The sequence below is a fragment of the Hemitrygon akajei genome, chromosome 7, assembly GCF_048418815.1.
Source record: "Hemitrygon akajei chromosome 7, sHemAka1.3, whole genome shotgun sequence".
NCBI lineage: Eukaryota > Metazoa > Chordata > Chondrichthyes > Myliobatiformes > Dasyatidae > Hemitrygon > Hemitrygon akajei.
The window spans coordinates 159,697,127-159,769,215 of NC_133130.1; the positions used below are offsets into that span (position 1 = coordinate 159,697,127).

General features: G+C 43.5%; 2 long non-coding RNA genes across 2 annotated transcripts in view; one reads left to right on the forward strand and one right to left on the reverse strand.

Annotated features, from left to right (window-relative positions):
- Window positions 1-1,360: 1,360 nt before the first annotated feature.
- On the reverse strand, window positions 1,361-27,890 carry LOC140731081 (uncharacterized). Its single transcript, XR_012099728.1, has 5 exons — window positions 26,994-27,890; window positions 16,924-17,019; window positions 16,025-16,082; window positions 9,999-10,253; window positions 1,361-8,347 (listed from the first exon to the last, which is right to left on the reverse strand). It is a non-coding gene; the product is annotated as an uncharacterized lncRNA (long non-coding RNA).
- A 38,165-nt stretch (window positions 27,891-66,055) lies between these two features.
- LOC140731080 (uncharacterized) overlaps window positions 66,056-72,089 on the forward strand; it is a 15,608-nt gene continuing 9,574 nt past the window's right edge. Inside the window, exon 1 of the long non-coding RNA XR_012099727.1 lies at window positions 66,056-66,220. This is a non-coding gene — a long non-coding RNA (uncharacterized lncRNA). The remainder of the gene's footprint in view (window positions 66,221-72,089) is intronic.

Sequence of the window (72,089 nt, forward strand, 5' to 3'; positions counted from 1 at the left end):
ATATGTAATGAAAAAAACAAATAAAAAAGTAGTGAGATAGTATTCTTGGGTTCACTGTCCATTCAGGAATCGGATGGCAGAGGGGAAGAAGCTGTTCCTGAATCGCTGAGTGTGTGCCTTCAGGCTTCTGTACCTCCTTCCTGACGGTAACAGTGAGAAGAGGGCATGTCCTTAATGATGGGATTCTTCACAATGGACACCCTGCTCCTAAGGCACTGCTCCCTGAAGATGTCTCGGATACTACAGAGGCTGGTAACCATGATGGAGCTGACTAATTTTACAAGTTTCTGCAACTTACTTAGATCCTGTGCAGTAGCCCCCACCCCCACACGATGATGCAGCCAGTCAGAATGCTCACCGTGGTACATTTGTGAAAGTCTTCAAGTGTTTTAGTTGACATGTCAAATTAGCCCTGGACCAGTCACTGCACTGTCCAGAGGTAGGTTCACCATTGGACACCAGAGCCAACTATGGTCTCCCACACCTGTTTTCCCATGTCCAGCTAACTCAGCACTGGGAAAGGACTGAGCAGCTGAACAACAGTTTGCACTTGCTAACATGATAAATCATCACAAGGCCTTCAACAGACAATTTTTGTCATCAAGACTTGGACATGTCCACACCACCATGTTCAGGAAGTTATTACCCTGCAACCAACATGGATAACGTCGCTCGCCTCAACGCTGATCTCACTCCACAACCTACAGATTCATTTTCAAGGACTCTACAACTCGTGTCCTAAGATAATTTATTGACTGTTACTATTTGCCTGATTTGTCTTCTTTTGCACATTGTCAGTCTTTACGTGTAGTTTTTTTTATATATACATCCTATTGTATTCAGGTTCCTGTAAATGCCTGCAAGAAAGTGAATCTCAAGGCAGTATATGATGACATATGCATACTTTAGTAACAAGTTTACTTTGAACTTTGACTTTGAAGTGGCCAGAGCTTGGTCCCAGCTCTTAAAGGAGCAGAGTTGGAGAGCTCCAGAGATCGAGTCTTTGTGTTTCTCGGCAAGGCTGATAGTGGTTGGGGAACGTGAACAAGGATGATGAAAATACTGGAGTGGCTGGAGGATTGTGCAGCTGGAGGAGTTACTGAGATGTGGAAAACCTATCAATGCCACAGGCAAGATCAGCATCTATTGGCCCTCCCTCGTTGCTTTGAGAAGGCGGTGGTGGGTTTTTCCAGAAAGCAAATTGTACAACTGAGTGGATGATTAAAGTCAGAGGGCCCGGAATTGCACATAGTCCCCAACAAGGCAGGGACAACAGCTCTCCTACAATTTTTAAAAAAGCAAAACTGAATTAAAATTTGTAAATTTCCCTTAAATTGAATGAACAAGTCATCCCATTAGTCATTACACAATATTTAAAAAATATTTCATGTCCATGAAATCCTTTTGCTCCTCAGTGGCCACATCTGCCTCCATATGTAAGTAATTTAACATTCCTCAACACATCGATTCACCCCATCACACTGTCAGTCTGGAAGGAATCACTTCTAGTTCAGGTCAGCCTGACCTAAATACTCCTCTCTTTTGTGCAGAGGTGGATTACACTTCCAAAAGTTAAACTGGCAGAATCAAATTTCCATTGGCAATAAAAACAATTCTCCTCAAGAAATCCTCTTGCATTGAGACGTGACATGAACTCTCCTCTCCTGTGCTTATGGCCATCCGCTACTAACTCATTTGGCAGAACGTAGAGACGATATCCAGGAGGATTCAAAGCTCAAAGTAAATTTATTATCAAAGTACATTCAAATCTGGCTGATTGCTGCCACAACAACAACTTACTCAGCATCAGCAAAACTGAAGACCTGAGTATTGACTGCTGGGGGAAGGAGCTAGGGATCCATGAGCCAAGTCCTCTTTAGGGGATCAGAAGTTAACTTTAAATTACTTGATGTTAATACTCTTAAACTTCTGGTTTAAGGTGGTGCTGGTGAGACACAGCAACGATTTACTGGCATCAAGCAAAACTACTGACAACTCAACTAATCACAACTTTTTATGGAAAATGATCACTGGAATCGATAGCATGTAACTCCCCTTTCGGAGCTGAGTTTTTAAACCGCCTGGATGACCTGGCATTTTTGCAGTGTGAACGGAAGTCATGAAGGTGCAGAACAGTTGTGGCCTGGTGTGTATGGGTCAAATCAAGGTGGTGGAGCCCAGGCCCAAAAGTATGGAACGAGCCAATGTTTAGCAATTGCTGGATCAGACTTGGAGTCAATTTGAAGTGGTGGATCCTTTCCAATCCTGAAGAAGGTTCTCAACCCAAAATGTCTACTCTTTACTCTTTTCCACAGATACTGCTTGGCTTGAAAATCTCATTTCATCTGGTTTGTTTGGAGCAGCCAAACTTCTAAGCAAACTTTAAACCCCATGTACTCAGCAGACTTGGCACACACTTCTCATTGGCTATTTCATTTGCTTTAAAATACTGCTCAATTAGCTCAGTATACATGAGCCAGTTATATGTTGTGTAATCAAACAGATCAATTTTTCTGATGTAGCCAGTCATTTCTGCTCCTTTTTTAATGATTGATTTCATCCGGTACTCTGTTTATGAACTTGTGAATTCTTCCGTATTCTGCTTTTTTAAAAACCTGACTAAGTTTGTCCCTTCTGAAGAACACATGCTGTGCTGTTTTTATACACGACTATTTCTTGCTGCGTTTTTCTTTGAACTCAACTGTCTCGCTGAGCTTCAACAGGTAGTATCTTGGGTCCGTTTAAAACTTCTTTGTCGGCACTGTTAAGTTTTGTAACACTAAAATGTAAAACTAATTGGAAGAACAACAGGGAGTCTGAAATGCGAGTCTAACTTAATTTTTACTTTTAAGTGAGATGGGAATATATGATGTGGTAGAGTCATGATGTATCCAATTCACTTAGTTTTACATTGTTGACTAAAAAGAACTAGAGTCTACAAATCAGCGAGTTCGAATGAATCAAGGACAGTGGCAGTAGACAAACCAACTGTCTGTGTTCTTGCCATGAGATCGAAGGAATAGAGGCTGCCATTTCGTGAAGCTACTCTGTATCCTCCATTTTGTGAACTGGTTTTGCTCGACTGAATGAGTGTTTTACAGTAGACACAATGATGCTCCAGGTAATCTGCTGGACTAGAGATAATTTCCAAATAAGAAGTTATTTGTGAGGTGTTCTTTGGTAGGATATAAGATACAGGTTTGTAAATGGTGTGGTCTGTGTCTGCCCTGAGTGACTCAAGCTGGTTACTGGTTTGGTAACTGATTTGGAACAAAAGGTCATAAATTACCAGTTGTCACTTGTGAAAGGGGGCAATATACGTATGCTGGCTTGGACCAGAGCTAATAAGTAGCTTAATCAGATGACCTTGAACCAATGAGATTGAAATACAATATATGAACTGGTAAGGAAAGTGTATGAAAATGTGAGGCTTCAAATGCAAGGCAGCGACAACTCTCTGGAGACCAACCATCGTGGGTGTGGAGGACCCTACGTTGGAGCGTAGACTCCTTTCCTGGGTATAACCTTTTCTATTCTTTGACTGTTCATGGAGGGACAGGGAAACTTGGTGAGTACATAGTTGAGTAAATTCATGTGCTTTTTAGTTAAGACAATAAAGGTAGTATTTGGTAAATAGAGATTCTCTCTCTGCCTAATTGATCATTACCACCAAGGGGCCATCCTTGTAACAACATATAACCCGTAATGACTTATTTAAATGAACAAGATTGCTGAATCAAACATTTACAATATTACTTAAACACTATTGAAATATTAAATGCACAACAGTTTTGAAGGGGAGGATAGTGTTGAATGCTGAGCTGTAGTTAATGAAGAACATCCTGCCGTAAGCATCTTCACTGTCCAGTTGTTCCAGAGCGCAGCGAAGAGCCAATGAAATAACATCTGCTGTTGACCTGTTGCGACTGTAGTCAATTTAGAGTAACCATAAGATATAGGAGCAGAACTAGGCTTTTGGCCCATTGAGTCTGCTCTGCCATTCCATCATGGCTCCCGTTCAACCTCGTTCTCATGCCTACTCCCCATAACCTTTGACACCCTGATTAATCAAGAACCTATCAACTTCTGTCTCAAATGTGCCCAAATGAACTGACCTGCACAGCTGTCTGTGGCAACTAATTCCACAGATTCACCACCCTCTAGTTAAAAAAAATTTTCCTCATCTCGGTTCTAAGTAGGCGTCCTTCAGTTCTGAGACTGTGCCCTCTGGCGCTAGACTGCCCAACTATAGAAAACTTGGTCTCCACATCCCTTTCAATATTCAATCAGTTTCAATGAGGTCCCCTCATTTTTCTAAACTCCAGTAAGTATAGGTCCAGAGCCATCAAATGCTCCTCATATGTTAATCCTTTCATTCTTAGGATCATTCCCATGATCCTCTTCTGAAACACCTCCAATGCCAGCTCATCTTTATTTTAGATAAGGGGGTAAAACTGCTTACAGTACTCTGTGCAGTCTGACTAATGCCTTATAAATCTTAGCATTACATCCCTGCATTTGTATTCTAGTCCTCTCAAAATGAAAGCTAACATTTTATTTGCCTTCCTTACTACTGATTCAACCTGCAAGTTAACCTTTAAGGAATCCTGCACGAGGACTCCCAAGTCCCTCTGCACTTCTGATTCTTGAATTTTCTCCCCATTTAGAAAAAAAATCCATACCTTTCTTCCTTCTGCCAAAGTGCATGATTATGCATTTCCCTACACTATATTCCATCTGTCACTTCTTTACCTATTCCCCCAATCGGTCTGACTTCTACAGACACCCTCACTACTACCTGCTCCTCCACCTATCTTCATAATGTCTTCAAGCTTGACCACAAAGCTATCAATTCCTTCATGCAAATCATTGACATACAATGTCAAAAGAAGTGGTCCCAACACTGACTTCTGTGGCTAACCAGTAGTCACTGCAGCCAACCAGAGAAGGCCCCTTTTATTCCCACTCTTTACCTTCTGCCAGTCAGTCAATTTCTATCCACTGGCACATTTCCCGTAACACCACAGGCTCTTACCTTGTTAAGCAGACTCATGTGCAGCACCTTGTCAAAGGCCTTCTGAACATCCAAATACACAACATCCACTATGCACCCTCATTTATCTATTCTGCCTGTTATTTCCACAAAGAATTCCAACAGATTTGTCAGGCAAGATTTCCTCTTGAGAAAACCATGCTGACTTTTGCTTATTTTGTCATTTACTTCCAAGTGCCCCGAAACCTCATCCTTAGTGATGGACTCCAACATCTTTCCAACCACTGAAGTTGGGCTAACTGGCCTATAAATTTCTGCCTCCTGCCCTTCTTAGACAGTGGTGTGATATTTGCAATATTCCAGTCCTCAGGCACCATTCCAGAATCTGGTGATTCTTCAAAGATCATTACTAATGCCTCCACAGTCTCTTCATCTTTTTGTAGACTTCAGCTTCAGACTTCTCAACTTCCCAAGCACCTACTCCTTAGTAATAGCAATGACACTCACTTCCGCTCCCAGACGCTTGCATTTCTGGCATTTTGCTCATGTTTTCCATTGTGAAGATGTTTCCTTGTCATTTCTTGCCTTCCCCCCCCCCCCCCCCAACACTACCTCTCCAGCATAACAGTCTGATATCCACTCTCGTCTCTCTTTTACTTTTTATATACCATATCCAAAAAATCTTTTTGCACCTTCTTTTATATTATTGGCTAGCTTACCTTCATATTTTATCTTTTTTTTTCTCGTTATGGCTTTTCTGTTGGTTTTTAAAATCTTCCCAATCTTCTAACTTCCGAATCATTTTTGCAATATTATTTGCTATGCCCTCTCTTTTGCTTTTATGCTACCTTTGTCCTCCCTTTTCTGCTACTGTTTCCTCATCCTCCCTTTAGAACATTTCTTCATCTTTGTAACGTATCTTTCCCGTGCCTTCCAAATTTCCCCCAGAAACATCTGCCATTGCTATTCTACCGGTATCCCCGTGAGTGTCCCCTTCCAATTAACTTTGTCCAGCTCCTCTCTCATGCCTCTGTAATTCCCTTTACTCCACTGTAAAATGGATTCATCTGACTTCAGCATTTCCTTCTCAAACTGTAGGGTGAATTCTATCATATTATGATCACATGCTCCTAAGGGTTCCTTTACCTTAAGCTCCCTAATCAAATCTGAGTCTTTAAACACCTGTTTCTCTAGTGGGCGCAACCACAAGCTGCTCTTGAAAGTCATCTTGTAGACTTTCAACAAATTCCCTCTCTTGGGATCCAGTACTAATCTGACTTTCCCAATCTACCTGCATACTGAAATCCCCCATAATGATTGCAACGTTGTCTTTTTTACATGCCGTTTCTATCTTCTGTTGTAATTTGTAGCCCACGTACCTGCCAAACTCTGATGCACTACAAGGTCATTCGAATAGAACACCATCAGTCCTGTATTCATCATTCTTTTTGATTTTGGCCCCTGTTACACTATAACTCATCCCACTGACTGCACTTTGGCCCCATCATCTGCCTGTCCTTCCTCACAATCTCACTGCATCTACTTGTATACCAACTGCCCCATCCTCAGCCCTATCACTCTGGTTCTCATCCCCCCAGCCAAATTCAAACCCTCCCCCACAGCTCTAGCAAATCTGCCCACAAGGATATTGGTCCTCCTTGGATTCAGGTGTAACTTGTCCTTTTTGTTTCAGTCGTACCTTCTCCAGTAGAGATCCCAATGATTCAGAAATCTAAAACCCTGCTCCCTACACTAATTCTTCATCCACCAAATCATCCTATTCTTGCCCTCACTGGCACAGGTAGAAATGCTGAATTACTACGCCGGAGGTCCTGTTTTTCAGCTTTCTGCTTAGAAACATAGAAAGCCTACAGCACAATACAGGCCCTTCAGCCCACAAAGCTGTGCCAAACATGTCCTTACCTGAGAAATTACCTAGAGTTACCCATAGCCCCCTATTTTTCTGAGCTCCATATACCTGTCCAGGAGTCTCTTAAAATACCCTATCATATCCACCTCCATCGCTGGCAGCCCATTCCATGCACTCACCACTCTCTGAGTAAAAAAAAACTTACCCCTGATATCTCCTCTGTACTTACTTCCAAGCACCTTAAAACTGTGCCCTCTCATGCTAGTCATTTCAGCCCTGGGGAAAAGCCTCTGATTATCCACACAATCGATGCCTCATCATCTTAACTCCCTAAATTCTCTCATCAGGACCACCTCCCATTTCCTGTCTACGCCGTTGGTACCGACGATTTCAGTCTGTTCACCCTCCCCCTTAAGAATGCCGTGAACCTGACCTGAAACATCTCTGACCCTGGCACCTGGCTCTCTTTCACATCCACAGAGTCTGCTTTCTGCTCTTCGAATTATGGAATTCCCTATCACTACTGCACCCCACTTCTCCCCCATTCCCTTCTGAGCCAGACAGCCAGACTCAATGCCAGAGACCTGGTCGCTGTGGTTTCCCTCTGGTAGGTTGTTCCCCCGCCCCCAACAGTATCCGAAGTGGAATACATATTATTGAGGGGAATAGCCAGTGGAGTACTCTGCACCGTCTGCCTATTCCCTTTCCCTCTCCTGATGGTCACCTCGGTACCAGCCTACTGCAACTTGCAGGGTTGACCACCTCCCTGTAGCTCTTAACTATCACCTCCTCGGTTCTCGTATGTCAAAGTCCACACAGCTGCAGCTCCAGTTCATTAACAGGGTTTCTAAGGAGCTGGAACTCAGTGCACTTTGTGTAGATGTAATTATCAGGGAAACTGGAGGTCTCGCAGAGTTTCCACATCTCTCAGGGCACTACCTCCAAACCCGCTCTCAGCACACCAGCTACAGTATCTATTAACAGTAAAAAAAAATACAGCCTGCTTCTGTGCTTGTCCAAGCCTGTTCTCCTTCAAGCTTGTTGAGCCAAAGTCTGACCTCTCTAACACTGGACCACTCCAGCATGGCCGCTCCCACAAATGCTGCTCTCCCTTCTTTTTATCGACCCCGTGCTGCTTGAGGCCCGTCAAAAAGAGCCGAAAATACTGGATCTCTTTTTGAACGTCACGCCGTGTCACCGACGAATAACCTCCTGTGCTGATTTCAGCCCACCAAAAGCAATGGGGCCTCTTTTCAAACCTCACGTGGCGCCACCAACGAACAACCTTTCACGCTGGTTGCAGCCTGATGAGTGGATCCCAGTCACTCTGCAGGCAGGGGCTGATGTACTTCATGACCAGCCTCTCAAAGCTCTTCATCACAGTGGATGTAAGTGCTGCCAGAAAAGTCACCGAGGAAGGTCATCATATCCTTCTCCGGCACCGGTACGATTGAAGCCTGCTGGAAGCTGATGAGTACCTCAGCCTGCCAGAGTGGGAGGTTAAATATATCAGTAAACACTCCAGCCAGTAGATTAGCACAGGTTTTCAATACTTGGCCAGTGAGGCTATACGAGTAGAACCTAGCTATAAGGGAGAGTCTATCACTTAGCTAGTGCTAGACTATAAATCTCTCAATAGCCAATCAGAAGGACAGATATATAGGCAATTTACAGAAAGGTGTAGAACAGTAGGATTACAGATTCAAACTTTCTCAGCATTAACTGGGTTTACCTTAGTGCAAGGGGTTTAGATGGGGCAGAATTTGTGCATCCATGAAAATTGTTTGAGACATGTAGAGAGTCCCACTAGAAATGGGGCACTTGACCTTATCTTAGGAAATAAAGTTGAGAAAATGTTGGAAGTGCCGTTGGGAACTTTGGGAACAGTGACAATCATTATATAACTTCAAGGTAGTTATGGAAAGTGGGTCCTCAAGCGAAGATCTTGAGTTGGAGGAGGGCAGATCTGAATAGCATAAACACATTCCACCATACATTTAGTTAGTCAAGGAGATCTGCATCTCACTTCAAGGTCATGCTGTTTGAATCACAGCTGATACAACAACACACAGTGTCTATGATGCCATTTTGGAAGATCTACACATCTACACACACAAGATCCAGTCCTTGCCTCTTGGACAACAATTTTTCTTCCCTTTTCAAACAATATCCAATTCTCTTCTGCAAGTCAACCCTTGAAATTGCTTCAACCATGAAAGCATTGCACTGCAGATCATAACAGCCACTGTGGGGGACGAAACCTCCTAAAATCTGCTCAGTCTGGTTACTGATCTCCCTGCCTGTGGAATTCTGTCCATGTTTTCTATTGAAGCCTCTCGTAACTCTGAAAACCTATTAAATCTTTGTGTTCTTGACCTTCTCTGCTGCACAGAAAGCAAATGAAAAATCCCCAGTCCCTTCACTTTATCCGTGGCCCTTATTTTTGTAATTGACTGAGTTTGAAATATTCAGGCAGAGTTTTCCTGATACAGCACAGAAAGGGACTATTCGGCCCATTGTAGGTATGTGTGCTGGCTCTTTGGAAAAAAATATCCAGTGAGTTCCACTGCACCTGCTCCTTCCCCGTGGCCCTGCATAAAAAGAGGCCTGATTTCATTCTCCATTAAAATGAAAGAGGCAAAAAGTTCAATTTAAGCTGCCATTTAGTAAGAGTAACAGTGTGGTTACAGACACCAGGGTCGTTGTAACCCAAACTCTCCGCAACTTCTGTGTTTATCTCCCTCCCGTACTTCTACGTCCAAAAATAATACAGTATTGGCAGATTACGATTTGAAGAATGTTCCATTTTTAAACAGCAGGAGAGAAATACTTCAGTCCTTAATCACTTCCGAAGTTGTTCTGTCGCAGGGTTAAAGTCTTGGAGGCAACTTTCACCATCATAGAACATCTAAGAGACAAAGTTCAAGTTCATTGTCATTCAGCCATACAGCTAAATAAAACATCATTCCTCTGGGGCCAAGGAGCAAAACACAGTACATATAGTCACAAAATAATGTTAGCACATGTCTTTGAGTGGCAAGGCCTGAAGATAGACACGCAAGATCAACAAGATGAGTGTTGGCTATTCATCTATAAAGGCATCACACCAGTTCATTACTTTTTCCAGATTCTTACCTTTATTTTCAATTTGTTCTGAGGCCTCATCCAATCTACTTTACTGATTTCTGTCTCTTCATTCCTGCACAGATCTCCACTCTTCAAACTCCTGGTTACTCCTTTTCACTACTGCTCAACAGCGCCTCCAGGTTGGGTTCATGTTGTCCAACGTTGTTTCCCTTTGTTTCCTCTGCATGGCCCCCCTCAGGCATCAAGAAACCATCTGGAAATGCACAACTCCTGGTATCACTTCAGGAGGAATTTGTGAGGGGGCTGCAAAAGGTGTAGCAGAAAAATATGAGCATTTCTATGGAATATCTCCACAATCCTCCTGTTTTAAGGAAAACAATCCCTCATCTTCCATACAAATCGTTCATCATCCTGACCCTCAAAACCCCATTTTGTTCCTTTTTGCAGTACGCACAAAACACTGGAGGAACTCAGCAAGTCAGGCAGCATCTATGGAGGTGAGTGAACAGTCAACATTTCAAACTGAGACCCTTCATCAGGTCTCGGCCTGAAACTTCACCTGTGTATTCCTCCCCACAGATATTGCCTGATTTGCTGAGTTCCTCCAGCATTCTGTGCGTGTTGCCCAAGATTTCCAGCATCTGCAGAATCTCTTGTGTTTATGAATCATAGTCTTGCCTTTCCTGGTCTGACGTCTACTTCCTGCACGCCAATCTAAATGCAAATTATCTCTTGCGTGTTTTACCTGTCTGTATGTGCTGACACGTGTGGACCATTAAGTGTGTATCTGCCTGCACTTGGCATGCCTGTGGGTTTTTCTGAGCTTATCTATCCAACAGATTGCAAATGCTAGACATCTTGAGCAACACACTCACACACACACAATACTAGAGGAACTCAGCAGATGAAGCAGTATTTATGAAGGGAAACAAACAGTTAATGTTTTGGGCTGAGAGCCTTCAGAATCAGGTAATCAGGTTTATTATCACCCCTTTGATTTCATTCCTTTTGTTTGTGCAGAACCCCCAACCTCATCCCATTCCCTCTCATCGTACAGAATCCCATTGACCCAAACCCCTTCCAATTTAGTGTTTGTGGGTTCACCAAGGTCCAAAAACTCCTCCATCCTTACCGATTATACCAAATCCAATCAATTTAAGGAAAAAGTTAAAAGCTGCTGATGCTGGAAATCTGAAATTCAAACAGAAAATGGTGGAAATACTGCATAGCATCTGTGGAGAGTGAGACAGTCAACATTTTAAGTCCAAAACCTTTCATCAGTCAGTCGCCTTAACCCTACTCCATTACTATGTAGAATTCCAAATGACCAAATTTCTCAGAGCACAGTGTTTCCAGAAGATGTCTCCAGCTAGGAAAGGAGACAGAGACAGAGAAGTTAGAGCCTATTAAAGAGGTTTGAAGAAAAGGATGAGTGTTTCAAATCTGAACCATCTGACCAGGAGCAGGTGATGGGCAGCAGAAGGGAGAACGGGGATGCTGCAAGATTAGGTGGGAGAGGAGATACGAGAGTTGAGTCAGGAAGTAACAGTGCACACGGTTGAAAACTGGCTACATTAAGGGAGCAAATGTGGAATTAAAAGCACAGGTTTGTGTTGTTACAGCGAGTCAAGGGTGTCAGGAATGCTGCACTGAACCAAAATGGATCAGCAGCAGCACAGAAGAACACAGAGGTAGAAACAAAGAGAGGCTGCAGTCAGAGCAACTATCACGCTGATGTTAATTGCAAGCTGGCAGGTTGTTTTGTGTTAAGGCTCAGTTAAATGCAGAGTAACTAACCCCTGGTTAGCTGGTGAGTGGATTCTGTGATATCCCATTGATACTATTACCCACCCTTGTGTCATTCACATTGACTGCACTCCGGGGAGTGTCCTGGCAAACTTCCCAACTCTCCTCTTGGTTCAGCTTGAAGCTGACTACACGATGCTTGACAACTCTGGCTGACCTACAGTGTTTATTTTAGCAGCATTCTCGGTGCTTTAATCTGAACTGGGGTACTCGGTAACAGTCTCTCAACATTCCACTGCTCGTCTGCCGGGCAGCACCAGGTGTTTTTGGGTGTGGAGCTCCTGAGGGCTCTGATACTGGTGTGTCTGCATCAGGCCAGGCAGCAAGCTCCATCCTGGATATGGGCCACGACTTGTATTTATAAAGCAACTTCAACATAAGTACATACATACACACAAATATACTTTTGCACAGCACCGCAGCAATTTTATGCATTGCACTGTACTGCTGTCACAAAAAAAACAACAAATTTCATGATGTGTGAACTTTGATAAACCTCATTCTGATATGGGTCTCTATCGTGGACTGAGAGCGGGAAGGGGGCAGGGAGAGGGGAATCTCGGGTGGGAAACGGGGAAGGGAGAGGGGAGGGAGCAGAAAGCATCAGAGAGACATCCTGTAATGTTCAGTAAACCAGTTGTTTGGAATCAAGTGACCTTGCCTGGTGTCTCAGGGCTGGGTGTATCTGCACCCCTGATATTCCCATACCCCTTCCCCGGCACTCTGCGCTTGGCATTCCTAACACGCTTTGCGTCAGCCGGATTTACAAACTTGCTCTGCTCTTCACATTCACAAATACAGTACTGTCCAAAAGGGAGTGAGAAAGTGTGAGAGAGAGTGAGAGTGAGATTGTGTGTGAGAGAGAGAAGAATGAATTACACCAAATTATTAGGACACATGACCAAAATCTTCAAGGAGATAGAGGGTGCTAACAAGGCAAAGTGATTTCAGAGTGAATTTCGCATCTTAAGGTTGCCGATTGTGGAACGATGGAGACGTAAGGAAACCCAGAAACAAAGAATTAGAAAATTTCACAGATCTTATAGTGCAGGGAGAGGTTCTGGAGATATCTGAAATTCTCAACAGATCAGGCAGCATCTGTAGTGGCAGAACCAGGGTCAATGTTTTAGCTTAATAACCTTTCTTCGGAAATGAAGTATTAACTCTGTTTCTCTCTTCATCATTGTTGCCCGACCTGCTGAATATTTCTAGCATTTTCTGGTTTTACTTCGTATTTAGAAAGTTTTGCTCCTTGATACAGGGAGGAAAACTGGTCCACGAAAGTGGTGAATGAGATTTGATGCAAAGTGCTGGAGGAACACAGCAGGTCAGGCAGCGTCTATGGAAATGAATAAACAGTCAACATTTTGGGCCGAGACCCTTCTTCAGGAATAGAAAGAAAGTGTGGGTGGTGGGGGGGGGGGAGTGGGGGAGAAAGATACCAGAAGAAAAAAGGTGGTGGGAGGGGAAGGAGGACTAGCTAGAAGATAAAAGTGAAGCCAGATGGGTAACAAAGGTAAAGAGGACTGGAGAAGAAGGAATTTGGTAGGAGAGGAGGGTGGACTATAGGAGAAAGTGCAGAAGGATGGGCACCAGGGGGAGGTGACAGGCAGCTGAGCAGAAGAGGTAAGAGGCCAGTGTTGTTCAGGAGTTTCAGCATCCACAGAATCTCACGTTAATAAAATTTGATGTGAGTTCCAGCAACGGTATCGGAGTTATGAAGGAGTTCAAGTTTTCCAAGGATGGATCTCCCTCATCCCTTAACCTTCTCCACATTCCATCACTCCGGGGGGCTGCCATGTTCAAGACTGGTTTTCTCACATTAGGTATTTTCAGATGTGAGTTTTGTTCTCTGTCTGTCCTCTTCCATTCGGAGCTCGAGGGCCCTGTAGCAGGCTCCCTCTTCTTCAACCCGAAAAATGTAAACTCTTTCTCGCTCTCGTTGGTCTGGTGCCGATTCTCAAGTTGGGGAACTTGGAAAAAAGCGATGCAGCGGGCTTCATCATTGCAAATCAACAACTCGTTTTGTTATGTTTCCCCTCTCGCTGTGAAAGGGGGACACCTCTCTGTCCCTTTATTTGGGAGAGTGAGAGCTTGTGGTGAGAAACATTGCGGAATATTGGTACTTCGGCCAACATTCTGTGGAGACAACACCCTCAAGTGCACTCTGACGACGGCTTCTCAATTGGAGCCGAAACGTCTGCAAATGGTGATCAAACGATTTTCCAAACAACTAGCCTGTGGTATGTCGAATTGGCGGAGCGAATGGTTAGTTTTTGTTGGCTGGCAGATCCTGGTCTTTCTCGGGGGCTTTGCTATTGCTTGCTTGGTGCTGATGCTTTTTTTTGCTGAAGTAAGTGGGGAAGGGGGAGGGCTGTTGCTTGGCTGTTGCTTTGCTGTTGCTTGCGTGAGGGGGTGGGGGGTCTTTGGGGTTCTAGCTTTTTTACCGTCTCTCATTCTATGGGGCACTCGTCTGTTTTTGTGGATGTCTGTGAAGAACAAGAATTTCAGGACGTATATTTCTCTGATATTAAATAGAACTATTGAACTCTGCTCTGCATATTCTAACTTGCATCATTGACAGAGCAGAGACACAGAGGCCAATTCTCGGACCCCAAAAGAGACCTAGGTTCATGGAATAATAAGCGAGCTCCACATACAAAAAGAACCTGCTCCTTGGCCGAGGTTTCATCTTAAACTGTAATTGCTGAGTGATGCTCGGAAGTTAGGGCTCTTTTTCTTCTAAACAGGAATGTCTTCCGGAAACACTGCAGGGACCCAAGATGAGCCTTCAGGAATCATAGGATGGGAATGTCTGCAGGAAGCAAACCTCAAGAATTTCTCTGCAGGATCCTGGTCCCCTTCTGAATGATGAAAAACGTATGATGTAGAAGTTCAAGTCCGCCAATCCTCCTGTTGCCATGAACCAGGCCAACAGGAACAATTGTCCCTTTTAAGCAGGCATTCATGTCTTTATGTTTAATTTTAATTCCAGGCACATCATTGCTTCTAATAAAAAAATCATGAGCCTATATTCAGACTGCCATTCCCAGTCCTACACTATTTTGCTGGTATTTAGTAGAAGATTTCCTAACAGTATTTTGAAGAACATAAAAAAGTATAGCACAGAATGGGCCCTTCAGCCCATGATGTTAGCTAACCTTTTAAACTACTCCATGATCAGGCTAACCTTTCCCTTCTTCATATCCAATAACTATTTTGCTTTCACCCATGTCCCTTAAGTACCTGCCTCCAGCTGCACCCCCAGAAGTGATTGCAGGCAATTGCACTTCCTTTGCAAAAAAAAAACTACCACTGGCACCTCCCTTAAACTTTCCTCCACTCATCTTAATAGGATGCCCTCTGATAATAACCATTGCTGCCCTGAATAAAAAGACTTTCCACCTGTGCCTCTCGTTATGTTATACACCTCTATCAAGTCACCTCTCATCCTCCTTCACTCCAAAGAGAAAAGCCCAAGCTCAACCATCCTTTCCTTATAAGACATGCTCTCTCATCCAGGCAGCACCCTAGTAAAGAAAATCAAGAAGAGCTAAACACAAGAGGTTTTGCAGATGCTGGAAACCTTAAGCAACACATGCAAAATGCTGGAGGAACTCAGTAAGTCAGGCAACATCTTTGGAGGGGGATAAACAGTTGGCATTTCAGATGAAGGATCTTGGCCTGATGTGTTGAGTTCCTGTTTTGTAGAACTCCACTACATCTTGGGGCTGAAAACAGAAGCTACCCAGTTTTGGCACATTGCTCTTTGTGGGCCCTGCTGATGGCAACTCGGGAGAATGTCAGGAAGTGGAGCCAATCAAAACTGAGAGTCCTTGTGACCCCCAGCATCTTGAGTGTGAAAAGGGGACTGAGGATTTGGGTAAGCCATGGAATGCATAGAAAATACATGTCCTGCCCTCCTGCTGGTGAGGTCCAGCCCAATGAAGTAGCCCAAGTCCCTCTCCTCAGACGTCTGAAGCAGCCCCTAGTTGCTCAGAAACCAAAGGAAAAGCTGCTGTCACGAGGGAAGTCTCCTTTTTTGGCAGTCTCAGAAGGTGGACCAAAACCAGGAGCTCTTGTGGACAGAAGGCACAGAGCTTATTCACCAGGACAACCTAGAAAAACAGCCAGGAGTACAAAGCACAGATTGGTCAGGAATATTACAAATTACTAAATCCCTGCCCAATCACCATCAGCATATAATCTGTAGCAGCGGAGGTCCTAACACACCAGACCGCGGCTATACTAAGAGAAGGAATGCTTACCGTTCCAAGTCCAGACTGCATTTCGGGAAATCTGATCACTTGGGTGTTCTTCTCTGACCTGCACATAATCAGAGCAAGGATCCAGCGATTAGGACAATAAAGAGGTGGCTGCGGGAGGCAGAGGAGTGGCTACGGGATTGCTTTGAGTTGGTGGACTGGGTCGTTTTCAAGGATTCATCTGTGGATCAGAATGAACGTACCACAGTTGTCGCGTACTTTACTAAAACATTTGTACACGAGTGTGTCCCCATAAAATCATTCATAGCCTTCCCTAACCAGAAACCCTGGATGAACCATGAGATCCACAATCTGATCAGAGTCAAAGTCTGGTGATCGAGAAAGTTACAAGAGGTCCAGCTATGATCTCCGGAAAGCCATCTCTCGGGCAAAGTGGCAATTTCAGACTAAACTTAAATCAATGAAGGACGCCCGACAGCTGTGGCAAGGCTTGAATGTCATCACCTCTTACAAAGTGAAACCAGGTGACATAGGTGACAATAGGGCTTTGCTTCCTGATGAGCTCAGTGCCTTCAATGCTCACGTTGACTGTCAAAACACGGAGGAACCATCACAAGCTCCTACAGCCCCCGATGATCCTAAGATTTCAGTCTCTGAGGCGAACAGGAAAGCATCATTCAGGAGGGTGAACCCATGGAAAGCATCCGGCCCAGATTGGGCACCTGACCAAGTACTAAAGACCTGCACTGATCAATTGACTGGTGTGGTCACCAATATCTTTAAACTCTCGCTTCAGCAGTCTGAGGTACCCACCTGCTTCATTTATACCGGTGCCTAAGAAGAACATGGTAACCTGCCTCAATGACTATCGTCCAGTGGCATTAACGTCGACAGTGATAAAGTGTTTTGAGAGGATGGGGATGAAACATATTTACTCCTACCTGAGGAACAACTTGGATCTGCTCCAATTTGCCTACTGTCACAACAGGTCAACAGCAGATGCCATTTCATTGGCTCTTCACTCAACTCTAGAACATCTAGAAAGCAAAGATACGTACATCAGGATGAACGTTATCGACTACAGCTCTGCACTCAATACCATCATCCCCTCAAAACTGATCAGTAGGCTTCAAGACCTTTGTCTCAATACCTCCTTGTGCAAAAGGATCCTCAATTTCTTCACTTGCAAACCCGTCACTTTGAATTGGCAAAGATATCTCCTCTACAATCTCCATCAGCACAGGTGCACCACAAGGCTGGTCTACCCTGCTCAACGCTTTTCACTTATGACTGTGTGGTTTAAGCACAGCTCCAATGCCATATTTAAGTTTGCTGATGACAGCTCTGTCATAGGCCAAATCAAAGGTGGTGATGAGTCAGCATAAAGGAAGGAGATTGAAGATCTGGCTGAGTGCCGCCACAACAACAACCTCTTACTCAATGTCGGCAAAGCCAAGGAGCTGATTATTGACTTCAGGAGGAGGAAACTGGAAGTCGATGAACCAGTCCTCACCGGGATCAGAGGTAGAGAGGGCAGCAACTTCAATTCCTTGGTGTTATCATTTCAGAGGACCTGTCCTGGGCCCAGCACATAAGTTCCATTATGAAGAAAGCACAGCAGTGCCTCTATTTCCATAGCAGTTTGCAAAGATTCAGCATAACATCTAAAACATTGACATGGTGTATGATGTATGATGTGTGGTGGAAAATATATTGATTGGTTTCATAACAGCCTGGTATAGAAACACCAATGTCCTTGAACAGAAAACCCTACAAAAAGTAATGGATATGGCCCAGACCATCATGAGTAAAGCCCTCCCTACCTTTGAGCACATCTTCACGGAGCACTGTCACAGAAAAGCAGCATCCATCATCAGGGACCCCACCACCCAGCTCATGCTCTCTTCTCGCTGCTGCCATTGGGAAGAAGGTGCAGGAGCCTCAGGGCTCACACCACCAGGTTCAGGAACGGTTATACCCCTCAACTATCAGGCTCCTGAACCAAAGGGGATCACTTCCCCCAACTTCACTTGTCCCATCACTGAACTGTTTCCACAAGCTATGGACTCATTTTGAACGACTCTTCGTCTCATGTTCATGATAATTATTGCTTGTTTATTAATTATTATTATTATTCATGTTATTATTTTTTTGCACAGTTTGTTGTCTTCTGCACGCTGGTTGTCCACCCAGTTAGTGTGGTCTTTCATTGATTCTATTATGGCTTTTGGATTTATTCAGTATGACCTTTGACATATCAAGGTTCACAGTAAATTTATTATCAGATTACATATATGTCACGGTATATTACCCTGAGATTCATTTTCTTGTGGGCATACTCAATAAATCCATAATAGAATGAATAATAGCCAACTTGTGCATTGAACCCAGATGCAAAAAGCAACAAACTGTACACACACAGAAAGAAATAATATAAATATATAAGCAATAAATATATGCACTTTGAAAATAAATTTACTTTGAACTTTGAAGTTTGGTAATTTTCTCACTGGCACGTGGTCTATTTGCATTAGTTCCTAAGGGAACAGGGAGGTAACATTCCTGAACTGCTTCATGTGGTGAAATCACCCTCAAGTGGCATACCAGTGGAGCCACACTAACCAACCGGCTCCAGATACAACCTTCATCAGTATTGACTTAAGTCTGGGCTTTATGTGCCATGGTTTATGGATGGGGAAAACTAACGTGCCCTTCCTGTTGCTGGCCACTGGTTTGCCCTATGAAGCTAAGTGGAACTCACCATATCATAATCAGGACCTCTCAGAGCATTTAAAGTGCAATTAATATCCTGAGGAAGGGTCTCGGCCCGAAATGTTGACTGTTCATTCATGTATTTGCAATGAACATCTATAGTACAGATACTATCAGCCTGGGTGGTGGGGTTCATTATAGAAGCACGGCAGCACAATGCCAGAGCAGTTAGTGGTAATGCTTTACAGCGCCAGATGCAAGATCAGGGTTCAATTCCCATCTCTGTTGGTAAGGAGTTTGAACGCTTTCCCTACAACTGTGTGGGTTCCTTCGGGTGCTCTGGTTTTCCCCACGTTCTAAAGATGCACCGGTTAGGGTAGCGGGTTGTGGGCATGCTATGTTGGCGCTGGACACACGGCGACACTGGCAGCTGCCCCCCCAGCCTGTTCTCAGCACAAATGATGCATTTCATTGTGTGTTTTGATGTACATGTTATGAATAATCTGATCAAAGCTAATCCAGTTTATGGAGAACAAGATATACAGAAAGGAATGAAATAACAGAGCATATGTTTTTTTTGCTGATATTGGGTGAAGAGGTGCAGGCCAGGGTACTGGGGGAACCACCTAAACTCAACTCCTACCTGACACAGCCTATTCTTCTTCTTCAAAAAACATCTACTACAATGGCAGAAACCCCTCAGTTCCATCCCTTTTGTAAAATGTGACCCTCTTGATGGTGCTACATGCTCTCAGCATTGGGAGTCAAACAGAACGACGGGCTGAAGGCACTTGAATGCTTTGCTTGTTTGATTCTGAGGCAAAAAGTCTCGTTGGCTTTGGGCTGGAGATTCATCCTAGCTTGCTGACAGTCATTATCAGCTGTTGTCTGGATACACCTAGATTCCCCGTCCTGACCTCTCTGCCTCTCCGATTCCTCAGGTGCCCTTTAAAACCAACCACATAGAGCTCGTGTTCTAATATTCCCAGATATGGCTTGGTGCCAAATTTTATTGAACAACATTCCTTAGGATGTTTCGTTACAGTAAAAAAAATGCAACATAAATGCAAGTTATTGTTGTTTTGGCATGTGTATCAGAGGCCAGTCGATATCTGTTGAATCAGATTCCAAAGCAAGTTATCACGTCGAGAAGACTGGCAGAATACAGTAAAAACCAAGTCGTGAAACCAGGACTGCAGGGGTTAAAATTCTTTGTAAACCCGGGCAGCAGAGAGGGGTTTTTAAAAATCTGTTCCCACAGCTTGAAGCCTACTCTTTCACCTTTGCTCCTTGGATCCCGGGAACTGGCAGAAATTACCAGAGTCTGAGAACAAGGGAAAGAGGCCCTAAACCTCATTCCAGACAGTGTCTAGACAGGCTGCAATTACTGCCAGCACGAAACAGTCAAGCACAACTATTTGAAGTGAAGGGAAACTCAACAAGAATTAAGGAGCAGTGCCGGCCCACTCAGGAACTTCTAAGCCTGTTCATTTTTCTTTCTGACTCCCCTCCTTCCATCACCGCCATTCTTTCGGCTACATATTAAACCTCTAGCCGCACACTAAATCATTGTAAGCAGCTTATATCAGGATGCCGTACACTTCAGTCTTTATTTTCCCACTTTGTTTCTCCTGTTGAGGTGCCTTGGTTCAATTCCCTCTCCTTCCATGGAATTCCAATGGTCAAACTTCTTCCCATTCACATCCACACCACTGAATCCCAATAGATTTGCACGGAACCCTGACCTCCCATATCTCTCCCCATTCCATTCTTGTTACATGGTCACCTGGAAAGCATTCTAAAACAATGCAATTATAAATCATGCTCCACGAATGGAATAGTTCTCCGTGGTTTAGTTTGGTCGCTCAGCATTAAGCAGCCAAACCGGAGCCACGTCTCAGCTGGAGGCAGCAGCTAACTCTCAGTGTATTAGCTCAACGCTCTCCATATTTTAATGTGGTCAAGTTGCTGTTTCAATGATCCACTGGGCTGGGGGACGCAGGTCTGTAAACTTCTGGTTGGCTTTTTAGGTCCTTCACCCAACTCAAACATATTTGGGTTAAATTAACTTTTTTTTTAACTCAGTGATATTTCAAACACGTTTAAGACTAATCTCAGAAAAGAGGCAGATTCCTCACTTCACCGACCCATTTTTTTCTGCTTAGTTTTCCCTCTCTTGGTTTGGCTGGTGGTACTGTTCTGTGGAATCCAAAACAAAACACTCTTGGAGCACTGCCAAGGATGTAGGAGATTGACAGTGATAATCTACAGCTTACTTGGTCATGAAAATTTCACAACAGGTCCTAACTTCCCCAAACAAGTTCCTTAATTGAAATCAAGAGGGAGATCTGGACCAAGGCCTTATCTAATACTCACTTTTCTAATGCCAGGAATGCTAAGACAGGATGTTGCTTTGGCTAAGATCAGCGGATGTGTTAGCTTATTCTGTGTATAGCCCGAACTGATGTATAGCCACTGGGCCACCAAGACATGTCATTAGTCACTTGAGAACCCATTGGTTGCAGCTTCATAGAAAATTAAACCGAGAAGCAATGTTATGTTGTCCAAACTGCTTTCTGTCCGTGCTCATTTGCAATAAGTTTCTTCTACCCTTGATCTCCCCATTTTTTCCAATTCATTCTTAATTCATGAATTTAGGTTCATTCCAAACCTCTGTTTTTCAGCTGCTGTCGGTTCTCTGTTGCATGCTTCATTTTCCTTATTCCTCTCTGCTGTTGCATTCTTTAACCGTTCTCCCTTTTTCCTTTGGGCTGTCCTTCCATTACCTTTTCAACTCATAGTTCTCAGTCTTCCAATGCTTCTGCCTCCTATTTGGACTCATGAAAAATAACTCTGTCATTCTCCGCTTCTTCAGCAGTGGCTTACAGTTGAGGATGACTTGTTTTTGGTCCAGCTTTGTGGGGTCTAAGGTGGCTGATGAGGTTATAGTGGGATCTATAGACCCTGTCGTAGATGGAGCAGAACGTGTTCTAGAGGACAAGCAATTGGGTAGTTTGGGAGTTGTTGTAATCTTCATCTGAATTGACAAGCTTTTCATTGCTATTCTGAATGTTTCATCTCTGTTCTGAGGGGTCCAATGAGTCAATGGGAAGGCTTTACATTTTTTCAAGGAAGCGTTTGAGAACAGTCCCTGTGAGGTAATGTTGTAGCTCTATAAAAGTCTGCTGAGACCACACTTAGAGTATTGTGCTCAGTTTTTGGTCACCTCATTATAGGAAAGACGTGGAAGCTTTAGAGAGGGTGCAGAGGAGTTTTACCAGGATGCTGCCTGGATCAGAGAGCATGTATTCCGAGGACTAGTTGAGCGAGCCAGGGCGTTTTGCTGGAGCAATGGAAGATGAAAGGTGACCTGACAGAGGTGTATAAGATGATAAGAGACTCAGACAGAGCAGGCAGCCAGAGATTCTTGCCCATGGTGGAAATGCCTAATATGAAGAGGCATAATTTTAAAGTGATCAGAGGAAAATATAGGGGGATGTCAGAGATAGATGTTTGTTATGCACACACGCACACCGCCCTGCCAGGGATTGAGGGCAGGTACATTAGGAGCATTAAGAGACTCTTAGATATAAACATGGATAAGTTTAAATTGAACTTGGAGTAGGTTAAAATATCGGCACAACACTGTGGGCTGAAGGGCCTGAACTGTACTATACTGTTCTATGTTCCATACCTGCACTGCTTTCTCCGTCCATTTGCTGACTTCTTGGTGTAATAGCATTCATTCAGTCTAGAGTATCTGTTTTGGGGATTTGGTATCAAACATGCAAGGAACCCAGTTTATGCTAGGAATGTTGGCCTGGGAGAGAATGCTGATGTTAGCTCCCTTATCCTTGCAGATGCAGTTTTGCTTGTCCCTCCCAGAGGTTTGTAAAGCCCATGTTTGGTATTCCAGCTCAAACAGGTATAGGAGGGCAGGGGATTTACCACTGTACAGAGCTTTTTAAAACAGGGAACGACACTGAATTCTATTGGGTAAGGACTTTGGGGTTATAAAGAACATCTGCTGGAGAGGCCATTGCAGAGCTGGCCAGGAGGATATCAATAATCACTGGCCATGTCACAGAATCAGCTTCATCAGTTAGCAACTCCACACAACGAATTCCAAATGTCTTCCTTGCTCTGACACAACCAATTTTGGAAATGATGGGGTTGATCTTACTGCCTTTCCACTGTTTTGGCTTTACAGAGGACAGGATTGACGTGGGGGAGTGGAAGGTGGAGATCACCTGCTGTTCCTGAGATGATCACGTTCTAGTTTAATTGTCATTCAACCATACACGAATACACGTGAATACGGCCAAACAAACCGGCGATCTTCCAGGACCAAGGTGCAAGGTGCAAAACTCCCTACCAACAGTCATACACAGCACAAGGCACGTATAAGATAGTAGTAGGATACAGTTGCGCAAAAACATACAGTCCAAGTCCCCGAGTCCATGGGTGTTGCAGCAGTCTGCAGCCAAACACAATACAACTTGTTTTGCCCCCTTCCATTGGAATTTACCTCAGAACAGGCACCAAGCGAGTACCCCAAGAGAGACATCACACTGAGAAGCCCAGCCTACTGACATTACCAACATGGTGATGGCACTTTCACTCATAAGTTCAGGGGTCATACAGGTATTCAGGCCTTTCACCCCGCCAAGTCCTCACCAACACTATTGCAAAGATCTGACACTAATCGCATTTTGTATTCTTCCATCCTCCACTTCCCCCTGGCCTTATTACTCTTCTCCCAGGCACCAGGGGTTATTTATAGTGACCTGTTTGTCTTTGCAATGCAGTGGGAAACCGGAGGAAAATGAGGTCTTAAAGGGATCACGCAAACTCCACACAGATTGAACTCAGCGTCAGGATTGAACTTGGGTCTCCCGCACCCTGGGGCAGCAGCTCTACGAGAGATGCCCTCATGCCACGAGCGTCCAATTCCTATGAATCCACGACCGCACGAATCTGTGTGTGGGAGTGGGAGGGGCGGTAGAGGAGCACAAGCAATGTTAAAACATTTTATTTTTATGCAGAATCTTTGAGAGATATGGGAGGGTGACGTTCTCCTTCTCCTTAAGCCTTCCTCAACCCTGGACTTACTTTGCTTTCTCCATACCTCTATTTCCACCAACCCTTCCTGGGATTAAAACCCTTTCTGTTCTCCATGAGCCTGGGTTTCTAACCCAATTTTCTTAACTGCCTGCCTGCCCACATCATACTCATTAAACCTGGGCAACAGCTACAGTAGAGTTAGGATATTTGAAGTTTGTTATTAAAATGGTTTGTCCAAAGGCTTGGTTTCCCCCTCAACTCAAATGCATTCTCAGTAAACTTATCCCCATTGTTCCTGCCGTACATTTTTCACTCATTTACTGAGAGGCTTCCTGAGCAGTGGCCACAACTCAAAACCGAAGGGACAAATCTCTTGTCTCACCTTGTAATCTGGCTCTCAGACAATGGGCAGCAAAAACTCCCCTTACATTTCAGTGACCTGAATAGGCTCAGGTAGTGATTAGCATAAATCCCCATGTTGCTTGAGTAAGTCAGTATCCTGCTTTGGTCATGATGTAAAGATTCACATTCTCTTAATTTTAATGACACTACTTCACAGTCATTAGGTAAACAATCAGATTATGTCATTGTGTAGAGATATGGAGCAGTACTGTGTCAAACTAAAGCCCTTATTTATTTCAATTAAATCATGATCAGAAGGTTACTGACACATCTTGTTCTCTTTCAAGTACTTCTTAAATATATTAATGGTTTCTGTCTCTTCTATTCTACCTGGCAATGAGTTCTAGATCTCTATCATCCTCAAAACATCTCTAAACTTTCTAATTATCCGCTTAAAATTATCAGCCATAGTTGTCCTTCCCCGATCAGTCCTTCTCTCCCACTCTATTGTAGCCTTATCGGTATCTTACACCCTTCAATTTTCAAAATACTTACTGTAGGACACTAGGATGATAAAAATTCTCTGTCTCCAAGGGTGAAGACAGCTGCTGCATAGTAACACCATCATTTGCATACTCCCCTCGAGGTCACCCAATCCTCCCTCGGAAATATGTTCCCATTCCTCCATGGGTCTGTCTCCTGTCACTCCCTCTGCAACAACACTGTGGAGACCTTCACCAGATGGACTGCTGCAGTTGTCGAATGCAGCTCACCACCAGCTTCTCAGGGGAAATCAGGGATGAGCAACAAAAGCTGGCCTTGCCTGTGAAACTCACATCTTGGCAAATACAGGAACTTTAAAAAAAACTTAAATTTCCATTCAACCTCATGCTTCTGATGAAAATCACTCCTGCCTAATCAATCTTTCCTCAATTCTCCAGCCCTGGTAATGTTCTCGGAAGCCCCCCCTCTGTATCTTCACTGCTGTCACGTCCTACTTGTAACGTACACAGAAATTAGTTGAGCAAGTTCTGACTAATCTTCAATTCTATGCTTCAGATATTAAAAAGAGTGCACTCCGTTAACTTCCTCACCAATTCAGCTGTCTGTCCAACTAATTTCAGGGACAGACATGTATTCCCGGGCCCATCTTCCTTTGCACTTCTCGTCACTCCATCTGTTCCACACTCCCATGCCTTGCTGCTGTTTCCAAGAGCACTACTTCAGTTTTTAATGAATTTAATTATATTTCTGTCCACTTTTTCTGTCCACTGGCCAATACAGTCAATAGGGTTTTTTTTTACCCCTTCACTATCATCTACAAGGCTGATTCCGGTGTCGTCTGCAAATTTCTTAATTACGCCCTGTAAATTTAACTCTAAATTACTGGCATACACCATAAAAAGCAATGAAAAATACTGCAGAGCCTCACTGTAAGCAGCCTTCCCGATACACAAACAGCTGTTGACTCTTTGCTTCCAACCAGTGTCACTTTTGGCCGGAAGTTTCTAATTTCCTTTAAAAAGGTGGTTTTACCGTTACCACCAGCCTGCCGTGCAAGAGTCTTTCTAAGATACCTGCAGACTGCGTATAGCAGACTACCATCATCAACGTTGTCCACAAAAAAAGCTCCACCCTCCCTTTCCCCTACTTGGCTCGATCTGCCCTCATCTTCAAACCTCTTGGATGCTTGCCTCTTTACACTAGCTATCTCCTCCCTCCACACTTAGTCCCAAAGCAGGATTTCGACTGAAACGCCATCAGTTCCTTTCTTCGCATAGTTGCTGCTCGACTAATTGAATTCCTCCAGCAGATTATTCGCTGCTCCAGACTCACGCATCTGTTGTCTCTTGTCTTGCAGTTGTTCCTGATGCTTCCTTAGTCAGGTTGCTGCATTGAGAGCCTTAAGGCTCTTCATTTGGAAACCCAGTGAAGATAGAGAACATAATGTCACAAACTAACCCCCCCCCCCCCCAAGCTCTGCTACCTTTCCACCAGTGGCACAGTGTATGGGTGGGATGACGTCCTTATCAACACCCAGAATCAAAGGTTCAAAGGTTCATTTTATAGTCAAAGTATGCACGCACAATGCAATTCTGATATTTGTCTTCTCCAGACAGCCATGAAATACAGAGAAACCATGGCAGTTGTCGAAAGAAAGGACATCACCCCACCCCTAGCACAAAAGGGAAATAAAACTCACAAATTCCAACCCCACCCACCCCCACCCATTCCCTCACACAACAAAACTAACAGATAGTCCACATGGAAACTGATAGCTGGGTCATAAAAAGCATCAAACCCCCAACCCCTTCCTCGCAAAAAAACCCACTGATAATGATATAATAACAGCAATAGTGATAAAGAAGCAGTTCTTTCTTGATTCTGAAGAACTGTCTAATAAGATTCAGGTCACCAATAGCCTCCCCCAGTGATGCCCAGTTTGGGTTCAGCCAGAACTAATTGGCTCTAGACTGACTGACCAAATATGGACAGTTTGCTGAATCCCCGAATGGAGACGCAGGAGGCTACAGATGCTGGAATCTGCAGCAACACGGAGTCTGCCAGAGGAATGCGGCGGGGCGGAGCAGGGTCCGTGAAGAGAAAGGAATTAACTGACCAGCCTCTGAGTCCTGATGCAAGGTTCTGCCCCAAACCATTAATTCCTTCCCACTGCCCCCCCACCAATCAGTACAGCTCAGCCCACCGAGCTCTGCAGCAGATCGCTTGGAGCTTGGGATGAGAATGAACGGCCTTGACGCCGAGGCAACTTCTGATTGAGTGCACCTTAGTGAAAACAAAATCAATAGGAATCAATGGAAAAAAAAACTTCCAATGGCTGGAGTTCTCATAGAATAAAGGATTGTGGGTGAGGTTGTTGGAAATTAGTTACCTTAGCTCTAGGATCAGAGCAATCTCTTGGGGCCAATCATCTTCAAGCTGCTTTATTTATGACTTTGCCTCCGCCACAGCGTCAGATGCAAGGATGCACTGTGTTCAGCTCTGCTCACAACTGCACGTATCATCCAGAAGGTTGTACCAGAATGCTGAAAGAGTCAGGTTACAGTCAACACCGCATATAGTGCCAGTCTAAGCTCTGTTGTTGCCTGTATGGAGTTTGCACATGCTCCCTGTGACTGTGCGGGTTTCTCCGATTTCCGCTCTCATTCCAAAGGCACGCTGGGTAATTTGGCACTATAAGTTGACTCTAGAGGCGTGACAGGAGAATGAAGAGGGCATTAAGGGTCATGTGTGAGGAAAGGGAGGTTGTAGGGAAGTGTGAGTGAGAATACAGTTGATGTGATCGCTTCCTGAGAATTGGTGTTGACTCAAATGGCTGAGTAATAAGTAAGTATGAGGAAATAGCATCGAGCCACCCAATTCCAGGTAATGATCATCCCCAGCTGGAGGTGAACCATTTCTCCTGGACAGTCAGGTGATTATTGGGGTACGTGTGGAGGAGGGAGAGGGGAGGTTCACCACTGTCCTTAAATGTACCTGCACCAGCCAATATCAAAGGCCGGGTATCTAGTGAAAGGTCACTCCAAGTGCCCAATTTGAGATGGGTGACAGTTGTCAACTCTGTCTTGAGGGAGATCACGCCTTCCACCTCCCTGAGCGTTCATTCACTCCACCAGTCTAACACCGTGCCTGCAATGTGAGCCATCTACAAGACAGAGTACTCCAATCTGCCTTCCAAACCTAACGACCCCTACCAGCCAGGAGGACTAACAGCAGCAGCCTCAGGGAAACACGCCCTACATTTCCATCTCAGTCACTCCGCCATTGAAACCTGTAAGTATGTCACTGCTCCTTCCTCGTGGTTTGCTTTAGATGCTGGAACCACCCCACCCCCTCCCCTCACACGAACACTGTTAGGTCACCACGACAAACCCCACAGCAGAGCACAAAGGTGCCTTGCCAACAACTCCTCAAAGCCATGCGTGATTAGCCCAGCCCGCAATGCCACATCCTGCGAACAAATTCTAAAGAAAAATTCAAAATGTTTCAACGTCTATTTTTTTGCTCCCTTCCTGACTCTTCCCTTTTCCTTTTTCCACAGCTTCGTTTGTTTTTGTTGTTGGCTCAGAATCTTGTAGCAGAAAATAACTGAAATTTCTGTGAAACAGCCATTCTTGCTTCGTTGCTTGAGGCTTCCTGTACCAAGCCACACAGCCGACTCTGGAGAATTCAGTCCTTCACTCCCAGCTCTCGGTTCCCAGCTCCCATACGGAATATTTATTCCATAACTTCACCCATCCCTCCCACCGAACCTTTCTGCACTACCACTGAAGCATCTGTTAAATTAGCAGCCTCCCTTTCCAAAACACTAGCACTTCACAGAGGACGGAGCTTTTAACTCTTTCTCTCCCTCAATGATGACGATCACATAGACACTTGGTGAAAGATCCCAAAGCCCTTCGTGAGTGCATTACCAAGCAAAAGTTGGACATTGAACCGCACATCAATGATCAATATCCTCAGAAGGGGAGTGGGTTTAAGCATTTTTAAAAGGAGCAAGGAGAGTGAATTCCAGGCCCCAGCACCCTGGCAGCTGAAGGCACAGTTGCTAGTGTTGGAGCAAATATGGGAGTGATCAGGAGGCCAGAAATAGAGAGGCATGGAAACGTTGAAGGCTGCCGAAACTGGAGGAAATTACAAAAATAAGGAGAGGATTTGAAGACAAGGAGGGGATTTCCAAAATCAAGGCACTTCTTAACTGTAGCCTAATGAGGTCATCAAGGGCATGATGAAATAAAGACTTGCATTCATAAGAAATCAAATTCTGGGAAAAGGAAATGGATAATGCAGGCCTTTGATCCTGCTCTGCCATTCAATAACATCATGGTTGATCTGATTTTTGGCCTCAGCTCTGTTTCCTGCCTGATGTTCGTAGACCTCAGCTCACCCGCAGTCCAAAATTCACTCTCAGCCTCCTACATACTTAACGACTGAGATCCAGAACTCTCTGAGGTTGGGGTTTTTTCCAACCTCTGGATGTTGCAAAGCAATGTCACTGCTACATTGTAGGAAAATGCCTTTAGAACAAGCCTAGCAGGGCCTGACTGGTCTCAAGTTTACAGTGAGTGGGTTCAGGCAGTGAGTTAGATCTGGCAGCAACAAAGTATAAAGTTCAAGGTACACTTTCGAAGTGTGTATACTATATAGAATCTTAAGATTTGTCTCCTTACAGGCGGCCACGAAACAAAGAAACCCAATAGAACCCATTATAAAAAAAGGAAACTGTCAAACACCCAACCTGCAGAAAAAGTAACAAATCATGCAACCAATAAAAGTAAGCAAATAGCATTCATAACTGAAGTTCACAAAAGTGAGTTCACATCCATGAAGCCAGTCATCACTGCAGCTTATCCGGGAGCCTGTTAGTTAGAGGCCACAGCATTAGAGGTCTGTCATCAGACAGACGAGTAAATCCCCTGCCTTGATTCAGCCTGTACCTAATCTTTCCAATCCAACCTGGACCTTAAATCGGCCAGACACTTCCTCGCCTTGTTTTGGCGACTTTGAATCACCTTGAAGTAATGGACAAACGTTGGCTTATTCCCCTTCCTTGTGCCTGGGTCCTGCCACCTCAGTTTGGTTCTTACCATCCGTCATCTTCAAGACTTTAGTTCACAGCGCAAAAAGGCCGGTCGTACAGGCGGTTCAAAAGCTCAACCCCGAAAGGGAAGTTTCAGGCCACTGATTGCAGTGATCGTTTCTGAGAAGAAGCATGATTAATTAAGTAGTTTATAGTTTTGTTTCCTGCCAGAAAGCCGTCACTGCACTTCACCAGCGCCATCTTAAACGGGAGATCTTAAATCTTAAAATCATATATGAAGGTTTCAGCAAAAGATGAGCTGAGGCAGGGACGAAGTCATATCATGATATCAAGGTGGAACTGTGTGCATTTAGTTAGAACATTGATATCTGGTGCGAAGCTACTGCAACTGGCAAGGAGAAGGAATTATGTTTGTGGTAGAGATCAAAAGTCAATGCTCCAAATATTTAGTATGAAGAAATGTCTGCTGGTGCATTACTGAATACTGGACAACCAATCCACAGTGGAGGGGTCCAGAGAGGCATTATCCAAACAGCAGAGGAGCTGTGAATGAACTGTGAAAACTGGCAAAGTAGTTTTCATCAAGGGGTAGTGTGGAGATGAGAGAATGTGTAGGTTGAGAATAAATCCTTTGGAAACACTGAAGATCAAGCTAAGAGAATTTAAAGAAGTGCCATTGCAGGTGACCACCTGGATGGATAGATTGACCCGGGGGGAGAATGCTGCTACAAAACTGGAAATGGTGACAAACCAATGGAGGACCATGTTGTGCCAACCATATCAACGGTTGATGGAAGTCTGAGAGGATAGGTTGGCTGATGACCTTCAACGAAAGTTATGCAGGACAAAATTTGCAACTTCTGAAGAGCTCCTCTGAGGCAAGGGCAGAAGCACTTGGAATTCTGGGAAAGGGAAACACAGATCTGGAAGATAACACCACAGTCAAGAATATTGAAGAAGAAAGGCTGGATTCAGCAAAAGTTTGCAAGGAGAAAGAGCTCAAAGGTGTCTTCTTCTGATCTCCCATCAAATGGTGGTAAATTTGAAGAGAGGGAGGGAGAATTGAAGATAAAGAACAGTTGACATGGTTACAAGTCAAAGGAGTCTTAGCTCCTTTCGTTTTGGAAATGGATAAAGGTTGCTTCTGCATGTAATGCTGTTCGTTCTCACTGAGCCATGGGTCCCATTCACTGCTGAAGGTGATGAAACTAGCCCAGCTCCAAGTCTTTTTGTCTTTTGATAGCACTGACTCTCTTGAAGAAAGTGGCCTGGTATAGATTCTCATAGAGGCCATTCTTCATGCAGCATTCTGGGTGTGGACACCAACAGATTACGTGGCTCTATGAAGTAACATATCTCTAGCTGATTCCAACAAAAGATGGCTCCTTATCAACCTTCTGCCTCAAGTTCAAGTTTAAAGGTCATTCAACCATAATGAATACCCATGGATGCAGCTAATTGGAACAGTGATATTGTGGAACCAAGATACAAAACACAGCGCCAACACAAGGCACATATAGACAGCAATCAGTAAAATACAGTCACACAAAAACATATACAGTCCAAATCCCTGAGTCCATGAATGTTGCAGCAGTCTGCAGTCAAACATAACACAGCTTGTCTTCTGCTGAGTGAACAGTGGGGGGCAGCGCCGAGTCCAGCTTGGACACTGCACATCATCACGCTCGGCACTGACTCCAACACCTCCCTCCTGGGTGGCACTATGGCTTTCCGCCTAGTTCACTCTACAACGGAGGCCATACTGCAGCCCTACCATCCGCCAATAAATCAGCAAACTGGACTTGCAGCATTCTACATTAATAACATCCAACAGGGTCTTGCAATCACAATAAAAGCGACTCGGGTGACCACTCGCTGTTAGACTGCACACCTCCGCCTCTCTGCCCCAGGCAGCAGCACGGTCTGCATCAAGCCCGGCTACACTGTCAACTGCCAACACAGAAGGAAACCATTCAGCCCTTGAGTCAAATGCCAGCTCTCAGAGCATTCAAACATGTCCGTCTCCCAAACTACTTCTCTCTAAACTAAGGGTCCCCAACCTGGGGTCAATACACCCCTTACTTAATGGTATTGGTCCAAGGCGCAAAACAGGTTGGGAACCTCCGCCCTAAACTACTTTCCCTTACCCGCACATCAACGCTCTGCTAATTCTCCTGCCATCCTCTAGTGCCAGTTTACAGACCACCAGCAAGCTTTGGGGTGTGGGAGGAAAGCAAATGCCCCTGAAAGGAACCCAGTCTCAGTGGGAATGGGCATGAATTCCACACAGAGAACACCAGAGGTCAGGATTGAAGCTGAGCCACAACGTGTGTACAGCAGCTTGAACTGCCGTGCCTCTGTGAGACCGCGTTGCTCTCGAGGACTCTGCTCCATAGCAAACATGACAGAGCCCACATTTTGCAAAACACACCTTCAGAACTTAAATTGTTTTGATATCTCTAGATGACTTTTTGTGCCTTCTGAATTTCCTCAACTATGATACCCTGCTTCATCCATTCAGGTAAATAACGGGTGCAAGAAATTTGGGGGGAAAATTAATTCCCCAAAGAGAGCTGAAGTAAAAACAGGAACTGCTCCTCATACTTATCAGATGAGGCAGCATCTGTGGAGAGAGAAATAAAATGAATGTTTCTTCAGAACTAGAATAAATTAGTAGGCAAGCGTGTTTGAAGTTGCAGAGAAGGGGGAGTGCTGGAGAGAACGAAGAGGATATTTGTGACAGAGTGGGGAGTGTGAGAGGCTGAATGACACAGATGGCTGTGGTGCTGACTGAGAGAGGGAAGTGAAGGCTGGATCACTGCAGCAGAATTATCTGCAGAGACCCGAATAGGAGATGAACAAGAAAATCATTGATCGTGTGGATAGCCAGAGGCTTTTCCCTAGGGCTGAAATGGCTAACAAGAGGGGGCATAGCTTTAAGGTGCTTGGAAGTAGGTACAGAGGTAAGTTATTCACACAGAAAGTGGTGGGTGTGTGGAATGCACTGCCAGCGACGGTGGTAGAGGCGGATACAATAGGCTCTTTTAAGAGACTCTTAGATAGATACATGGAGCTCAGAAAAATAGAGGGCTACGTGCTAGGGAAATTCTAGGCAACTTCTAGAGTAGGTTACATGGTTGGCACAACATTGTGGGCCAAAGGGCCTGTAATGCGCTGTAGATTTCTATGTTCTATGTTCTAAAATAACAGTACTAGACCTGTGAATTACAGAACACTGTAGCTGAAAAATCTCAAATAAGGTGGCATGCTGGAAATACTCAGCAGGTCAAGCAGCGTCTATGGAGAAAGACAAATGGAGTTACACTGATAACCTTTTATCAGAATTAACTAGTTCTGATCCAAACTGGAAAGGCAGGCTATTTGAAATCATTTAATTTAGAGTTGCGAGGCCTGTAATATGCCGTTAAAGGATGAGAAGCTGTTGTCTGAGCTTATATCAGGCCTCATGGAAACTGTATATAGACCTGAAGCAGAGAGGTCAGAATTAAAGTGTCAGGGTGAAAACTCAAGGTCACCCTTGCAGACTGACAGAATCTGGAAGTGCTTTGCAGACGAAGCAGCAAGAAACATTTATGGTCTCTTTCGTCAGAACTGTTTTAATGTTTCGATATCAACATCATTAATATCCATCCTTCAATGTGCTGACAATCTGAGCTCTCAAGGTTAATATGATTGAGAGCGAGTCAGACTGAAGCTTCCACTGTGCTGACCCATAAGAAAGTAAGAATTAGGTGCAGGTGTTGACTATACAACCCCTGAGCCTGCTGTCTACTATCCAATACGTCATGGCCTCAATTCATGCATGAACCCCACTACTCCTACAGCCCAAAGATCTATCGCAGCCTTCAATATTTTCAATGGCTCAAGCCTGTGGGGCAGAGAATTCAAAAGATTCTTGAATAGGTAACCACTCATTCTGAAATAATATCTCCAGTTCTAAATTCCCCCAATGAATGGAAAGATCTTCTCAGCAGGAAAGATTTCTTAGAGGGTATTGCACAAACAAACTATGGAGTAAAGCTTCTTCTAAATAGTCACATCAAATGCTCCCTGTGTGGTCACATCACTGATGAGAAAGCCCTTCCCACTGTCCCTTCAAACAATCCAAGGATGCTCATGCACACTGTCTAAAGTTTCCATCTAATAAGCAATGATCAAGAATAGGACGACATGCAGACTTAGACTTATTCCATTCTTAGCAGGGAACGTATTTCCATTTCTTCATCATTGCTAGGCCAAAGTACTAGAACTTCTGGCCCATCTAAACACAACCAGAGGGTACTTTCAAGACAAAGCCTGCAGAAGTCCACAAAAGCAGCTCACTAGCACCTTCATAAGGGCAATTAGGGAAAAGCAACAGTAAATGTTTATGATTCTTAAAAGTTGCATACATTTACTTATTACATTCCACATATAGCTACAAATCTTTGCCAGCATTTATGCTGCACTCAAAATTCTTTCCATCCTTTCACTTCTAACTTTCATAAACACGAGAACGTCTGCAGATGCTGGAAATCCAGAGCAACACACACAAAATCTAGAGGAACTCAGCATCTATGGAAATGAGTAAACAGTCGACGTTTCAGGCCAGGACCCTTCTTCAGGACTGAAATGAAAGGGGGAAGACTCCAGATTAAAAAGTTGGGGTGGTGTGGGGGGAGAAGAGGAAGGAGGCTAGCTAGAATTTGATAGGTGAAGCCAAGTCTATCCTCTGTTCCCTTCTCTCTCATTTAGTGACTTAGTGTCCCCTGAAATGCATCTTTCCTATTGATTGTTGACTCTCTGTTGTAACAAGTTCCATTTATTCACCATTTTCTGTGGTAGGGGACTTTTCAGGACTTAATCCTGAACTTTAGTCTGGTTCTAACCTCTATGTGGACTGGTATATTATGTTTATCCATTCATGGAAAGTGGACATTAATGGCAAGGCCTCTATTGCCCATGCCTGGTTGTCCTTCAGGAAATGGAGGTGAGCCGCCTTTGATAATTTTGTGAACAAGGAGTGGACTGGGGTGTAGGGAGGTGTCAAATGTAGACTGAGCCTGCTCTGACAAGTGAACATAAATGATCCTGTGGCACTACTTTGGAAATGTGCATCAAAGTTACTGGCCAATATTTAATGTTCAATGATATTTAATCAACATTTTGAAATATATAAAAAACCCAAATGGACATAATCTCATTGTTACACATAAAAGCTTGCTGTGTTGAAATTGCTTTCTGCATTTCACATCACTAATAACATCTTAAAAGTAATTATTTGCCAGAATAACTTGGGAATGATCTGAGAGGGATTCAAAGGAACTAGATAAATGCAAGTCTTTCACTGGAGTATCTGAAAAGGCTTGTTCCAAACACTGCCATATTCAAGCGTGCGTGTGCACGCACGCACGCACACACACACACACACTCAGCTTTGTTTCTTTTAAACATGCCTTTTTATAGATTATCAAGACATGGTGAATCATAGAATCTTATAGCACAGAAAGACTCTGCACTCATCCATGTGTGAGCCAGCTGTGTGAAAAGGCTATCCCACCAGTCTAAATCCCACTTACTCTTTGTCCATAGTGTAACGTATTCTCTATTTTTAAAAAATCCATTCTCTTTTGAAAGCTATATTGGAATCTACTTCCATACTTTGTGTCATTTCAGATTTTAGAAACAAGATGTTTTATGAAGAAATTGTCTGTGCTGTGGAGGAACAATTGCACCAGTGTTATCACAGTGTATACACACTCAGACTGGTATCCTATACATTTCTGTATATCTTGTGGGGGAAGACATCTCCAAGTACAGTATTTACAAATGCTTTAATATATTGTAGAACAGTAATGCAGGCCACCTTTCTCTTACTCTCCCTCGCTCATATTCTCTCACCCTTTGTATCTTTATCATCCCTTTGTCCTTCCTTCTCTCTCTATCCCCCAAATGTGAAATGCGAGGAAAATGAATCAGAACACGCGAAAGGAGAATATTCTCCACTCCAACCCGCTAGCATTTTCTCTTTAAGTCACTCCCATTCCTTTCCTCTTTAGTCTCTTTATACTCCCTCTAATCCTATCTTTTTCCCTCTTATTTAATTCCTTTCACATTCTCTCAGCTTCTACCTTTAATTCCTAATGCTCTCCCTTTCAGTCTCTCTCGTGTTTGTTTTTGCATTTCAGATATTCTCGCCCTTTCCACTCCTCTCAAATTCTCTCTCCAACCTCCCACATACCTTTCTGTTTTTCTTTTTTTATATATATATATACACACACACACTATCTTACTGCCTCAAATCCTTTCTCCAGTTCTCTTCACTCTCCTGTGCCCTCCCCTCCCTCCCCTCCCCCGCCTGCACGGCTTCAGTCACCACCTTGCCTTTCATCCCCGCCTTCTCTTCCATAATTCAAACCCTGTCAGGCCTGTTCCAGACGAGTGGCGCCAACAGCTCACAGACACTCGTCAGGAAGAGAGGAAAAAATGAAAACGTATGAAGAGACAAAGACCCAGGGAAATAAAGGCGAAAAAAAATTTTTCCAAGATTTAAGTCGTAAAAAGAAATGTGTAAAAGGATTAACATCCAGCATTTTCTCCGAGACTAATGGAGATCAGAAGCTGATTTACACAGAACAGAATTTCTGACAACAAAGTTCTTTATTGGGCTTGAGTTGATAAATTGATTTCTCAGGAGAGCTCTCGCTCTCGCTCTCTCTCTATTCTTTCACACAGCCTCGCTGCTACAGCTTGCCTTGCGCTACCAGCCAAACTTCACTCGGCTGCAGTCCCCTCCACCCCACCCACCCTGCTCGCTGCCTCTCACGAACTGCACGTTGAGAGAGCCTGCCACCTCAGATCCCAGTTTCTCCTGGTGACGGAAATCTCAAAGCGCAGAGAGAGAAAAAAAAACTTGCAATAAATAAGAAATGAAAGAACGCGCACTGATGGTGCACAGCCGACACGACCCCAGAATGCTGTCGCATAACTCATCGCAGCCAATGAAGTCTGCTGGAACTGTGGACACTCTCTTAACGTGGAAAGGCTGCGTCCAAGTTATACACAGCACGATCCCACAAACAACCTGATAACACGAGAAAATCTGCAGATGCTGGAAATCCAAAGCAAGTCACACAAAATGCTGGAGGAACTCAGCAGGCTGGGCAGCATCTGTGGAAAAGAGTGAACAGTCGACATTTCAGGCCCAGACCCTTCATCAGGACATGATAATGACCACATGATCTTTTTTAGTTATGAATATAGGTCCTGTCATTTTAACTCTTTTGCCTTCCATCCCATCACAAAACTTCTCTCCTCCCCTTTCTCTGCAGCTTCAGACTGCAAGTTGTGATGTGACTGAAATGTGAACTCCATATCTCTCAGCACAGGCCCTGGTGGTGGGTCTCCACCAGAAACATCAACCATTCCTGGACTCCACAAATGCTGCTTGATCCAGTGAATTAGTCCATCAGTTTATCTTGCTTTTTGCTCTATCTCCAATCAGGCACACCCTCTCCACGACCTACTGAATAAACAGCGGAGCACCCTTTCAGACTCATTCAGCTCCGCTGTCATAAGGACCGTCACAGAAAATCTTTCCTACCAAATCCAATAAGCATATACAACAGTTCATCTCTGTATGACAGGAGAACACACATCATAGTACAATAGTCTCCGTTTTATTATTTCGTACATTATTATTGCACATTGGTAAATTATTATTGTGTCTATTATTATTCTGTACTCCATTATTAGTTAAGTCTGTTTTTAAATACTGCTGCTGTAACAAACAAATTTCCCACTCAGGATCAATAACGTGCATATTATTAAGATGTGGCCTGACCTGGTGAGTATTTCTAGCAATTGTATTTTTTTTAAATTTCAGATTTCTAGCATCTGCAGTTATTTTACTTTACATGTGGAAAGAACTTCCCTGCTTTTAATTTTCAGCAGTGGTGGGACCTTGGCATCCACCTGAGAAGTCAGGCTTCCGTTTAATGGGTCATTCGATCAGAAGGCAGCAAATCCGACAGCACAGCCCCTTTGCTGGTGCTGCATTGCAGATGTCACAGTCACAGAATTGTACAGCATAGAAACAGGCCCTTTGGCCCATAGCATCTTTGTTGATAATCCACGCTACCTACACAAACCTGCTTGCCTGCATTGACTCCATTTTGCTTTATGACCTGCCCAATCACCTACCTGTCCAGATGCCTCTCAACTATCGTCACTGTTTTTTTTCCACCATCTCATCTAGAAGCTCATTCCAGATACCAAGTACTCGATAAAGTTTAACCCTCTGCTCCTCCCCAAAGTCTTCTAATTTTAGACACCCTTACTTGGTAAACAGACTTCGGCTATCTACCCGATCTAGTAGGCAGCCATCGATCCCAGGGGGTCATGGGTTTGTGCCTCTGGTGGACTGTGTCCTCTCCAGGGGGCAAACCTGGGTGGGAAGAACCGGCTGTTGCCCACGCAGCGGGTTCCCTCTCTCCACGTCACTGATGTAGTCCAAGGGAAGGGCGAGCACCGACAGAGCCTGGCTTCAGTGTCATCGCAGAGGTTGCCAGAGTGAAGTTGTAAACGACATCAAACTGCCTTAGGAACCCCAGCTCCGGATTTCTTCCTCAGGGTTTACTCCCAAAGCCTTTCCCATGGGTGGATATGGCCGCAAGGCAGCGGAGGTTTAAAATCAGAGTTTTCCTTCTCCTAGGCAGGCTGCTGTCCAAGGCTGATGAGCCCCACCTGCCTGAAGCAATTGGTTTTGAGGCAGCAGTGGTCCACCATTGCCCCCTCTCTTGTCAGTAGAAACAGTTCCGCTGGGCCTTGTAGCTAAGCCACATGTGAAGGCCAAGAGTTGGACTTGGTTGTTGGAGGCTGTTAGAGTCGCACGCCATGTGGAGCATTTAGTAGGCAGTGGGAGCTTATCCCCACTACCACCCCCAGCTATGACAACCTTGGGAATCCCATCCTATCTACACTTCTAATAATGTCTCATACTTTTACCATGTCACCTCTCAGCCTTGGAAAACAGATCCCGCCTGTTCTATTTCTCCTGATAACTCAATCCTTCCAATTCAGGCAACATCCTTGTGCATCTTTTCTTTACCCCCTCTAACTTAATCACATCTTTCCGTTGTTCCAATTCTTGTACTCAGTGCTCCAGCCAATGAAAGGAGATGTGCAATTTGCCTTTTTCAGCTTGGTTGCTACTTTCAAGGAGGTGTAACCTGTTTAACCAGAGGTCCCAACACACTAGGCCACTCCTACACTACAGAAAGGGATGCCAATCGTTCCTTCCCGAGACTGCATTTTGGCAAGTCGGATCATTTGACTGTACTTCAATTACCTGCCTACAGGCAGAGCCTAAAGAGCAAGGCTCCAGAGATCAAGACAACTAAGAGGTGGTCGGTCACAGGAGGCTGAGGAATGGTTGCAGGATTGCCTTGAGTCAGTGGACTGGTCTGTGTTCAAGAACTCATCTGAGGACCTAAATGACTACACCAGGGTCGTTACAGACTTTATTAAAACAGCTGTGGATGAGTGTGTCCCCACAAAATCCTTCAGGGTTTTCCCCAGTCAGAAGCCCTGGATGAACAATGAAATCTGGAACCTGCTGAGAACCAGATCAGAGGCATTCAAGTCTGGAGATCAAGAATGCTACAAGAGGTTCAGGTATGATCTCTGGGAAGCCATCTCTCGGGTGTAGTAGAGTTTCCAGACTAGACTGGAATTAACGAGAGATGCTCGACAGCTGTGGCAGGATTTCAATGCCATAACCTCCTACAAAGCTAAATCTTGCAACATAGGAGACAGCAGAGCTTCGATTCCAGATGAGCTCATTGCCTTCTCTGCTCACTTTGATCACCAGAACAGGGAGGAACTATTGTGCACCCCCATGTCTTCAGTTGATCTTTTGGTCTCAGTATCTGAAGATGATGTGCAGGCTGCCTTCAAGAGAGCGAATCCAAGGAAAGCAACCAGTCCGGACAGAGTACCTGGCCGAGTACTGAACACCTGGCTGATGTACTCACGAATATCTTCAACCTCCTACTCCAGCACTGTGTGGTACCCACCTGCTTCAAGCAGGCTTCAATTGTTCCAGTGCCCAAGAAGAGCGTGTGACCTGTCTAAATAATTATTGGCCCGTAGCACTTACATCTATAGTGATGAAGTATTTTGAGAGGCTGGTGTAGAAGCATATCAGCTTCTGTCTGGATCTACTCCAATTCGTCTACCGAAGCAACAGGTCTACAGTGGATGTCATCTCGTTGGCTCTTCACACAACCCTGGAACATCTGGACAGCAAAGAAGCATACATCAGAATGCTCTTTATTGATGACAGCTCAGCATTTAACACCATCGTCCCCTCAAAACTAACCAGTAAACTCCAAGAACTGGGCCTCAATACCCCCTTGTGCAATTGGATCCTGGATTTCCTCACTTATAGACCTTAGTCATTTCGGATTGGCAAAAACATCTCCTCCCCGATCTCCATCAGCACAGGAGAACCCAGGGTGTTTACTTAGCCCCCTGCTCTATTCATTTTACACCTATGTCTGTGTGACTAAGTACAGCTTGAATACCAGATACAAGTTGGTACATGGAGCTTAGAAAAATAGAGGGCTATGGGTAACCAGAGGTAATTTCTAAAGTATGTGCGTGCTCGGCACAGCATTGTGGGCCAAAGGGCCTGTTTTGTGCTGTAGATATTCTATGTTTCTAAGTTTGCTGATGACACCACTGTTGTGAGCTGTATCAAAGGTGGTGATGAATCAGCATACAGGAGGGAATTTGAAAACTTGGCTGAGTGATGTAAAAACAACAACCTCTCACTCAATGTCAATAAAACCAAGGAACTGATTATAGACTTCAGAAGAGGGAAACCAGAGGTCCATGAGCCAGTCAGAGGTGGCGAGGGTCAGTAACTTTAAATTCCTGGCAGTCACTATCTCAGAAGATCAGTTCTGGACCCATCCTATAAACACAATTGCAAAAAAAGCATGACAGCACCTCTACTTCCCCTGCGGAGATTCAGCATGTCATCAAAAACCTTGCAAACGTCTATAGATGCGTGGTGGAAAGTGTACTGACTGTCTGCATTACAGTCTGGCATAGGAACACTAATGCCTTTGAGTGGAAAATCCTGCAAAAGTTAGTGGATTTGGCCAAATACATCACGGGTAAAACTCTACCAACCGTTGAGCACATCTACATGAAATGCTGTCATAGGAAAGCAGCATCCGTCATCAAAGGTCCTCATCACCCAGGCCATGCTCTTTTCTCGCTGCTGCCGTCAGGTAGAAGGTACAAGAGCCTCAAGACTCGCACCACCAGGTTCAAGAACGGTTACTATCCCTCAACCATCAGGATCTTGAACAGGAGGGGACAATTCCACTCATTTAAGGACCCTGTTATATTGTTATTTCATGTCATTATTAATTGCTATTTATTCAGATCTGCACTTGCATAGTTTGTTTGCAGTTTACAGTGACTGTTCTACAGATTTGCTAATTGTGCCAGCTGAAAAATGAAACTCAGGGTTGTATGTGGTGACATGTATGCACTCTGATAATCAATTTTACTTTGATCTTTGGACCCTACCATTCACTGTCTATATCCTCTCCTGGGTTACTTACTTACTGCCCATTATGCCACTGGTGTTCAGGGCAGCAAAGGAGGTCCACCATCTCCGGCGGTGTTCAGAGCTTCCATCATTGTGTCAGTAGCTTCCTCTTGGTTTACTGTCAAAGATGCAAGCCCTGTGTGGAGAGTCAGGAATACCGTTGCACTCAGATGTAGAAGCTGTTTCCGTAACAATTTTGTTTTACCAGTCGGGGTTGTTAGCCCCGAGCTGAACCCCTGAACCCGGAGGACTGGTGGACCACTCTTAGTCTGGCCTCTACCCTTTGACCTGTTTGACCCTATGAAGAGCCAAAGCATAAACTCCAACCGACATAGCTCTCCGGATCATTGAGGCTCTCAAGCCTCCAAACCGCGTCAAGATTGTGGTCCTCTTAGAGGTATCCCGGTTCAACTTCCCAAAAAAAATCTCTTTACATTTGTCCTAGATACATTTCATTAGCCAGTTTCCCATTAGATCCATGACATAGAGTCATGGATTTATAGAGAGTGGATGGTCAGAATAGGCATAATTAGGGTAGACAGCCAGAGTAGGAATCGTCTAGTGGACATACATTCAAGGTGATGTTGGGATGGAGGTGGGGGTGGAACATTTAAAGGAGATGTGCAGGAAAAGTCTTTTTTTTTAAACACGAAGGATGGGCTGCCGGAATCAGCGGTGAAAACAGATACGATAGTGACATACAAGAGACTGTTACCGAGACACATTAATACATGGAGAAGGAAGGAATACCAGAAGAGATTTGGTTTGCCTTGGCATTGTCTTTGGCACAATCATCATGGGCTGAAGGACCTGTTCCTGTTCTATATAGCAGTGAACCAGGCCATTCAGCCCATCCAGCCCATCTTATCCATGCCATTTGGCCGCATTTAGCCCATACCCTTCTGAATCTTTCCCATCCATGCAGCTGTTCAAATGCATTTCATACACAGTAACAGCATCTGACTCTACCTCTTTCTCTGTCAGCTTGTTCCATGTAATTACCACCCTCCATGTCCCTCTGATCCCCTTTAAATCTTTTCCTTATCACCTTAAACCCATGTCCTTTCGTTTAGTGCAACACACACAAAATGCTGGAGGAACTCAGCAGGTCAGGCAGCATCTGCAGTAACTAATAAACGGTCGACATTTCAGGCTGAGACCCTTCCTCACGACTGGAAAGAAAGGGGGAAGACACTCTTAACCATATAACAATTACAGCACAGAAGCCGGCCTTAACCCCAGGAAAAGACTGTGACCAGCTACCTTATCTACTTTCTTGTCATTTTATAAAGTTCTAGGCCAGTCGTCGGCCTCCTATGATCCAGGGGAAACAGTTACAGCAGTAACTCTTATCAACCTCCAGTCCCAGCAACATCTTTGCAAATCTGTTCTGCACACCTTAATCATTCTCTCTTGGTGGAATACGATGGCGACCTCAGATTTAGACCCTTAGACATCTTCTCCACCGTACCAGCAATTTTGGTGTTACCCTCTGATTTTCTAAGCATGCCACCCACAGTCTCTGTATCAGATTTATTGGTACTGATGTATGATGTGAAATTTGTTGTTCTGCAGCAGTAGAATGCAAAGACATTGCAATCTATAAATTGCAAAAATAGGTAATTATTGCGTGAACATATATGACAAACAACAGAGGACTCAGCACCGATTCCTGCAGCACACTGCTGGCTGCAGGCCTCCTGTCTGAAATTTACCCACCTTTATGCCTTTGATGACCAACAACTCAACTCTTCAGCATTGTTGCAACACACACAAAATGCTGGTGGAACGCAGCAGGCCAGGCAGCATCTATAGGGAGAAGTACAGTCGACGTTTTGGGTCGAGACCTTTTGTCTGATGATCTTTGGATCATCTTTGGACCCTTTGGATGATCAGCCATGATCATACTGAATGGCAGTGCAGGCTCGAAGGGCCGAATGGCCTGCTCCTGCACCTATTTTCTATGTTTCTATGTCAGGACTAACTGAAAGAAGAGATAGTAAAGAGATTTGAAAGGGGGAGGAGGAGACTTGAAATGATAGGAGAAGACAGGAGGGGGAGGGATGAAGCTAAGAGCTGGGAAGTTGATTGGCAAAAGGGATACAAGGCTGGAGAAGGGGGAGTATCATGGGACGGAAGGCCTTGGAAGAAAGAAAGGGGGAGGGGAGACTAGAGGAAGATGGAGAACAGGCAAGGAGTTATTGTGAGAGGGAAAGAGAGAGAGAGAGAGAGAGAGAAAAGAGGAATAAATAAATAAATAGGGATGGGGTAAGATGGAGAGGAGGGGCATTAACGGAAGTTAGAGAAATCGATGTTCATGCCATCAGGTTGGAGGCTACCCAGATGGAATATAAGGTGTTGTTCCTCCAACCTGAGTGTGGCTTCATCTCGACAGTAGAGGAGGCCATGGACTGACATATCGGAATGGGACGTGAAGCAGGAACCACCCAGCTTCACTCCAGGCTGAGAACTGTGGAACGGCGCTGGAGAAACATTTGGTGAGCTGTGCATTGAATAGGGTTGGGAGCGTTGATTATTGTCCCTAATAGCACAGAGCCGCGCCTGCACAGAGTCAAGGGGTGGCAGGTATCGTACTGACTTTTCCCTGGGGGGGGGGGGGGTGGGGGTGGTGGTGGTGGTGTGTGTGTGTGTGTGTGTGTGTGTGTGTGTGTGTGTGTGTGTGTGTGTGTGTGTGTGTGTGTGTGTGTGTGTGTGTGTGTGTGTGTGTACTTTGTTCCCACACAATTTCCCCACGTTCATTATTAATTGTCCGTGTGTGCTTTATTGCCGATCCAACTTTTCCCATGACTGCTGTAAATTGTGCGTGCGTGCATGTTGCTTCTGTTGCCATTTTCCCACATTTGCCTTCTGTAAATAAAATCCTTTACTACCAAGACTGTGTGTCCAGATGAGACCAACCAAATCTGTCTCTTCACTTACAACAATTGCATTGTTGATTACTCCACGATATCCCTGAGCTTACCACTTTCTCCATGGCAAATACAGATAAGCACCATTCATTTAAGGCCTTCCCGTGGCTCCACACACAGATCACCATGTTGATCCTAAGGGAACTTCCTCTGTCCCTAGCTATTCTTTTACTCTTAATATATTTATAAAATCTTGTAGGATTCTTGAAACTGGTCATTGATCCCAAAGTGCTTGCCCACTGCCATATTAACAATTTTTTCAGCCTCGTTGCCTACAGGAGGTCAAGCAAAGGGCTCTTCCCCTGTGGGGCCACCTACATATTGTTTCAGAAAACTTTCCTTGAACTACTTAACAAATTCTGCCTCATCTAAATCATCGATACCAAAGAAGCAGTCTAAACTAGGGAAGTTAAAAGTGTCTACTATTATAAGTATTATTCTAGACCTATCTGTGCTATGGAATCATAGAAAGGTACAGCACATAAATAGGCCAGTCAGCCCATCTGGTCCATGCCAAACCATTTAAACTGCCGACTCCCATCGACCTGCACCCGGACCATAGCCCTCCATAACCTTCCCATCCATGTACTTGTCCAAACTTCTCTTAAGCATTGACATCAAGTTTGCATGCACCACCTCCACTGGGCATGTTCTTAAACTGCTGGAGAGGAACTTAAATCCATGATTTTCTGACTCAAAGTGTGACCCATGGCTGAGAGAGGTTATCCACAAGGCTCTCAAATATCTAAATAAATAGACATGTACACCATATAGTGTAGAGTGCAATAGAAGTGCTGAACTATGAGTCAATGCTCCCAGGCTAAGGGAGGACTGGTGGGTGCTGGAACGAGGGCAATGGGAAATCAAGGCAGTATGGTAGCGCTGTGGTTAGCGTAATGTAGCACCTGCAATCCGCAGATGGGGTTCAACCGGGTGCTCTGGTTTCCTCCCACAGTCCAAGTAGATGCAGCACAGTTAGGGTTAGTAAGTTGTGGCTGTGCTCTGTGTGCACGAGAAGCACGGTGACACTTGCGGGCTGCCCCCAGCGCATACACAGACGGGTTTTGGCTCGAAACGTTGACCGTTTACTCTTTTCCATTCATCCTGCCTGGCCTGCTGAGCTCCTCCAGCAGTCTGCGTGTGTTACTTTGATGTCCAACGTCTGCAGATTTTCTCATTTGACGTTCAGACTGTGTTGGTCATTGATGCAGTTGACGCATTTCACCGTTTGTTTCGCTGCGGTGGGGCCCGGGTACAATTGCGGGGGATGAGCCGGTATCTGGACAATTTAAATGACAGGCTGGAAGGATGGAAAAGGCAGGGTGTTCGGACCAGAGGCGAGGGTCAGGCTGGTTCTGCTTGCTGCTCCGCGATGTTCACTCTGCTCTCCGCAGCTGACGCTGTGTCCTGCACCGGGCTCAGTGTCTGTGAGCTTCATGGCTATTTGCCCCGCTGTGTGATGAACTGAGGCTGTGGGCCTGCTCTGGACTACGTGTCTAACGACTCACTTTTCTTCTAAACGATGTTGCTTGTTTTTATTGTTTGCACGACTTGTTTTTTCCCTCTCTATCTGCACATTGGGTGTTTGTTGGTCTTTTTGTTTAAATGGGTTCTTTAAGGTTTCTTGTTTTGTGGCTGCCAATAAGCAGACAAATCTCAAGGTTCTATAATTTATACATACTTTGATAATAAATGTATTTTGAACTTTGATGTACATGTGACAAGTACAGCTAATCTTTATCCTTTAGAACTGATAAATGATGATCCATTCCGGAGAGTGGATACCGGACAGGAGGGTATTGAAGATGGCATTGGTTGTGATAATGACTACAGCCGAGTAGCTGGTGCCACTCACTACATATGTCAGTCTAATGGCACTTTATCGCTTGGACAACTGTACAATCACTGTACGGGCTACAAAGCAAGTGGATAATGAAGGGAGGAAGCACATTTCACGTAAAGCCACATAATAAACTCAAGTACAGCCACATTTATTACTCGGGCAAACACCGTACCAAACACAGAGCCTGCAAACACAATGTGGAAGAAAACCACACTGGGGCCAGGATTTGTTTCCTTGAAAAGATAAAGGTGATCGCACAAAGCTGTTAGGATGAGAATGCCAAAAAAAAAATTGATTTGGAAGACGAGAGAAAAATCAGATTGAGACTGAGTTCAGGGACAGGGCAGTAGGCCTGTGGAGAAGTCTCTTTTGGTGAGCAAGGATTAACAGAGGTAGAGAAGGCAACAAGCAGAGGCTGCTGAACAGATAATCTCAATGTTAATGAAACAAATCCTCGAGATACTGCACTGATTAAAAACTTTACCGTTGTATATCATCAACCTTCCAATATAGCTTCTTATACCTTGCCTCACAACTCATTCTCTTTGCTAACTCATTTACTGTATGTCAATTATCTCATGGATAAAGAGGAGGTCCCCACATACATTTAGTGGCCACTTTATTAAGTACACTTGTTCGTTAATCCAACTGGCTAATCAGTAACTCAATGTGTTGGCGTGTGGCCAAGTGGTTAAGGCTTTGGGCTAGTGATCTGAAGGTCCTTAGTTCAAGCCTCAGCCGAGGCTGCGTGTGTCCTTGAACAAGGAAGGCACTGAACCACACACTGCTCCTGCATGTTTATAGCCCAGTGGCAGCGGTTGGTGCAGTATGGACATGACAAGACAAGACAATGCATAAAGGCATGCAGACATGGTCAAGAGGTTCAGTTGTTGTCCAAACCAAACTTCAGAATGGAGAAGAAATGTGATACAAGTGACTTTGAATTGCTGGTGCCAGACGGAGTAGCTTGAGTATCTCAGAAACTGCTGATCTCCTGGGACTTTCACACAAAACAGTTTACACAGAATGGCGTGTAAACCAACAACACATCGAACCTTGAAGCGAATGGCCCTCAGCAGCAGAAGACCACACTGGGTTCCACTCCTGTACCTAAGAAAGTGGCCACTGAGAGGAGAACCCTTGGGAACACCAACCGCAGCATCCTACATGGAATGGAACTGTGCGTTACCCCAACTATCGGCCTTTGGAATATGGGCAGGATAGGTTAGTTGGCGCGTGGCCTAGTGGGCAAGGCATCAGACTAGTAACCTGAAGGTCACTGGTTCGCGCCTCAGTTGAGGCAGCGTGTTTGTGTCCTTGAGCAAGGCACTTAACAACACATTGCTCTGCGACATCACCGGTGCCAGGCTGCATGGGTCCTAGTGCCCTTCCCTTGGACAACATCGGTGGTGTGGAGAGGGGAAGGCCTGCAGCTTGGGCAGCTGCCGGTCTCCCATACAACCCTGCCCAGGCCTGCGCCCTGGAAACTCCAGGCGCAGATCCATGGTCTCTCGAGACCGACGGATGCCACCACCAGGATAGGTTAGAGAGAAAATGAATATGGGATGCTCTAAGAGGCAGAATCAACTCAATGGGATGAACCCATAAACAGAGATCAAGAGAAATAAATACCGGTCTTAACATTGCTCTGAAAGATCTGATGCAGCAGTCCAACTTGAGGGTGTTGCTGGATTTTGCACCAAGAGATAACTGCGTGTCTGATTAGTGGATAAGCATGACTATTCTAAGTTACTCAACAGCCAAAATTTAATGATTGAATGGACATGCAAGATAGCTATAGCTTATGGAAATTACCTCGGAAAATGGGAGGGAATTACAGACTGCTAGCATAAACGCAATCCAAGGATTAATGAGTCCAAGTCACGTGAGCATGAGTGATGAAAGGCAAGTCTGCTGGGATTTTTTCGTTCCATTGAAATGGGTTATTCAGCAAAAGAACGTCAGATTAGAGGACGGTGTTTCAGTTGCAGAAACCAGAGGAGCAGGATCTCTGTACAAGTTAAACAAGTTACACAAGACCAGACTGTACCAGTTAAGAAACGTCCCCATTCAATGGAAAACAAATAAGCTACAGAAGAGAGGTTTACACAACATTGAAGTGAATGATTAATGCGGGAACGAATATTGACACAACCACAGACTGTTCCGCCAGGGGAAGGGACAACCAGACATCTGATGCCATTAGCTGGAAGCACTTTAAAATTGAGAACGTACTCAGACAAAGCCCTGAGAATATTAGGACTAATGGAATGTTTAATTCTCCATAATGGGCAAAAGGCAAGATTACAGGGGCTGCTTCTGTCGTTAGGCCAACTCTGCTAATTTAAGTGGTTGGATGAAAGACTGGAGGATTGATTGGGAAAATACATTCACCATCAATACATCAGTTTAAGTAACAGCTGGAACAACGTGGTGTTCAAGGATTTATAGATGGGATCAGGAGATAAAGATCATAAATATAGAAAGAATTGGCAAGTTGATTTAGTGTAAACCCGGGGCAGTTCTCAAAATACTGAAACACAGGCAGATACAGATGTAAACAGACTTGATTGTCATGGCACACTGGTGAAAGTGGGACTGAGTAATTGGGTGACATCTCTGGAGATGGCATCTTAGCCTGATAAAACCATTTGACTTTGAGATCATAAGTGACCCTTAAAAACCAGTAGATGATCAACAATACGCCCTCCCACTCCTCAAGATCGATATGCCAGTTGATAGGAAGAAAATGGTTCTCTCCCCTACTTACACTTAACTCCGTGTCGAAGAAGACAGTCAAACACAATTTGGCAAATAATATTCACAAGCAGTTGAACTTGTATATCAAACAATTGTATGGGGAAAATTTCTTTAAGAAAATGTTCCAAACAACAATGGGCTGGATGCTACAATGGGCCCAGCATTGTTTGTGCAAACAGGGTGACATTCTATTTGCAACAACCACAGAGGAAGAAAACATTCAGGGACTTAAAATATTTAGAAAGCTTAATTAATGTTATGTGAAATTTAAGAGGAGCAAATGTGCTTTTGTGCAAGAGGAAGGGATTTTAGTTTGAGATTATAGAAACAGGGCTGGAGTCAGTTGAGGAGAAAGTTAAAGCCGTCATCAGAAAACTTGGAAATGTTACTGAGGGCTGGTAGAATCCAATTCTAAATTGGATTTCTACCAGCTGTTGACAAACTGTTGATTCCATCTCACTGCTTTAAAGAGAGGTGAGCATTTTTTTCCTCAAATATGACTATGACAATGAGTACAGAGTTTGAGTCAAATGTTACACCTAGTGCTTTATCAAGCTTGGTATTTTATTAACTTGTGAAAAAGCCTCAACAATCCTGAAGAACAACACTTTTCCTCCCTGTAGCAAAACATTATTTCCCTATCAAGCAGCAGAAATTGGTTGAGCAGCAAATAAAGATCCCATTTTGAAGTAACTGCATGATTAGCTATTAAGTGAATGGGTGAATTCAAATTTGAATGAAGAAGGGATATTGTTTTACTAAGGATGCTGTTGCTGCGTGAATGAATTCACCAGAGAAAACTGCTGGTAGACACAAAGCAGCTTCTTCATTGGACAAAACAAAATACAGCAGGTATCATATGGAGATGCTTTCGGTCGAAAGGTCTCGCTGGCCCAACCTGGGACTCGATATCTTATGTGCAAATATCAAAAGGACAATTCCATGTCTACAATGAGTGGACAATGCTTTCTTTGAAACTACATGCAACCTTCACACCTCCTGATTCGCATCCACATCACAGACATCCAAATGAATTTTAATCAGCATTGTCTGGTCTGGGATTCACTGCTTTCAGGAACCCATTGTTCAGATCTGCACTCCAAATTAAATCCACAATACATATTCAGATGTGAAGACTGGTAGCCAAAGTCAATTGCTAAATGTACATGTCCTAAACCCAAAAAATCGCTCTTATAGACTCTGAATTGTCAACAAATTGGCAATGATGAACTGATAAAGGAAAGCTCTGGACCTACTCCGTGCTGCAGACTCGAGGACTCTGTCTGGTTTGAAATGTTGCTGTTCACTTCAAATGTTTGCATGATTTGCATATCTTTTCTTTCTCATATCTTTCTGAAGCTTTCACTTCAGTGTTAGTCTTTTATTTTTTCTCTTTAATTGGTTTCTTTCAGGTTTCTTGCTTTGTGGCTACCTGTGAGCAAACAAATCTCAAAGTTATATAATTTATACATTCTTTGATAATAAATGTACTATGAATCTTGAATCTTTGATGTATAGAAGGAGGGAATAATATCGTGACTCCTCACTTTGCAACAGGACTACTCCCGATGAAATATTAATGAATATTAGAGTTAAAATGCAGTTGTGTCTCAGCTAACAAATTTGTAAGAGAAAGCAAGGAAAGAGCATCATAACTAAACCCACAAAGACAAGTGATTTAGCCTGAATGTAGAGGTTGTGTATTGAGACCGCTTGACAGGTTGGAATGTGATGTTAGGAAACGAGGAGCATACAGATCGAGTAATTATCTTGTAAAAAAAAAGGAGAGAAATTTTAAGGAAGTCCACACTGACCACTTAATCCCTGCAAGCAATTTCTAGGAAAATAGCAGAAGTAGTAGGATCGAAGACATTTCTGAAACAAGTCCAACTATTGATCAAGAGGAGTCAACATGTGATGTTTCTAGTAAGCATCAAGGTGAATCGAAGTCTAGAATGGAGGCTACTTCAACAATATCTGACGAATCTATGACATCAACACAAGTAACATCAGCACCACTGTGAAGATGCAGACGGTAGAAATGCTGACTTGGCTACACTTGTTAAATTTGTAAATATGCCAGATCAATTTTTTTAAAGTGTAGTCTATGTGATATTGATTGTACACAACGATTATTACTTTGAGGCTTTCACCCCTTTAAGGATTGTGTCATCCAACTGACTGCTCTCTGAATTGCAAACAATGCTTGCAGAAAGTTCCAGAGACAGCCAGTCTACAGAAAACACTTGAATAAACCACATACACTTTGTTTAAGCCCCTTGCGTCTCTTGTGGATAAATCTATACATTCTGCAGTGGGGGTTAAGAACCCACAGAGCACACATTCCTTACAGGGACCAAACCAGGATCCAGGCAACATAGTCTGGAGGGAAATCAAGTTTACAAAGGTTGGAATTGCCTCTGGCCAGTGCCCACACAAGTCAGGTTTAGAGGTAACTTAGATATGGTCCAGCTCTGTTTCTTCTATAGCTGGCAAATTTGTAATATGCAAAGATGGTGACATGTATTTTAGCAGCAGATAATAAAGAAATAGGCAGGAATGTTCCAGGGTAGTTCATGGGAATAAGACTAATCAACTCCTGGAGTTTATTCTGCCAGTTATTTCACAGCAAATCAGTGTTTTAACAAATTGTTATCTTTGGCTAACATTTAGTTGTCTCAACAACAATTCTCGCAATTCAGCGTCTTTAAATTTTCTCATGATGCTTTATAGAAATATTACAAAATTATATAAAAATAGGCTTGGTCAAAGAGAGAGCTTTATAGAACACTGTTAGAGAGGAATGAGAAGGAGGGCAATGGAGAAGTTAGAGAGGGAATTTTATTGCATAGGGCTTTGGAGATGACAGTAGAGTGATTTAAAAACTGGGATTGTTCAAAGCTGCTTGAGGACAGAGTTTCAGATTAATACCATGTTGTATATGAAGTGCTGGTTTTTAATTGCATCTGTAAACCACACCCAATGTTCTTGTACAATACGTACCAGCTCACCCAGTTCACTCTTCTTTCATTCATTATTTCCATTAACCCCTTCCCCCAGCTGGTTCCATCTGCCCATCATCCACACCATCTAGGTTTCTTCTCCCTTGGCCAACTTTTCCTATCCCCTCCCCATCTGGTTACCCCCTCCCTAGCCCCAGCCCCAACCCCTGCCTCATGCCTCCCTCTCACCTCTGGCCTTCTTGTCTTTACCCTCTCATTCCTGATGTAGAACTTCAAATTCCTCTTCCTCCACAAATGCTGCTTGACCCACTGAGTTCCTCCAGCTGTTTGTTCTTGTGCACCTGTGAACGTTTTAGCTGTAGTTTTATGGTTACGCCTCTGTTCTCAACCACCACTTCTAACCTCCACACAGCTTGAGAAATGATTTGCAATAACCCATCAAGTCTTAGGATTGTCTTAAACACGAGACTTGTAACTTCTGAATAACTTTCCATGCTTAATTTAACCTATTCTATTTTAACCATTGTGTTGCCAAAGAGCTGCAAAGACCAAAACAAATGTGAACTCAGAAAAGATTTCTTTTTACAGTTGACCATAGACTTGCACAAGGAAAGATCTGAGAGGAGAAGATGAAGGGAGAGAGAAAGAAGAGATTTTAAGGTTCATATCTAGGTAGCTGAGGTGATGGTGCGCCAAAGGGTTTGGGAAAAACTGCACAGGCAAGGCACAAGGCAGCATTCCTGCCCGTCAGCACAGCCTGGAGACCTGGTGTGCGGGAGACACATCTGGATCTCATCTCTCGCACACTTACTGAACTGGAGTCAACTGCACTGATGGTATTTTCCTCTATAGTAACAAAAAGGGAAAAGGCCACCAACCCTCTTAACAAACAACTCTGGAAGGAGCCTGACAGATCCAAGCTGACCAAGGCAAGCTCACCAGAACTACCTCACTTGACCACAGTGCAGTTCACTTTGTATCATATGTCAAACTGGAGAGGAAAAAAAGGAAACATTTTACGGATCGCTGAGAACATATTTTTAATTTGACCTAGTTACTTTCTAGGGGTGGTGCAGCATGATGTGACACAACTGGTGCGACTTGGATTTACAAGCACAGCATGTTGTTTATTATGCGTAATCTATGCATCAAAATTTAATTTAAAACATTTTACTTTCTATAATTTCCTTCTCCTCTGATGTTCCTGAATCACAATTAATTTGAAGATTCCAGACAACTTCCAGAATACTTCTTGTTATGGCTGTGTCCAAAATACTTATCAGTGTCAAAATACATAGCTAGGAAAAGGGATGAGGTCCTGAAGAGCTAATATAGGGAGCTAGGTATGAAGGTATAAAACAGGACCTCAAGAGTAGTAATCTCACTGGTGCCTGTGCCATGTGCCAGTGAGGGTAAGAATAGGATGATATGGCAGATGAATGTGTGGCTGAAGAATTGGTGGAGTGGAGTGTTTTAGATTTGTGGATCTCTTCTGGGGAAGGTATGACCTGTACAGAAGGGCAAGGTTGTATCTGAGCTCAAGAGGGATCGATGTCCTCGGGGCAGGTTTGCTGGAGTTTTGGGGAGGGCTTAAGCTAGGTTGGCAGGAGATTGGGAGCCAGAGTATAAATCAGATGATAAAGCAATTGGTGTAAAGATAGATGCAATGCGTTGAGAGACTGTGAAGAAGGATAGTCGACTGTTTACTCATTTCCATAGATGCTGCCTGACCTGCTGAGTTTTGTTTGTTGCTGGGATTTGCAGCATCTGCAGATTTTCTCTTGTTAAGGGCAGGTTGTGGAGAGGACGTAAATGCAGCCAATTGGAGGGATTTACTTTAATGCAATAAGTACCAGGATTGGTGTGGTGAACTCACGAGCATGAATCTGTAAATGGAACTAGATATTGTGGTCATTACAGAGACTTGGCTGTCACAAGGGCAGGAATGGCTGCTGGATGTTCCAGGGTTTAGGTATTTCAAAAGGCACAGGGAGGGAGGTAAAGGAGGCAGGGGAGTGATGTTGCTAATACAGGATAGTACCATCACTGTAGAAAGAGAGGACATCGTGGAAGATAGTCTACTGAGTCAGTGTAGGTCAAGTCAGAAACAGGAAGGGAGTGAGTATTCTACTGGGAGCATTCTCTCAACCCCCAATAGCAACAGAGATACTGACGAGCAGATTGGGGGCAGATTTTGGAAAGGAGCAAAAATAACAGGGTTGTTGTTAATGGTGACTTCAACTCCCCTAATATTGACTCAAACAGCCTTAGTGCAAAATATTTAGATAGGGAGGAATTTGTTAAGTTTTCCAGGAATGATTCCTTATGTAGAAAGGTGACTCGAGGAGAGGCCATGCAGGATCTGGTACTAGGCAACCAACCTGGTCAGGTGACATCTCTCAGTGGGTGAGCATTTCAGAGCCTGTGACCACAATTCCCTGACCTTTAGCATAGATTTGGATAGGGATAGGAGGAGAAAGTATGGGAAAGTAATTGGGGGAGAGAAAATATGATGCTACTATGGAGGAACTTGGGAGCACAAATTGGGATATAATCAGGGAAATGTGTAATGGAAACAGGGAAGCTGTTTAGGGCATGTGAGCATGGGATTCTGGACTGGTTTGTCCCATGGGGACAGAGAATGGATGATAGGGTGCAAAAAAAAACATTGTTGACAACAGACATGGGGCATCCAGTCAAGAGGAAGAAGGAAGCATACTTAAGAAGGGGCTTGGGAGAGCTAGAAGAGGTCTTGGGAAGGCCTCGGTGAGTAGGATTAAGGAAAAACCCAATGCATTCTACACATATGTGAAGAAGGGGGGAATGACTAGTGTGAGGGTAGGACCGATCAGGGATAAAAGAAGAAACGTGCTTGGAGTCAGAGGATCTAGGGGAGGTCCTTTAAGAATACTTTGCTTCAAAATTCACAGTGAGAGGGATTGTGACGAACACGAGCTCAGTATAGAATAGATGTTTATTTATTTATTTAGGGATACAGGGTGGAACAGACCTTAGCCTTGTACCTTCAAGCCCCTGGAGATATACCCCATGTTATGACGGAAATTGAGGGAAGAGATTGCTGCACTTTTGGCAACGGTCCTTGCATTCTCACTGGCTGGCCACAGCAGTAGTACCAGAAGACTGGAGGATGGCAAATGCTATTCCTAAATTCAAGAAGGGTAATATGGATATTCCTAAAAATTATAGAGCACTGAGTCTTACATTAGTGATGGGAAAACTTTTGGAGAGGATTGTTAGAGACAGGATTTATAAGCTTTTGAATAAGCATAGTCTAACTAGGGACAGTCAGCCCAGCTTTGTGAGGAGCAATTCATGTCTCATGAACCTGATTGAATTTTTTGAGGAAGTGACAGAACAAGTTGCAGGTAGAGCAGTGGATGTGTGGTATACGGATTTTAGTAAACATTTGTCAAGGTTCCCCATGATAGGCTCATTCAGAAAGTCATGAGGCATGGAATCCAGGGCAACATAGAATCAGAATCAGGTTTATTATCACCAGCATGTGACGTGAAATTTGTTAACTTAGCAGCCGTTCAACGCAATACATAATCTAGCAGAGAGAGAAAATAATAATAATAATAATAATAATGATAAATAAAACATAATAATAAATAAACAAGTAAATCAATTGCAGATATTTAATAGATTAAAAATGTGCAAAAACAGAAATACGGTATATTAAGAAAAGTGAGGTCGTGTCCAAAGCTTCAATGTCCATTTAGGAATTGGATGGCAGAGGGGAAGAAGCTGTTTCTGAATTGCTGAGTGTGTGCCTTCAGGCTTCTGTACCTCCTACCTAATGAGAAAAAGGGAAAAGGACATGCCCTGGGTGCTGGAGGTCCTTAATAATGGACACTGCCTTTCTGAGACACCACTCCCTAAAGATGCCCTGGGTACTTTGTAGGCTAGTGCCCAAGATGGAGCTGACTAGATTTACAACTTTCTGAAGCTTCTTTCAGTCCTGTGCAGTAGCCCCTCCATACCAGACAGTGATGCAGCCTGTCAGAATGCTCTCCATGGTACATCTATAGAAGTTTAGGTGTGCGGATTCAGAATTGGCTTATCTGCAGAAGGCAGAGGTTGATAGTAGGAGGTGCATATTCTGCTTGGAAGCCTTGTTCCACAGGGATATGTTCTGGGACCCCTACTCTAATTTTAGAGTTTTACAAATGACTTGGATGAAAGAAGGGTGGGTTAGTAAGCTTATAGATGACATGAAGATTGGTAGTGTTATGGATAGTGTAGAAGGGTTATTGATATGGTGCAAAGCTGGACTGAGAGGTGGCAGATAGAATTAATTCAGGAGAAATTTGAAGTGATACACTTCGGAAGGTCGAATTTGAGGTGCAAGGTTAATCGCAGGATTCTTAGCAGTGTGGAGAAGTATCTTGTGGTCCACGTCTATATTTCTCTCAAAGGTGATGAGTTGATAGGGTGGTTAAGAAGGCATACAATATGTTAGCCTTCAGTAGTTAGGGGATTGAGTTCAAGAGCCACAAAGTAATGTTGCAGCTCTGTGAAAGTCTGGTTAGACCAACCTGGAATATTATGTTCTGTTCTAGTTGCTTCTTTATAGGAAGAATGTGGAAGCTTTAGGGAAGTGCAGAGGAGACTTACCAGGATGCTGCCTGGATTAGAGAGCATATCTCATGAGCTTAGGTTGAGTCATTTAGGGCTTTTCTCTTTGGAGTGAAGGAGGATGAGAAATGACTTCATAGAAGTGTATAAGATTTCAAGAGGCATGGATACAGCCAGTGCCTTTTCCCCATGGCAGCAATGGATAAGATGAAGAGACATAATTTTATGGTGATTGGAGGACAGTATGGGGGGAAATGTCAGGGTATTTTTTTAAAACAGAGCAGTAAGTGTATGAAACACACTGCCAGTTGTGGTGGTAGATGAAGACCCACTGAGGACATACAAGAGTCTCTTAGATAGGCACATAGATGAAGTAAAAATGGAGGGCTCTGTGGAGGAAAGGGTTAGATTGATCTTGGAGTAGGTTAATAGGACTGAAGATCCTATACTGTGCTGTTCTACGGCCTACTTTCAGTGTGAAAAGTTTGTAATTCTAAGCCTACTCTAGAAAGTTAAATATCAAAGCTCAAAGGTTTGGATAAGATCGTGACAAAGATCGTGGACTGGTTAACAGATAAAAACACTTAGGTTACCTTCAGCTTGGGAGGCTGTATTAGTGGGGTACTACACAGATTGGTTAGGGAAGAGGGGTGAGGCTCAACTGTTTACAAGCTATACAAATGAAATGAATGAGAAGGATCAAGTGTAATGTATCTATATTTGCTGAATATGCAAAGTTGGGGGTCATCACGTGTAGCGTAGAGGATGCAGAGGGTTTTGGGGGAACATAAGCAGGTAAACCGAAGAAAGTCGAGGCAGATGCAACATAACATGAAAAAATGTGAAGTTAAACTGTGGTATTATAAGGTTAAAGGTGTTGGCATACAGAGGGACCTAGATGACTTTGCATATGAATCACTGGAAGTTAGCCCGCAGGTATGGTGTAAGAAGGCAAAAGGTACATTAACACGAGAAATTCTGTAGGTGATAGAAATCTAAAGCACCACACACACAATGCTGGAGCCAAAGGTGCATAGGTATTTTAAGAGGATACAAAGCTACAATAATATAGTGCCAGGTGAGATTAGGGCTGGAAAATTATGAACATCACATACAAAATGCTGGAGGAACTCAGTCGAGTCAGGCAGCATCTGTGGAAATGAATAAACAAAATGCACTTCAGGCCAAGACCCTTCATCAGGATTGGAAAGGAAGGGCGAAGATGCCAGAATAAGAAGCCGTGGGGGAGGGGAAAGGAGGACCAGCTAGAAGGTGATAGGGAAAGCCAGGTGGGTGATGAAGTAAGAAGCTGGGAGGTGATATGTGGAAAAGGCAAAGTCCTGGAAAAGAAGGATTCTGATAGGAGAGGAGAATGGACCATTCAAGAAAAGGGAGGAGGAGGGGCTCCAGAAGAGGTGATAGGCAGGTGAGAAATTGTGGAAGAGGCCAGAATGGGGAAATGAAGAAGGTTGGGGAAAAGATTACTGGAAGTTTGCGAAATCAATGTTCGTTCCATCAGGTTGGAGGAATACAAGTTGTTGTACCTCCACCTGACAGCAGCCTCATTGTGGCAGAAGAGGAGGCCATGGACCAACATTTTGGAATGGGAATAGATTCAGGAATTCAAATGGTTGGCCACTGGGAAACTTTGCTTTTAGTGAATGGAGTAGCGGTGCTCGACAAAGCAGTCCCCCAATCTAAGTCAGGTCTCACCAATGTAGAGGACAATGCATCAGGAGCACTGGATACAATAGATAATTCCAACAGATATTTGCGGGTGAGATGTTGGCTCACCTAGAAGGGCTATTTGGGGCCTTGAATGGAGGTGAGGGAGGAGATGAATAAGCAGTGTAGGGAAATGAAGAAGAGGGGGACCACTTCTGTTGCTTACAGAGTAAGTCCCAGGAGGGAGATTAGTGAGGACGGATGAATGGACAAGGGAATCAAGGAGCGAGCAATCCCTGCATAAAGAATAAGTGGTGGGGGGTGGGGAAAGGGAAGATGTGTTTGATGATAGGATCCTTTTGAAGATGGCAGAAGTTAAGAAGAATGATGTGTTGGATGCAGAGGCTCATGGGATGGTAGATGAGGACAAGAGAAACTTATCGCTGTTACGTTGGCAGGAAGATGGGTTGAATGTGACTGTCCAGGAAATGGAGGAGATGCAGGTGAAGGCAGCATCAATGGTGGAGGAAGGGAAACCTTGTTATTTGAAGGAGGACATCTCTGATGTCGAAAGGAAAATGTCAAGGAATAAAGTCCAAACCTATTCAATATTTCCTTATAACTCAGGTTCTCCAGTCCCAGCAACATCCTTGTAAATTTTCTCTGTACCCTTTCAACCATATTTACGTCTTTCCTGTAGGAAGGTGACCAAAACTGCAAACAATACTCCAAATTAGGTCTCACCAACATCTTTTACAACTTCAACATAACATCCCACTTCCTGTACACAATACTTTGATTTATGAAGGCCAATGTGCCAAAAGCTTTCTTTACGGCCCCATCTCAATGAATTTTGGACCTGTATTCGCAGATCCCTTTGTTCTACCGCACGCCTCAATGCCCTACCATTCATAGTGGAAAATCTGTCCTGGTCAGTCCTGTTAAGAGCAGCACCTTGCACTTGTCTGCATTAAGTTCCATCTGCCATTTTTCAATCCATTTTTCCAGTTGGTATAGATCCTACTACAGGGTCTAATAGCCTCTTCACTGTCCACTACACCCCCAAGTACTGGCGTCATTCCCAAATTTGCTGATCCAGTTAACCACATTGTCATTCAGATCATTGACATAGATGACAAAGAACAACTGACCCAGCACCGATCCCTGTAGCACTCCACTAGTTACAGGCCTTCAGTCAGAGAGTCAACCGTCTACTACCACTCTCTGGCTTCTCCCACAAAGCCAACATCTAATTCAATTTACTACCTCATCTTGAATGCTGAGCAAATGAACCTTCTTGACCAACCTTCCATATGGGACCTTGTCAAATGCCTTTCTAAAGTCCATGTGGACAACATTCACTGCCTTGCTTTCATCAACTTTCTTGGTAAATTCCTCAAAAAACTCTTAAGATTGGTTAGACACAACCTACCATGCACAAAGCCATGATGACGATCCCTAATCAGTTAATGTCTACCCAAATACTTATATATCTGGTCTCTTAGAATACCTTCCAATAACTTTCCCACTCTGATGTCAGGCTCAACAGTCTATAATTTCTTGGTTTATTTTAGAGCCTTTCTTAAACAGCCGAACAACATTAGCTATCCTCCAATCCTCTGGTACCTCACTTGTCACTAAGAATGATTTAAATATCTCTGCTAGGGCCCCTGCAGTTTCTACACTCACCTCCCACAGGGTCCGAGGGAACACCTTGTCAGGCGTTGGGGATTTATCCACCCTAATTTACCTCAAGTCAGCAAAAACATCCTCCTCTGTAATCTGAATAGGGTCCACAGCCTCGCTGCAGTTTTGCCTCACTTCTATGGACTCTGTCGCTTTTCCTGTGTAAATACAGGTGCAAAAAATCCATTTAAGATCTCCCCCATCTCTTTTAGCTCCACACATAGATTACCATTCTGATCTTCCGGAAGACCAAAAGAGATGTCCTCCTTCTTTAAAATATGAAGTTCCCTGGTGCTCTCCTCCTTCACTTTTTCTCATGGCCCACTGTCCTTTCCTAACCCATTCCTTTTTCTCCAGCCCTTTACCTTTTCCTCCTCCCAGCTTCTTACTTCATCGTCCCTCCCCCACTCACCCGGTTTCACCTATCAACTTTTAGCTTGCCCTCCTTCAACTCCCCCAACTCCTTATTCTGGCATCTCATCCCTTCCTTTCCAAGTCTGATGAAGGGTCTCAGCCCAAAATGTCAACTGTTTATTCATTTCCATTGATGCTGCCTGACCTGCCGAGTTCCTCCAGCATTTTGTGGGGTGGTGCTCTGGATTTCCAGCATCTGCAGAATCTCCTGTGTTTATGACATTATGAACATGCCTGGTTTCTCTACCCAAGAAAGAATATGCAGAAAAGATGTCAGCTCATTTCCAGTCCTGCAAGAAATATTACACATTGAATCCTCTTGATCAATATTTGGAGTCATTTCAGAACCATCTTCAATCTGAAAACTCACTGTGATTTTCCAAGAGATCATTTACAAACATTTAAGTGGTCATCAACACCAAATAGAATGGTTACAATGGAGGTTCACTAGACTGATTTCTGTGACAGTAGATTATCTTATAAGAGTTATTAGACTGTAAACAGAGATAGTAATCCAACCACAAACAAGAGAAAATCTGCAGATGATGGAAATCCAAGCAACACACGCAAAATGCTGGAGGAACTCAGCAGGCCAGGCAGCATCTATGGAAATGAGTACAGTCGACGTTTTGAGCCGAAACCCTTCGGCAGGACTGGAGAAAAAATGCTGAGGAATAGATTTAAAAGGTGAGGGGAGGGGGAAGGGAGAGAGAAGCACAAGGTGATAAGTGAAAACCAAAGGGGGAGGGATGAAGTAAAGAGCTGGAAAGTTGATTAGTGAAAGAGACAGAAGGCCATGGAAGAAAGAAAAAGGGTAGGAGCAGCAGAGGGAGGCGATGGTCAGGGAAAGAGATCTGGTGAGAGAGGGAAAAGGGGATGGGAAATGGTGAAGGGGGAGGGGTGGGAGGCAGTACCGGAAATTTGAGAAATCAATGTTAATGCCATCAGGTTGGAGGCTACTCAAACAGAATATAAGGTGGTGTTCCTCCAACCTAAGTGTGGTCTGGACATATGTTGCGATGGTGCTTCCCCTGCCTGGGCTGCCATGAACCACAGCTCACAGACACAAATGTGATCAGCTATTTAAGAAGGAGATTTCTTCACACGTAAAATAATCGCATTTGGACAGGAACTAGTAGGATGGGAAATAGCTTCTTCCCCCAGGCCATGAGACTACTGATCTCCCTGCCACCACCCAGGTCTCATCACTTATGAAGCACTAGTAGTGTTATACTTTTAAAACTTGTGTCATAAATATACCTGATGTTAAATGTCAATCTTATAGAATATATTTTATTTAATTTATTTGTGGTAATATTACTTTTTTTGTTGTATGTGAGTTAAACATACTGTGTTGTGCACCTTGGTCCAGAAGAACGTTTTGCTTGGCTGCTTCCATGTGGTGGTGAATAACAATAAACTTGAAGTTGAACTAATGAAGTTTGGAATCCTCTATCCAAGGTAGCTTTGGAGACTCATTTGCTCGGTATAATCATCCCAGATAGATGGATTTTTAAAAAAATATTTTTGGAACAAAAAGGATTGGAATTAGTGCAGGAAGGTGGAGTGTAGGTAAGAGATCAGCCATGATTTTAATGAATGGTGGAGCAGGTGTGAGGGGCCAAACCTACAGCTTCTATTTTTCATATTCTGAAGCTCATAATGCAAACTTATGCTACAACAAAGTACTGAGAAAGTGCAGTAATCTCAGGGGTACTATAGTTTGGAGCAGTTATTAAACGAAGGCAGATGTTAAAGATGCAATGCCACAACTTCACAAAGGAGCAGAGGAACCTACCCCCAGTGTCTTGACCAACAGTTACCATCAATGAGAAACTCATCCATCTTGTGTGAAAATGGGTTACAGTATTTATCTTACATTGCAACAGTGTCTACACTTTGGATGTCAAATGCTTTTGGGATCTCAGAGTTGTAAAAGTAGTTTGTAATGCAGATTTTCTTTTTGCGCATCCTCCAATTCAAGGCATTGCCAATTTCAATAAGATGTAGTTATATGCTTCCTTCACTACTCATATCTATAGTAACTTAAATAGTATCAATACGTGTCCTTTCCATTGATCTACAAATTAAAAGCTGTGTGTGATAAGTCTAAATATAACTGTCCAGCTTTATTTCACACGGTATATATACCCAGCGGCCACTTAATTAGGCACACCTGCTTGTTAATGCAAATATCTTATCAGTCAGTCATGTGGCAGAAACTCAATGCATAAAAGAATGAAGATATGGTCAAGAGGTTCAGTTGTTGTTCATATCAAACATCAGAATAGGGTAGAAATGTGATCCAAGTGATTGACTGTGGAATCATTGTTAGTGACAGAGTGGTTTGAGTATCTCAGAAACCACTGATCTCCTGGGATTTTCACTCAAAAGTGTCTCTGGAGCTCACAGACAATGGTACGAAAAACAATAATTGGATCCTCGACCTCCTAACCAGAAGACCACAATCTGGTCTGGTTGGTGATAACATATCTTCCTTGCTGACGATCAACATTGGCGCACCTCAGGGGTGTGTACTTAGCCCACTACTCTACTCTCTATATAAACATGACTGTGTGGCTAGGCATAGTTCAAATACCATCTATAAATTTGCTGACGATACAACCATTGTTAGTAGAATCTCAGGTGATGACAAGAAGGCATACAGGAGTGAGATATGCCAATTAGTGGAGTGATGCCGCAGCAACAACCTGACACTCAACGTCAGTAAGACGAAAGAGCTGATTGTGGACTTCAAGAAGGGTAAGACGAAGGAACACCTACCAATCCTCATAGACAGATCAGAAGTGGAGAGAGTGAGCAGCTTCAAGTTCCTGGGTGTCAAGATCTCTCAGGATCTAACCTGGTCCCAACATAGCGATGTAGTTATAAAGAAGACAAGAGAGCGGCTATACTTTATTTGGAGTTTGAAGAGATTTGGCATATCAACAAATACAAACCTAAACTTCTATAGTTGTACCATGGAGAGCATTCTGACAGGCTGTATCACTGTCTGGTGTGGAGGGGCTACTGCATAGGACCAAAAGAAGCTGCAGAATGTTGTAGATCTAGTCAGCTCCATCTTGGGTACCAGCCTACAAAGTAACCAGGACACCTTCTGGGAGCAGTGTCTCAGAAAGGCAGCGTCCATTATTAAGGACCTCCAGCACCCAGGGCATGCCCTTTTCTCACTGTTACCATCAGGTAGGAGGTACAGAAGTACCTGATGTTTGATATGAACAACAACTGAACCTCTTGACCATATCTTCATTCTTTTATGCATTGAGTTTCTGCCACATGACTGACTGATAAAATATTTGCATTAACAAGCAGGTGTACCTAATTAAGTGGCCGCTGGGTATGTTCAATATACATAATTGATTTACTTATTTATTATTTTATTTTGTTATTTTTTCTCTGCTAGATTATGTATTGCATTGAACTGCTGCTGCTAAATTAACAAATTTCACATCACATGCTGGTGATAATAAACCTGATTCAGATTAAAATCCAGCGAGCGGCAATTCTGTGGGCAAAAGTGCCCTGTTAATGAGGTCAGAGGAAAGTGGCTGGACTGGTTTAAGCTGCTAGGAAGGCAACAGTAACTAAAATAACTCTGTTTTACAACAGTGGTGTGCAGGTGAGCATCTTTGACTGCACAGCACGTCAGAACCCTGAAGTGGACGGGCAGCTGCAGAAGACCACACTGTGTGCCATTCTTGTACCTAATAAAGTGGCCACTGAGTGTATATTGCTTATTTTTCACAGCCATTGAGTCCAAATCCCAAAATTCCCTATCCAACAGCATTGTGCGACTTCCTTCGGAGGCAATTTGACAAGTTGGCTCACACAATCTTTCTCAAGGGCAATTAAGGAGGGTATAATTGTCAGTTTTGTTAGTGATGTGATCACAGAAAATGAACAGATTAAAATAAAAACATATTAAACCTCCAAATGCATTTTCTAGGACTGGTATCAAACGCAAAGTCCCTTAGAAGAATTTAGGGCGTTGCGAGTTGTGAGGGAGGGAGGACATGTTAATTCTTAGAAACAGAGAGGTGGAGAGTCTTTGGGAGGGAAGTCTAGAGCTTTGGTCCTAGGCAGTGACTGAATTCCAGGATGTGAAGAGGGCAGAAGTGGAGGAGCACAACTATCTTGGAGAACTGAAAGAAGTTGTAGAGTCATAAAAGGATTTGAAAAACAGTGATAAAAAGGTGAAAGTTGGGGTACATTGCAGTGAAAGGTAGGAAGTGATTGCTGTGACATTGTTGTCTTAAAATACCAAATCTACTCACAGTTCAAACTACTCAGAACTCACCAAACTATCTGAACCATTACAATACATCAAAGTAACAAAAATTTAAATAACCAAAACACTCCAAGCAATTCAAAGTTCCGATAAAGGCTGTCTGAATCCAAGAGTCACAAACCACTGAAAATGAAAATATCCAAAATATACTATCTTACATAATGCATATCACCAAAAACTCACCCAAGATCACCAAATCATCTGAAAGTTGCTAATAGGGAGAATAAGCAACCCAAGGAAAATACACAAAATACTAGAAGCTCACTAAAACAATTTGAAAATTGGTAAAATGTGAAATTTACCAAGCCGTCAAAACCCTTTAAACCTTGTGAGTCATAGATTAGAATATCATTCAAATCATTACAATATACCAAAGTAACAAGAATTAAAATACAAAACACTCAAGCAATTCAAAGTACTGATACGGCCATTTCAATCCAAGAGCCACAAACCAATTATGGACAATCTGGCACATCCTCTCCATGACCTACTGAATAAGCAGCAGAGAACGCTTTTGAACAGGATCATTCATGAGAACACACATCCTAGCACAATAGTCTGTTTTACTATTTGGTACATTATTATTGTGTATATTATTCTGTACTTTATTATATTAATATTGCTAAGTGTTTTTAAACATTGCTGTTGTAATGAAATAATTTCCCACTCAGGATCAATAAAGTATCTATTATCAACAAAATATCAAAATATATCATTGCCATTGGAAAAACTGAAACTAACCAGAATTTATTTAGTAGAAACTTACTATTTTTTAAAAAAAATTAAAAGCCAATACAAATTGTCAACAAATCATCAAAACGTTGCCAAACTTGTTTAAAAAAACTATAAACATTGAAACTCTCCAAGCAGCTGGGAAATCATTAAGCCATTGGAAACTCACTAGAGGTCAATGGAAACACACTGAACTATCACAAAAATCCCCAAATTACTCCCAAAACTGACTAAACCATTGGTAATTTACCAAAGTAAGGGAATAAAAATCACACACACAAGGCCACCATAAATTAAGGAAAACACAAGAAAATTAATCAAAGCACCGGAGAATTGTGACCTCAAAGGGGATTTAAAGGCATCCAAACAATCCCCACACAAAAAGCGGCTACACTATCCATCAATTTCCAGCTACTTTGTAGAGTCCCTGGAATGTGCAAGGGATGAGCAGAGAGCCCCAACCGTCCCAAGCTCTCGAGTGCAGTTTTACATCTATAAATAGAGGGTATGAAGTCAGGACCTGCGAGCACAATGCTGCACACCCCTCGCCTTCAACGTGCCTCACTCCGCAGACCTCAAGGGGTTAACATGGGCCGGTGCGATGCCAGCCCGACAAAATAAAAATGGAAGAGCGTGAATTGAAATGGTAGCGCACATTCTAGGCCTGGCTGCGGGGGGAGAAAAAAAAAGCGATTCTTCGCTCTCTTTTTTTTAAAGAGTAAACACAGCGGCTGCCGGGCCCTCCAATTCCATCTCTCATGACTAATCACGCTCTTTGTTGTGTTGGATGGGTGCCCGGTCCAGGCACGTGACGCGGTTACCGGGGCAACGGAGCTCTGACTAATCATTCGCGCGCTGACCTTTATTCCCCGGGGGAGGAGGTTGTTGGCGGCTGCCGGAGGAGTGCGGCAGCGCGGCGGCGCTTCTCGCTTTAACTCCTTCAGCGCGATGGCGGCCAGCAGCTTCACCCCAGCCGAGCCGGACAGCAGCGACGCCAGTGCGCCGACCGGCAGGTGCTTGCCATGCCAAGGTTAGAAAGGTTACCCCGGAGGGGGGGGGGGGGGAAGAGAAAAAAAATGATTTAAAAAAATTACTGCCGTGTCGAAATGGCACAAGGTTGAAGCACCAAAAGCAAGTCCTGTGGATGCTGGGAGTCTGCAGTTTAATAAAAATCATGCTGCAAGCTCAGTCAAAGAAACAGGGTTTATGTTTAAATGAGCTTTAAATATCATCAACCATGTTACTGCTTCCCTCATCACAGACGCTGCCTGGCTGATTGAGACTTTCCCAGCATTTTTGCTTTACAACTGATTACTAGGTAAATCCGGAAAAATACAGTCTCCAAGGGCTGTTTAAGAATTTTGACATTTATTGTGTTGCTTCCAATTTATTACTGGGATAGGTAGTTTCTAAAATCACAAAGGCAAAATCAGATTCCATCTTTAATGAACAGTGACTTGTTTACACTGAAGACACACTTGCACTATCTTCACATGGTCTGGAAGCTCAGGACTGCTGCCAAACTCTAAAGATGGAGCCAGAATGTTAACAGGGTAGGTTAGACACCCTTCTGCACAAGGGAAGGTACACATTGGTAGCATTCTTCCATAATTGTAGTTGATGCTATGTTAATTTTTGTGAACTTCAGGTTTGAGAGTGTTAGATTTAAATAAAAAATCAGAGCTTTTAAGGTTATGGAGGGAGATCAAAGATCACTCTTGAACAAGTTCCAAGGGCTAAATGCCTTCTTGGTCTATTTTCACTCATGCTCTTATCCCCACAGCTTAAAGACAACTTACATTAATCTGGAATTTTAGATGTAGGAAACATGCCAAGGTGTTTCAATGGAGTATCAAATATTGCAAGGCTGAGATGAAGTGGATGTGGAGAAGATGTTTCCCATAGTGAGTGAGTCTAGGACCAGAGGGCACAGCCTCAGAATAAAGGGACATACATTTAGAACAGATAAGGAGGAATTTCTTTAACCAGAAGTTGGTGAATCTGGAATTCATTACCACAGATGGCTGTGGAGACCAAGTCATTGAGTATATTTAAAGCAGAAGTTGATAGGTTTTTGATTAGGGTGACAAAGGTTATGGGGAAAAAGCAGGAGAATGGTGTTTAGAGGGATAATACATCAGCTACAATGGAATGGCGAATAAGACTTGATGGGCTCAGAGGTCTAAGTCTATTCCCGTGTCTTAAGGAGAGCAGGAGAAGGTTGCAAAGTCAAAAATGCAAGGGGTTCTGAGATGCTGGAAAACTTGAGCAACACACACAAAATGCTGGGAGAGCACAGCAAGTTGAGCAGCATCTATGGAGGGGAAAAAAAACAGTCGATATTTCGGGCCGAGACCCTTCAACAGGACTGGAAGGGAAGGGGCAATAGACAATAGGTGCAGGAGTAGGCTATTTGGCCCTTCTAGCCAGCACCGCCATTCACTGTGATCATGGCTGATCATACACAATCAGTACCCTGTTCCTGCCCTCTCCCCATATCCCTTGACCCCACTATCTATAAGAGCTCTATCTAACTCTCTCTTGAATGTATCCAGAGACTTGGCCTCCACTGCCTTCTGGGGCAGAGCATTCCACATATCCACCACTCTCTGGGTGAAAAAGTTTTTCTGCATCTCAGTTCTAAATGGCCTACCCCTTATTCTTAAACTGTGGCCTCTAGTTCTGGACTCACCCATCAGCGGGAACATGCTTCCTGCCTCCAGCGTGTCCAATCCCTTAATAATCTTATATGTCTCAATCAGATCCCCTCTCATCCTTCTAAATTCCAGTGTATACAAGCCCAGTCGTTCCAATCTTTCAACATATGACAGTCCCGCCATTACGGGAATTAACCTTGTGAACCTACGCTGCACTCCCTCAATAGCAAGTATGTCCTTGCTCAAATTTAGAGACCAAAACTGCACACAATACTCCAGGTGGGGTCTCACCAGGGCCCTGTACAGCTGCAGAAGGACCTCTTTACTCCTATACTCAATTCCTCTTGTTATAAAGGCCAGCATGCCATTTGCTTTCTTCACTGCCTGCTATACCTGCATGCTTGCTTTCATTGACTGATGTACAAGAACACCTAGATCTCGTTGTACTTCCCCTTTTCCTAACTTGACTCCATTTAGATAGTAATCTGCCTTCCTGTTCTTGCCACCAAAGTGGATAACCTCACATTTATCCACATTAAACTGCATCTGCCATACATTTGCCCACTCACCCAACCTGTCCAAGTCACCCTGCATTCTCATAACATCTTCCTGACATTTCACACTGCCACCCAGCTTTGTGTCATCAGCAAATTTGCTAATGTTACTTCTAATCCCTTCATCTAAATCATTAACGTATATTGTAAACAGCTGCAGTCCCAGCACCGAACCTTGCGGTACCCCACTGGTCACAGCCTGCCGTTCCAGAAGCTGGTCTGATCATCCACAATTGGATATCAGCCAAGCATTGATTATTTTAGAGACAGGTGAAGGTTGAGTGATGTGGTGAGATAGTATGGGATGTTGTCAGCCATGTTAATGCTGGGGCTGGTCAATTCTCTTAAGATTGCAAACATGGTAGATGACAGTTATTTAACCCTTTGTGTCCATTCTACTTGAGAAAGTGCTACCCAACCTCATCCCTCCTTCCAGCACTTTGTCTATAATGTGCGGGTCAACTTCTCCAAGTACACACCCAAGCACTTTATAACAAGGTTTCCTGCTCAACCATCCTTTAGAGCAGTGAGTGCCAACCCAGCAGTGAAAACTTTCCCTTATATTTCTTTAAGGCTTTGGTCAATTACTTATAATCAATCTTGTTTTTGACACCTTTTCCACTTACTCCAGGTCCCATAATTTTATGCACCTTTTTACAGTCTCCTTTCAGTCACCTTTGTTTCAAAGAAAACAACCTGTACAACCAATATTTACTTCCAGCTAAAATTTTCCAGTTCTGCCTGCATCCTCATAAATCTCCTTTACTTGTTCTCCTGGCCATTCACATCTTCCCTGTGATGTGCTAACTAGATCTGCACACAAGACTTAATCTTTGTGTAACATTCTAGATAATCGCCTGGTTCCTGTGATGTGGCAATAAAGCAAAAACCTTTTAATGCCACTTTATCAATTGGTCTTGGTAGCTTTACCCCCCCCCCCCCACTTTATATCTCTCAGTATCCTCCCATTTATTGGTTACTCTTCTTGCTTTGTAACACTTCCACCCCCCCCCCCCCCACCATTACATTATCTCATGCTTCATGAGAATAAATTTTGTTGGCCATTTCATTGCCCAACTGACCATACCATCTATATCTTCCCACAGTTGGAAGATTTTCTTCTTACTGTCAAGCATATACAAAAAATGTCTCTTCTGTAATGTTATTCTTCATGTTCCTATATTTAAATCTATAATATTAATGCCAAAGAACTGGATATAGAAGCCCACTGGTCAAAAGAACACTTGTTTTTGCTTACCCTTTGCTTCCTGCCTCTGAGTTCCATTTGCCTTTTTAATCATGTTTGCTTCCACCTATACCTATCTGTCCCAACTCCACCCATCCTCCCAGAACCATCTGCCCATTGCCCGTCAACTCTCTTCAGTCCACCTATCACATTCTGGCCCTTGTCTCATCTTCTTCCCTCTCTTTATCCTGGCCATTTTTCCTCCCACTCTCAGTTCCAGTGCAGGGTCTTAACCCAAAACTTTGAAATAACCACACAAATGTTGCTTAACTTACTGGATTCCTGATTAATCTGTGTCTTTCTAAATGAAAATTTATTCAGTATGGCAGAACTGAACTCAATAACTTGCCCATCACTGAAGTTAGTGACTGACCTTTAATTACTCAATGTTTCCCTTACTTTTTAAACAATGCAAGGACATTAGTGAACCCCGGCATCATTCTTGCAAACAAGGGTATTGACAACTGATGGTCACCTCCTCCATGATGTCCTCCCTTGATTCTTTCATCAACCTGGTATATACATTCAGTGGCCACTTTATTAGGTACACCTGTACACCTGCTTGTTAATACAAATATCTAATCAGTCTATCGTGTGGCAGCAACTCAGTGCATAAAAGCATGCAGACATGGTCAGGAGATTCAGTTGTTGTTCAGGTCAAACATCAGAAAGGGGAAGAAATGTGTTCTAAGTGACTTTGACTGTGAAATAATTGTAGGTGCCTGACAGGATACTTTTAGTATCTCAGAAACTGCTGAAATGGGAGTTTCACGCACACCTGCCTCCAGAGAGTTTACAGAGAATGGTGTGAAAAACAAAAAAAATCTAGTGAGAAGCAGTTCTGTGGGTGAAAACACTTTGTTAATGAGAGGAGTCAGGGGAGAATGGCCAGACTGGTTCAAGCTGACAGAAAGGCAAGGGTAACTCAAGTAACTACGTGTTGCAATAGCGGTGTGCAGAAGAGCATCTCTGAATGCACAACATGTCAAACCTTAAAATGGATGGGCTACAGCAGCAGAAGACCACAAATATACCCTCAGTGCCCACTTTATTCGGTATTACCATCAAGATCTGCACCTACAGCAGCTAAAACCTGTGCCCTGGCCTTCCTTTCTGTGTATTTCATCTCATTCTAGGGATCCACTTTCAAAACTATTAACTCATTAGTACTTTATTATTATGTCATCTAATATTTCATAGTCTTCCTCCAGTGTCAACATGAACCTTCTGTTGTGAAGAGAGCCTCAAAACATTTATTTTTAAGGACCCACGTATTAGCTCTGAATATAGAATACACAATAGTCTCTGCTCTTAACTTAGTTATCTTCTACAGGGAGCCAGAATGTTTATAACAATTTTGAATATTTGAAAACAATTTCTTAATGATATATATGTATAGTTTCTGAAATACATCTTATGGAAATGTTTGATGATGAACTTCAATAAAAAATAAATTACAAAAAAATGTTTCAAACCCCTTTTCAACTTTACCTATTTCATTTTTATTGTCTGTCCTACATTTTCAATACTTTTCGAGTAGTACCTCAGGCTTCCAGTAATCAAGGATCAATCTCTGCTATGAGCAAATCATAAAACGGGGAAGCAGTTTTTAAAAAATGACTTAACTTATTGGCGTTCAGGTTTAGAAAGCTGTGTGTATCAGCTGGAGGTGAGAGACCCTGAAATTTAGGTATTCTCTTAATTAGCATTGGCTGCACCAATTCAAACAAGGAGGCCAATTCTGATTTTTTAAATCCTCCATCAATATTAACATTGCTCAATGATCTCTTTGTTTTTGAGAAGTTGTCAATGTCCAAAACCAAAATTGCAAGAGTATCAAAAAAATCAAATGCTTTGTAGTGATCAGGCAGCACCAAGATAAGATCTAAATGGTACAATCCTGCATTGTGTGAATCAAGGTGAAACATGGTATGATTGTGCATAGGGGATATACTTGACATAGCTTTGCTGAACGTACCCTGGATGTTTGATAGAACCATGTAAATAAAGGCAGTGTTAATGCCTCTACAATGCTGTACCTTCTCTAAACTTGTTTGGTAAGACAGAATAGAAACCAAAGCCTTCTTGAAAAATGCAATTTCACCTCTGACTTCTGACTGTCACCGGCCACATTTGGAGCATTTTACTCAGCATTACTTTCTTTAACTTGCACAAGGATGAGAAGGAGCATTAATCACAATATTCAAACAAGAGTAAGTCTGCAGATGCTGGAAATCCAAAGCAGCACACACAAAATGCTGGAGGAGCTCAGAAGGTCCAGCAGCGTATGTGGAAAAGAGTAAACAGTCAACATTTCGGGCCGAGACCCTTCATCAGGACCTAATATTTGTGGAGTAGTTTTACAACAAAACTAATAAGCCCAAGCAAATAAACTGAAGTAATCTTAAGGATTAGGAGACCTTTTTGCCCACATTCCATGTC